The 72,089-nt window shown below is 40.3% G+C and overlaps 2 protein-coding genes across 3 annotated transcripts in view; both read right to left on the reverse strand.

Annotated features, from left to right (window-relative positions):
• Positions 1–10,225: 10,225 nt before the first annotated feature.
• adgrg2a (adhesion G protein-coupled receptor G2a) lies at positions 10,226–45,102 on the reverse strand. 2 transcript variants are annotated; one of them, XM_078162718.1, is made up of 37 exons: positions 44,798–45,102; positions 40,266–40,363; positions 37,689–38,014; positions 35,539–35,797; positions 35,061–35,114; positions 34,794–34,835; positions 34,595–34,678; positions 32,564–32,866; positions 32,371–32,418; positions 32,215–32,288; positions 28,285–28,380; positions 28,144–28,181; positions 27,915–28,054; positions 25,866–25,977; positions 25,724–25,782; positions 25,588–25,635; positions 24,211–24,278; positions 24,085–24,128; positions 23,916–23,949; positions 23,763–23,797; positions 23,144–23,271; positions 22,941–23,058; positions 19,901–22,479; positions 18,168–18,256; positions 17,923–18,059; positions 17,684–17,840; positions 16,701–16,856; positions 16,396–16,518; positions 15,929–15,968; positions 15,729–15,832; positions 14,554–14,678; positions 14,128–14,396; positions 13,946–14,045; positions 13,194–13,480; positions 12,988–13,089; positions 12,280–12,399; positions 10,226–11,318 (listed from the first exon to the last, which is right to left on the reverse strand). In XM_078162718.1, exons 1-37 carry the CDS (start codon positions 44,866–44,868, stop codon positions 11,230–11,232), a joined length of 6,756 nt encoding a protein of 2,251 aa, XP_078018844.1. In that variant the 5' UTR covers positions 44,869–45,102; the 3' UTR covers positions 10,226–11,229. The 2 variants fall into 2 exon arrangements, with proteins under 2 accessions (XP_078018844.1, XP_078018845.1); XM_078162719.1 differs by lacking the exon at positions 35,061–35,114.
• An 8,738-nt stretch (positions 45,103–53,840) lies between these two features.
• The window catches only part of ptchd1 (patched domain containing 1), a 24,831-nt gene continuing 6,582 nt past the window's right edge, over positions 53,841–72,089 (reverse strand). Inside the window, exons 3-5 of the mRNA XM_033638250.2 lie at positions 69,261–69,975; positions 58,990–59,729; positions 53,841–55,470 (exon numbers count right to left, since the gene is read on the reverse strand). Coding sequence (XP_033494141.1) covers positions 54,370–55,470; positions 58,990–59,729; positions 69,261–69,975 — 2,556 coding nt within the window. The 3' untranslated portion in view covers positions 53,841–54,369. The remainder of the gene's footprint in view (positions 55,471–58,989; positions 59,730–69,260; positions 69,976–72,089) is intronic.

Here is a 72,089-nt window from a genome sequence, read left to right on the forward strand (position 1 = left end):
TATTTATGTTTTCCCACGGCCTGAGATGAGCCGTAAAAGCGTCCATTTAGAAATGAAACTTTAATCAATTTTGATGCATCTGTGTATTTCTTTACTCTCGCGTCCTTCCCACACAGACATCGTTACAGAGAGGTTGTAAAAGCATGCAGGCCACACTTGCACAGCTGCACTAAAACTTAACCTTCAAATCTAATTAAAACTCCAGACAAGGGAAAAAAACGCTTTCCCCTTGACTGATGTGTGATTAGTTCGTAAAATCTGCAAGCAAATTAGTCAAGTGAATCAGACAAAACCACATTTTATCTGCATGTCAAGAGGATGTGAATCTGAACAACAAGACAAAAATGATTCACGTGCATGAATAATCTGCAAACAAATGAAGATTATGGTAATGAGTTGTTTTGGGGTGGTTTTCTACTTTCAACAGCTGCATTTTTTAATTTAGAGAGTTAGAAAAGGCATTGTTTTGCTAAGAAGTGGCAGTATCCACTAACTTTGAGAAAGAGGATTATAAGTGAGACATTTTCCTTGTCTAAGTCTGCTCGGTCTTCTTTTCCTGTATGAGTAAATTGCTTTAATGAGATTAAAACAGCTGTAGGCTTACACTGACATCTGGTGGACAGCAGTTGAGCCTGCAGAGTATACTGTATTTAACACAAGTGATCCTTCTGTCAAAAATGTCAGTCATACAAGTTGCTGCCATGCTGACACATTTAACTTTTCATCTTTCTTTATTAAACCAGGTAAAAGTTGAGATCAAAATCTCTTTTTTAACTGCCTCACACCACAATGCAATAAAAGAATATAAAAAATATCCAGTTGAGATGCAAAAACATGATCTTCTAAAACTGCCAAAGCAAAAACAGTGGCCGATCTCATCTGGCATGGGAACACCCTGGGGTCCCCCAGGAGGAGCTGGAAAGCGTTCTGGGGAGAGGGGTGTCTGGGGTGCTATGCTTGGCCTGGGTCTCTTAAACAGGGGATCCATGACCCTTAGGGGGGGTCCTTAAAGTTACTACAGGCGGACCACTAAATTATTGTTTGACTTTTTTTTTTCTCCCAAAATTAAAATATGTCTAAAAATACAAATTTACATATATCCAAGGTCTCATTAGCAAAGATATTTGAAAAGGAACGAAAACATTTATTTTCCAGTAGACAACAGTGATGACAGGCTGTCACTGCTTTGTCTCTCTTTCAGCTGAGGGATCCTTGGCCCCAAAAAACAATGAAGACACCTGCTTTTAAGACACTTTATTCAAGAGTAAAATGACTCATTTAAAAATGCACTCATGAAAGTTAAAATAAGTCAGTTTAAATGTATTCTGAGTTAACTACTGGTTACATTTTTATACGGAAAGGATGGATAGATGAAGGGTAAAGAAAAATGTATATGATGGTGATGATGATGATGATGATGATGTTATATGATAGGCCTATAAAAGTAAAGAAGAACACATAAAGGCTACAAAGTAAAGCCCACTGGCATGGCAGTGTATACACACATCACAGCACAGAGCCCTTATGTCCAAACCAATGACATATTTCCTTTTAGGAGGACAAACTGATTATCAATTACACAACCACAGTCTTCTGTGAAGCCTTACAAGAATTAACCAGGAACTCAGACAATTAAACAAAAACCAGTCCATACCCACTGAGTGCACAGTTGCCCACGTACAGTTTCACATGGTGTGTTTGGGATACAGGTCATAGGAAATTGCAGATTAAATAGTCAACTGAGCCCATTAAGAAGAGCAATGTATTCAGACAGAGCTTTTGTGAATTTGATAGTACGATTGCTTTATTGATAGTACAGTAGAACCATTGCCAATAGTGGGATAGTTAGTGGGCTAAAACTGTACATTAGTAGTTGAGGTAGCACGTTGAAAGGCAGATAGTTAAAGTCATTGTCTTATAGAAGCTCAGTTTTAGTAAGTTTTCCAACTTTTGCCAAGAGGGAACTTTAGATATTGGTCCCTAGATTATGTTCACTGAGTTTCATGCAGATCGGTCAAACTTCCTAGGAAGAGATCGATTTTAAGTGTTTTTCAAAAAAAAATTCAAAATGGTGGAAAATCTATATAACTGGAAGTTATGGGTTCTTGGGGCAAATTTGTTCCTCATGAGGAGAGGCATCTCTGTGCAAAGTTTCATGTCTCTACGACATACGGGGCATGAGATATGCCCATTGGAATAATCCTGTGATTGGAATACAGCGAAGGCATCAAAGATGGTCTTGATACCGCATATTTTTTGGCTGGCTTTTGTTTTCCACCTGCTGCTCCCAGCTCCCACAGGAGCTTTAATAACTTCTACAGCAGATCAAGCCGGCATCCTACGGTACAGCCGGGAACAACTTTGGCAGCTGAGGCAGCACGATGGCTGTAATAATATCACCCTGGAATTGCAGAGGGCGCTCAGGAGAGGAGCGAGTACGCCGACGGTGAGAAGGTGAAGAGACCGGCGTGGAGGTGTGCGTCCCCAAGCAACTACTGGAGCTCCAGTCGGCTGTGAGGTATCTCACCGAGTACAGGGACAGCTGTCTGCTCTGTTTTACAGAGACATGGCTCAAAGATACCATTGATGATGCATCACTTCGGGTCGCAGGCTTTGGTGATCCCGTAAGAACTGATCGTGATCCACAGGTGACGGGGAAAAAGTGGGTGGAGGTGTATGCATTTATGTGAATGAAAGATGGTGCAAAAACTATACACTTAGGGAGTCCGACTGCTCTGAGGACATTGAGCTTCTGTCCCTATCATTCAGACCACATTATCTCCCTAGGGAATTTGGACAGATATTTGTCACACTGGTCTATATTCATCCGAGAGCGAATGCCAGAGTTGCTGCAGACACCATATATGACACTATGTGCAGGTTGGAGAATACTGCTCCTGACGCTCCCAAACTCATACTGGGGGACTTCAACAGCTGCACTATAAAACATGTTCTGCCCCACTTTCATCAGTACATCCATTGTCCTACGAGAGGAGAGTGGACACTTGACCTATGTTTCGGTAATATAAAGGAGGCATACAGGGGGTATCTGAAACCACCATTAGGAGACTCAGACCACAATGCTGTACACTTGGTCCCCCTCTACAAACAGCGACTTAAAACCAGCAAGCCTGAACTGAGAACTATCCAGATATGGAATAATGACTCAGTGGACTGCCTGAGGGGATGCTTTGACTGTACAACATGGGACACTTTCATTGACAATAACACTAATTTGGATAAAGTCAATATGGTGGTAACAGATTATATACTTTTTTGTGTGGACAGTACAATACCAACTAAATGTATTAAAATATTTCCAAATGATAAACCCTGGACAAATGGGGAGTTAAAAGTAGCACTGAAGAAGAAGAAACAAGCCTTTCAGCGGGGGGATAGTAGACAGGTTAAAGTCATGCAAAAAGAAATCAGGCAGATTGTCATTAAGTGTAAAAATAACTACAAACAGAAAATAGAAAGGAAGATAAGGGAGAACAATTTAAGACAGGCGAGGCAGGGAGTTTACATAATGATAGGACAAGAAAAGAAGGGAACATCACTGATAGGCAGTCATGGGGATGATCTGATTTTTGCAAATGAATTAAACAGGTTCTATGGCAGGTTTCATACATCAGATTTTTAACAACGAGTGCAATCTGGTGAGGCAACATCTCGAACCTGGCCAAGAAGTTATTATTACAACAGAAGAAATCTGTCAAACCTTAGCCTTGCATCACTGAATTTTGTCTGGATTCTGGTTCCGGTCTAAAGAGCGGATCCGGAATTCACCAAATTCACCAAAGTAAAACTTTAAATTCTGGCGCACCATCGATTTGGGATGATGAGGGGTGTAAGAAAATCAATTAACTTAATGGCTTGGGGCTTTTCTTGTAAATTATGTTCTTTAAATTAAAAAGTTTCACCGCATTTTTATTAGCTTAGTGCTTTTATTTTGACGGAAAGGCGCATCCATCGAATTCCGGATCCCGTCTCACTCGCCCTGGTTCCGGTTCCTTACCAAAACGGCCACTAACGGCCCCAGACTAGTCAAACCTTCAAGAGGATTAATCCGAAAAAAAGCAGCAGGTCCTGACAGGTTAACTGGAAAGGTACTGAAGGAGTGTCGGGAGGAACTTAGTTTTGTGTATAGTTATCTGTATAAAATCTCACTGGAGATGCACTGTGTCCCTAGCGCCTGGAAATCCTCACTAATAGTGCCTGTTCCGAAAATATCTAAACCACAAACTTTAAATGATTATCGTCCAGTAGCCTTAACCTCTGTTGTTGTTAAATGTCTGGAGAGAATTGTTTTAAATCACTTGCTCAGTGACGTGCAAAGTAGACTCGATCCATTGCAATTTGCATATACCAGGGGAGAGGCACAGATGACGCTCCGCTTTGTGTTACATAAAATTTACTGTCATCTTGATCAATCAAAACGATATGTCCGTGCGATGTTCATGGACTTCTCGTCCGCGTTCAATACGATTAGGCCGCATATTTTAATGGACAGACTGTCTCAGCTAGAGGTTAACAGCAATATTATTAAATGGGTTGAGTCTTTTCTCACTGACAGATCGCAGTGCATGAGAGTGAACAACGCAGTGTCCTCCCCTATTAGGACCAACACAGGAGCTCCTCAGGGGAGCGTCATCTCTCCTGTGCTGTTTACTCTTTATACTAATGAATGTCAAGCCAATTCATCCGACGTTTTTAATGTAAAATTTGCCGACGATACAGTTATCGTTGGTTTGATAACGGAGGATGAAATTAAATATCGTGATTGTGTGGAAGAGTTTGTTAACTGGCGTCGTGCAAGTTTTCTTCAGCTGAACACCAAGAAAACAAAGGAAATGATTTTTGATTTTAGGGTGGATAAAAGAACACACCAACTTTTAGCTATTGACAGTGATTGTATTGAAACTGTAAACGACTATAAATATTTGGGCACGGTCATTGATAACAAACTGACGTGGAACTCAAACACAAATGGACTGCAACGACTATACTTTATGCGGAAGCTTAGACAGTTTGGTGTTGACAAACATATTATGCTTCTGTTCTATCGCTCCTTTCTAGAGAGCATTTTGACTTTTTGTTTTATTGCCTGGTTTTCTTCACTTTCAGTCAATAAGAACAAACTTAATAAGATTGACCACATGTCCAGCAAGATTGCGGGTCAGTAGCTGCGCAGCATGACAGAGCTTTGTGAGTCCCGGGTAGCGGGAAAGGGACGGGCAATCCTCGCTGATGTATTACATCCTCTGCATGGCGAGTATGAATTATTACCATCAGGACGGAGGTACAGAGTGCCGCCTCTTAAGACTTCCCGTGCCCAGAGGTCCTTTATACCTTTTAGCATAACTCTGTTAAATAGAATGGGTGAACCTGGGTGATGCTATGTGGGCACTTTGGTTGTTTCGTTTGTTGTATCGTTTGATGGATGTTTAAATTGTCTTTACTGTAATACCCAATGTTATGAATTGTCTGAGGGTTTTGTCTGCAGTGTCAAGTGTTTGTGTTGTGGTGTCTTCATTGTAATGTTTTATGTATCTTTTTCTGTTTTTCTGACGGCCACAGACACAAGAAAAATTTCCGAAAGGACAATAAACAATATCTATCTATACATGTATCTATCTATTCAAAGTTTGCAATTTCAATCGGTTGCTATAGCGCCCCCCTTTGGCCAATTGATGTAATATTGCTTCATTCGCATCCTCCCATGACCCTCTACCACTGTGCCAAATTTCACATGGATTGACCAGTCAGTGAGGAGAAAAACGTGGAACAGACACACACACACACACACACACACACACACACACACACAGAATTTTCATCATTATATAGTAAGATAGTAAGATGGCTGACATTACAGAAAAGAGCTATGGACATTGCTTATAGAATCAACTGCAGAGTAAAACATCACCAAAGCAGACAATATAGATGAAAAATCAGTGGCAACCCTAGACCCGGGCAAAGATGCCCCTCCACGCCATGATGGTTGCACTGACCATTATGCCTAACGTTGTAGGCCTATGTATGACAGTTACAGGTAGAACTGACTGTCCTAACTAATGGTATACAGTTGCCATATGTTAGCTACAAGGTTTAAAACAAAAACTCCACAGTGAAGCAGCCACAAACGTTAAACCAAGGACTACACAGTGTTTGCACAATGTTTGGCACGTGCACACACACAATGCCAGTTGTCTAACAACCATCACAATGAGTGTGTCTTACTGAACTTGAGTGTGTTTTTACTGTCTGAACCATGTGCTCCAGGCTCAGCCTCTCAAAGCATATTATAACCAGTCCATTTAGCCTCTTTGTCCCTGTGTAACCAGTGGTGCAGTATAACCAGTCTACTCAGCCTTTCATTTCCACTGCGCTCCTCAAAGTTTCCACAAGCAGCAGAACGTCCTCACACACCTCAGTGAAGGTAAAAGTTCCTCAGTGAACACTTGGAGCTGTATTCACAAAGTTTCCTAGTACAAAAAGTTGCAGTGCAAGAGTACAAGCAGTACAAGAGAGTGACGAAATTCGGAGAAAGTTCTTAGCATTGTGAAATTTTTTTTTTAGAATTACCTCTTAAAGTTAAGACTAGGTCCTTGTAAAGATAAGAGTTATTCACGGAGCATCTTAGACCTTAAAAGAGGTCCTAAGGTGAAACATTTGTCAGGAGTAGAGAGGAGGACTTCTAAGAGGCTTCAGAGTTTCTCAAGCAGAGGAGAAAATGGTGGAAACACAAAGAGGTTCATGAAATATTTTCCAAACGCTGGATGACAGTGAGTAAATGAAATACTATAGATTAGACTGTGTAGGGATAATATGTGTGGGTGATGTCATTAGGGATACACACACAGTCCGCTTAACGCTATAACACCAGAAATAAAATGATTATAATACTAAGATATTTGAAAAACTGTAAAAACCCAACAGTGCAGCAGTGATGAGTTGAGTCTGTCTCAAGCAGAGTGATCACACTAACAATGACAACACTTTCACAGTCAGCAGTTCATTTCATTTCCACTGGGTGTACACACCCTGCAGGCTCACAAAAGGGCGTGTCTGTGACCTCCTCACTAAGGTAAAAGTTTCTGTCCTTTCTTGCTCAGAGTTGCTCTGAGAACTTTCCTAAATCGCTCCTAGGGTAGCACTCCTTACTAAAAAAATTTTAGGCTGAGTTAGGAGCTCTCTGAAAGTACTCTTAGAATGTTAATGAATACGGCCTCTGGAGGATGCAGCACCAGCATGTTAGCATTTAGCATATTAGCCACACCCTGCCTGCACCTGCTGGTCACATGACATTGTGGGGGCGTTTGATTTGGGTCACTTAGGCCATGTTTACAGGAAAGCGATCCACTGAAAACAGAATAGTTTCTCATTTTCGTTTTGAAAAAAGTTCCGCATTTAGATGACAACGTTTTGATAACAATCGCCGTGCACACGGATCCGCAAAAATGACCAAAAACGCTGCAGTATACATGCCAGGCCAGTAGTTGGCGGTGTGACGCTTACGCTTCCTTCTACAGAGCGGCGATGTATAAACAAACAAATTGGCAACCGCACAAATGTTTGTCTGGACGGACGACAAGGTGGAGTTACTACAGTAAATCTACGCTATGATGGGGGAGCGTTGAAAAATTCAATAGGGTGAGCAGCACAAGCAGAGCTCGGGAGTCCGCCATTGTTGCTGTGATGGTCGACTATCTTGCGCATGCCTAGTGACTGGAACCGTAATGCACATGTGTGAAAAGTCTAAGTTTTCAGAGGAACTGCACATTGCAAGTTTACATGACAATGGATTTGATTTGATTTGATTTGATTTGATTTTTTATTTGTCTCAAACAAGCACAAGCATAAAAACAGGCAGTAAATGTGATTAAAAAAAAAGGGCACACTGTGATAATGTGCAAGTTCGAGAAGGGGCTGAAGGAAGCAGAGCTTATCATGTTCAGCCCCCCCCCCCCCCTACATTGTCATATAAGCACATACATAATTGATAAATCTGTAGAATCTTAAAAATTTAAAACATTTAATCTTTAATATGAAATAGAGCCCTGCTTATAAACATACAAGGCTAAATAAAATCCTTTCTAAAAAAGTATAAAGTACAAAATTAGCAGTCCAGTTCTTTATAGCTGACCAAGAGTGATTGTTTGTAGTTGTGTTTAAATTGTTTTAAGTTAATGCACATTTTTGTGTCCTCATCTAGTTTATTCCACAGTTTTACACCACAGACAGAGATGCACATACTTTTGAGTTGAATGGATGGTAGGATGTTTAAAATTGTGATTCCCTCTTAAATTATATTTTCCCTCTCTGACCATGAACATCATTTGTATGTTGCTTGGTAACAATTTATTACAGGCTTTAAACAAAATTTCAACAGTTTTGAATTTAACTAGGTCCCTGAATTTTAAAATACCTGATTTTAAAAACAAAGGATTAGTATGATCAAGGTACCCAGCATGATGAACCATCCTTATGACTCTTTTTTGTAAAGTGCAAATCTTTTGTAAAGAGCTTTTGTATGCATTTCCCCATACCTCAACACAGTAGGACAGATATGGATCAATAAGTGCATAGTACAGAATTTGAAGTGATTTCAGATCTAAAACATGTTTAATTTTACCCAGTATTCCAATGCTTCTGGATACTTTGGAGCACTAATATTTGATGTGAGGTTTCCAGCAGAGCCTATGATCAATTAAAACACCAAGAAACTTAATTTCGTAAACTCTTTCGATTTCAACATTTTCAATTTCCAAATGTACCAATTTCCAAATGCTTAATTTGACGATTTCCAAATATCATAAACTTAGTTTTGTTCAGGTTTAACGATAATTTGTTTACATCAAACCAACACTTTATGTTTTGCAATTCACTTTTGACCACCAATAATAGCTGCTGCAAATCTTCCCCCGAACATAAAATATTTGTGTCATCTGCACAAACCACCAGTTTTAAAATATTAGACAATGGAGATGGTGCCGTTTCCAAAAAATTGCACTCTGGAACCCGTTTGCAAAACGTTGCATTTTCAGGCACCCAAAAAGCTGCTGTCGTGTAAATGATCAGCCAAAACACAACTAAAGTTTACCGTTTTCAGTTGAAAGCGTTGTTGTATAAACGGGACCTTAGTCTTCTGGCAAGGTGGTGCATTAAACTATTGTGAATAATGAAAGTAGATTCAAACATTTTCCACCTAAGTTAGGGCACAATAATGCTAACCTGACAGGTGGCCAGACTATCACAGGGCTGACATGTAGAGACAGACAACCATTCACACTCACATTCACACCTATGGACAATTTAGAGTCACCAATTAACCTGCATGTCTTTGGACTGTGGGAAGAAGCCGGAGTACCCAGCGAAAACCCATGCTGACACGGGGAGAACATGCAAACTCTGCACAGAAGGGCTCCCACACCCAGGATCAAACCAGGACCCCTGTTGCTGTGAGGTGACAGTGCCAACCACCACACCACTGGGCCGGCTCTCCAAATAATATCATTATTGTTATTATTTTTGGTCTTCTGACCTCATTAAAACCAACATGTTGTTGCAGTAATAAATAGTGTTGAAGCTGAAGTGATAAACCTTTCGCCACAAATTCAACTTGTACATTGGATGTGGGTAACAAAATAAAAATTCTCTCATCATAACAAGAAAATATTTCAGGTTTTATGTGCTATATGGCCAAGGTTGAACAACTCTAACAAAGACGTACAGTATGTTTTGCTATTCCCATAAAGTCAGGAAATGTTTTGAAGTATCAAGCTGATTAAACAATATTCAATATATTTTTGAGCTATTAAAAACAGCATAAGACCTAAGGGTTAACAACAATAGTCGGATATTTCAAGAATAATTCAAATAGTTGCAGAATTCTCAAATGTGCCTGACCTCTCTGCCTCTCCATTATTCACACAGCGTGCTCACTTATTTGGTTCACGTTAGAGGTCGCGCTGCTCCGAGATTTGAACTAATGTAAAACTTTTAATAGCTAACTGCTGCCAGCCTCGGGGGCTGGCCTTCACGGGCTGTGATTGAACCGGCGCTGGGTGGGCGTGAGACGCTCCGCTGAAGGTTACACAATGCGGTGATGAGAAGGGAGTCTGCAGGGACCATAATTGGTGGGTTTCTGTTGAAGAGTTTTCATTTCAAGATATAGAGATGTCATGTAGATGTGAAACTCAGAGAAGACAAACTGGAAAGGTAATGAGTAGAAATATTATTATCTCCTCTATAATGGTGTTTTCATGTTCTCGCACAAGGGCATGATCATGCTCCAGAACACTGCATTACCATACTTCATGTCTTTAATGCTTAATAAAATAATCTCTAATACATGAAGAATCTCTGGTCTAACATCAACACTGTACTGTAGCAAAAACAACAATGTCTTACCCTAAAAATGCTCGGACAGATGTATTTATAATCATTTTCTAATAAATTAATTCCATGTTTTTGGCGTCTGCACTTTTTCCTTCAATCCACCTTGTCTCCACTAAAGTATAGAATCCCTCCCAGAGTGCATTGGGAATTGGACTCTCTCGTGAATATACAGAGGCAGCAGTCAGTGGAGCATTTTAAACACACTGGAAATATCTTCATTTTTCCTATTTACATTTGTATTTAAAAGAATTTTATCAAAAGAAAGCACAATAGTTTAACAATAATCTCTACGTTGACAGCATGTCCACTAATTAAATGCAGTTTTGTATCTTTAACATCATAATTCTTCTTGCAGAGTGAAAGTAATGTTACCATCATATCTGAGGTTTACAGTAATAACTAAGAGCTTTGAAACAAGCTGTGCAAACACTGAGTCACAACTGTAACAGTGAAATAATTCAGTTTTTCAGTCAGAAATACACCTGTACACCTCCCGCTGCTAACAAGTCTGTTACATTATTTCTGTGCTGATATATTCTACTGTTAATGCAGAAAAGGCATCAAGTCACACTTGTTGCATTCAAGCAATAATCATCCTCGCTGAAGGTACTTCAGTCTCACGCCTTCTGCCCTTAATTACACCTGCAAAACCTTCATCTTGTCTAACACTGAGGGTTTCTGTGAGCATCCACTCCTGTGATTACCTTTTTTGTTTACTCGAGCCACAGGAGATCACTAATCTCTGGCCGTGTCCCCGTCGCTCTCTCAGAGCACATAATTATTGTAATCACAAGTAGATGCTTGACACAGCTGTCAGGCCTCGCCTTACAGTGACAGATTTTGTCTGTGAATATCGTTGAGGACAGTGTCGCTGTTGGAGCCGTCAGATATTCCGCTGTCCACAAACACAGAACCTGTGGGGGAACAATACATTATTAGATTTTAAAGGAATACTTTACCTCCAAAATGAACATTTGTATATCATTTACTCAGCCTGTGCTATACTGAATTTTAAAGAAAACTTTGTTCTTCTTGCACGCCTCCATGGAAGATGACAGTCTATTAACGGAAAAAAGATCTTGATGAATTGAAATCATAGGCAAGCTATATGAAACATCTGTTAACTAACTCTCACACCAGTCTTGCGGTATAATCCAAGTCTCATGTCTCTAGTCATATGCTCAGTACTTCCCAAACAGACAGCCCTTTCTGACAGAGAACTGATCTAAAAGTGAAACTTATCTATGCTCTCTTCAACGCCAAACTCCACTGACAAAAACAGTAATTTTACCTCCCTGAACACAGGAGCTGCTGGTCTACTGCTGTGTCAATCTGTAGTTAGTTTGTGTTATTGTGTGACTTTGGTGTTTTATAAGGTTAATTTGGATTCATCAAAGTCACACAAGAACACAAGCAAACTAACTGATTGGGGCAGAGGTAGACCAGCAGCTCCTGTTTTCAGTGAGGTAAAATTACTGTTTTTGTCAATGGACTCTGGCTTTGAAGAGAGCATAGTAAAGAGTCACTTTATGTTTAGTTCTCCATTGGAAAGGGATGTCTGTTTAGGAAGTACTGAGCATACGACTGGATAAATGAGACTTGGATTACACTTCACAAGTTGCGTGATAGTCTGTAAATGATGTTTTGATATAGTTATGTGGTTAAACATGGCCCACCTTTACTTCAGTTCATCAAGACTTTACTCAATTTTTGGATTCTTCACTCACCAGAGGCATGCGAGAAAAACACAGGGTGAGTAATCGATATACCGACTATAATTTGGTGGGTGAACTTTTCCTTTACTATAATTCTAAATAGTATGAAAGTGTATAAACTTTCAGGTCAGACACTGCAAATTGCAACCTCTGAACATACCACTACTATTGGTGGCATCGCTGATGACAGAGGCACTTCGGGAGGTGAAGTGGGGTGCTGAGGTGGTTGCCGTGGTAACCGACAGATTCCTGTTGTTCTGGGTGGCCGTCCGACTCCATTCTGCAGAAAAGTGTAAATGACAGGGCTTATGTCAGTTTGTTGATATAAATATATGTTTTCATTAATAATAGTTTGCTTGATTTCTCTTTTTTCTCATATTAATATCCAGAAATATCAACATGAAAACATTCCTTTTACTTTTAACTTGACGCGCTTTTATTTTAGCCTATAATAGTTTACGTTTTGGCAAATTGAGACTATTAAAAATCATGCTGAATTAGCTGTTAGCCTTTTTGATTGCAATGTACCCAACAATGTACGCAAAACTGTGTATGTAAAAGGAGCGTATTTTTTCCTAATTTCAAATATTAATCAATGGATGTTAAATCACAATGGACATTGAATATAAAAGCTAAAAAATATGTATCATGCAGTGATATCATGCGGTGTGTTCAAATCTGACCAAGATTATGACTCTGAGAAGGACTGCAATTTTTTACACAACTTTGAGCAATTAGCATGAACTTGTGCCCTTCACCTCACGTAGTATCTTGTCTCAAGTCTGTCCCCCATCAAAGTCTGAAAGTTCCTGCCTGAATCCACCCTGTCAAGTCATCAGAGGTATTAAGAACATATTTAGGTGCCCACCTGAGTTCTCAGCCAATCGCAGCTTCCCACAGCAAAGATAAGTTCTCCACTGCCTGCGGACGTTCTCCTTCACAGCACAGTGGAAAACAAAGACAAGGAATCCTATAGAGGACATGTTTTTGGGTTACATTTACGCATGACCGTGTGGCTAAGATGGATAAACTCAGTTGTTTTAATTTCATGTTTTTTACAGTGCAGAGTCTCACCTTGCAGAGAGTTGAATATAGAGAAAAGGTAAACAAAAGGTATGTAGAGGGGTCCCCAGGCGAACAGGGCGAACCCCCAGGTGAGGCCTAGCAGGATGATGAGGCCGGCGATGCTGCGTAGATCTGTCATCACACTCCTGTTTGGAGGCTGGTTTTGGGGGTTCTGCTTCTTGATCCGGGACAGCTGGACCATGACGATGATGAAGACCACCAGGCACAGAGCAAAAATCAGGAGAAAATAGGCCACCACACCCACATAGAAGGCGATATCATTGCGCAGCCAACAGCTATGGGGAGACAGAGAAAGACACAGACAAGTTTATTTACAACAACAACAAAATTTATGTTTATTTTCAAAGGAAAAAATCATGCTTGCTATCTCCTAGGTGCTGCAAGATACTTTTCTTGGTGCTCAGGCAGGTTGTCACTGGTTGTTTTAGCATTAATGGGTACTGTAGTGTTTTGTGTGTTTTCATGGCATTCCCAGGTGATTGCTAAGTGGTTACAGCATCTGGTTTTAACTTTGCATATGATGCACGTGTTTCTGTGTGTGCAGCTGAATAGAGCTTTTTGTACAGTGGATATTTTAACTTTACAATTCCGGTGCACCAGCGCCAGACAGTCACCACAGACACCACAGCTTTGGTAAAAGTTCAATATAGAGAGCTATCCCTGGCAGCAATGGGCTTGACTGTAACAGACATTCATATGCATGTAAAAGTCTCCAGCTGTAAGATTGAGGTGTAACTTACAAGTCATCTGAAGTGCCATCTGTGTATCTTCCATATGTGACCACACCATAGTTGTCTTTGTCCACTGCTATTACAATGATCACGATGATAAGAGGAATGCCTGCAATAGAGCAGCGTGTTAATCAGCAGAACCAATTTTTAAAAAAGTCTAATAATAAACATTTGACATCAGTGTTACTCACCCCAGCCCACCAGTGAGAACTTGAGCATGTATCTGCTGAGGTACGGAGTGAACACCCGGACAATGCTCAGGTACATGTGCAGGGCCTCGAGCCCCGCCCAGGTGAATGATGTCAGCAGGAAGTAGTGCAGGAAGAAGGCGGTGCTAATGCACAGCCCGACTGCTGGGTAGAGCGCCAGCCAGCCGTCCAGCAAGAAGACCAAGTTGAGGAAGAGGAGGGACACGCAGAGCTGAACCAGGATCTTGGCAGGAATATCCCGCAGCAGTTTTCTGCATAGAAAGAGTTTGTTAGAACACTGGTGGGAAAAGAAGTTGGGTTTGTATTTATTTACCAGATATACGTAAGTGAGCTTAATTAGCCTAGTTATGAGGTTTATGGATAAAGCTGAAATTGAAGTAGCCTTGGCATGGTAAAACAGATTCTTACGGAAAGGCCAGGTATGTCAGTAAGGTGACAGCGAGGAAAATGGCAGAGATTCCACAGCCGATGTAGGTGATGAATGTGAGAATCTGCGCATGCTGACGGTCAATTATTCCCCCTCTGGACAAATCCTTTGTTAGGGACAGGGCACACACACATTTTAAAGTGAATACACATTATACAGCAGCAGTAAGCTTTATCTTTTCTTGCTGTAACCATGTAGAAAGACTCATCTTCAACAAAAGAAAAAGCCAGATCATTTCTGTTGCCATTTTAAAGGTGAACTCCTGAGCTAGAGGGCTGCAGCAGAAACGAAAAAGGCTGTAATATAACCGCTAGGGGAATTTGTGCACCCTCACTGTACTGTATGTTCACTAAAAGTGCTTGATTTTGCCACTGACAGGCTCAGATTGTTAGTATTAGTGTCTGACAACATTATGGAAAGGATTCCTACAAAGATAGACCTTTTTGTTAAAGACTAAGATCCTCTCTGTGTGACCAGAAACAGCCCCAAAATTGCTATCGCCAAACCCACCAGACTCCATTAAACAATTTTAGCGTGTATGGAGCCAGCATATTTTCACATCTAACTGGGTGAATTAAGGGGTTTATTTCAACCAACCAGAGTTGGTGATTTTTGGAACAGTGACAAGACATACCAAGATGAGTTTTGTGAGTTTTATTTTGTTTCTGTCAACTCTGAAGGAAGTGTGTTTAACAATAATTAAATGACTGTTTATTTAAATGGAGTCTGGTGGGTTTGGTAATAGCAGTTTCATGGCTGTTTCTGGTTAAACAAAAAGGATCTTACTCTGTAACAAACATTTCTATTTCTGTAGGGATACTATTCATGATGTTTTCAGATGGAAAAAGAAATCGAAGAATTGACAATGGGGTCATGCCCAGAGTGGTTACATTGCAGCCTGTAGCAGCTGATGGCCGCAGTGCTCTCTTTCAATACTGGACTAATGTCAAAAATTGTTGTTCCCCTTGGTCACTTAGACACAAAAACATGGTAAATAGGGTCCAGATTGAAAAATACATTACTTACCTTTCACCCACAGTAATTTTAGTTGTTTATTTAATCACCTATATACATTTTAATTGGGATTTGAGGTACTTTACTTTTCTATTATCATTGTTAATATATCACACACATATACACAAAAATGCAGACAAACCAGCAGAATTGCGAAGGATGTGAGATGGTTGCAGCTGCAGGTTGTTTCCTCTTGTGTGGCATTGACAACAAAGCAGCCGGCAGAGCTCCAGCCTCCGTTACCACCTGAATGAGAGAGACACAACAAACAGGGATATTAATACTATATCTGTGGCAACTTAACCAACTTTAACCAACTTAATTTGGCATGCATTTACTCACCATTCTGAGTGAAGTCCCAAAATGCACAGGTGGCATTTGCCTGTGAACCAAGAGCAAATTAAAAGAAAAATCATGACATAAGCAACCTTTCAACACTGACTCTCACCATTTAGTTAAGTTTATTTAAAGCTAATATACAAGAGACTGTTTATTTTGAAAAGGTCTTTGATTTTTTTTTTTTAATGAGAAAATGTGTCATGGTAATTCAGGTCTTATTGGGATTTAACATGGTTATGAATTCATAATTTTCATGATAGAGACCATAAAGAATTTGAAATATGCGCCCTTATAATAAATAATACAAGGCTCCCAATAAACAGTAATTGGCACGGCCATGGAGTGCTCAGAATAGTTAACTACCCACCATTTTTTTGTCTGACCTTAGAAATCTTGCCAGTTAGTTGTGGCATTTCTGGATGAATGGGTTCATTAAAAAAATAATGATTTTTGTTTGTGTGCACACTCACATCTGTGGGGTTGATGCTTCGGATGGTAAACTGAATGTTCTCTTTGAGGTTGCTTATTGACAGATTGGCCACGCTGGCAGCCAGGACTGGACTGACAATGGTTTGGTTATCTAATGCTGCATCCTGCAAAAAAAGGAGATAGAACAGAATATTTTAAGGTAAGGTTGCATTTTATTTCATCACAGTAGCTGCTCCAAAAAGTTAGAAATGCTGCTTGCTCATAAATTATTAAATGAACACCAATATATTCATCTGTGAAAATCTCTGCAAGAGGTGACAGATGATAAATCCAGATGTAAAAGTACCTGGAAGAAGGCAGATTTGGTGTAGAAGGTGAACTGGACCCTGCTGGCCTGCCTCTGCTGCTCAGGACTGAGACCTGTGGTGAGGGAGGAGGGCAAGACCACAGACCCCAGAGCAGACCCGGACCTCTTTGACCGGGATCTGCCAAGCGCACGGAGCTAGATGCACAGAAAGTGAGCAGATTATTAATGTAGTTGTGTCTCCTTCAGGCAATGTAGTGTTGTTTATTATGTCACAGTATTTGCATTTGGAGACGCTGGGCCTCATGCAGGAACCACTTACACCTTTTTCTGCAAGGTTTGCTTATACCAGTGTTCCAAGTTGGACTGCTAATGCACAAATTTGTCTTAAATTGATAATTTCAGCCTGATGAATGCCACATATTCATAAGTGGGTGCACAATCATGAGATTTAATAATTAGCATAATCTATGTCCTCCACTATATTTGTGGAAAAGTTTTTTTTGCCAAAACTAGAAGGGCACTTTTAGAGTGCAGCCAAATGCCCTATCTTGCAATGTTAAGAAAGGTAAAAATAATATGTGTATCCACCTTGGATTTGGATCTGCTCCCAAATTTAATGTTTTTTTTTCCTTGATCCATCCTACTCTCATCAAGTTTAATAAAAATCGGGCATAATCCCGCTGACAAACAGATGAGGTAAAATTGTTACCAAATAGTAAAAAGAAGAATGTTATACCAAGGTTAGACAAGAAATGTGCCAATAAAATCTATAAGAAAAAATTATATATTTTGCTGTATGGACGAAGGAGTGAACACGACATGTACAGCATGTATACTCTATGAACTTTGTTCGTACCTAAGAGGAAATTAAAAGAAAGTTTAAGAATTTCGGTGAATGACATAAATGCTCTTCCATCACTTGTATGTGCCACATAGGAAGGAATCTATTTGTATGAGTGGTTTTCGCATGGTGTCTCATGAAATGCAGTGAGACCAGATGGCTAAATTCAAACCTGTGCTACCTGGATATTATCAGTGTTGAAAATATCAACAAATGTTGTTGGAAAGTTGGTCCCATCAACTGTCCTCACTGCCAGGACCAGCGAGCCTGCAGAGAGGACTGCTCTGTCGCCAGTGACAACCAGCTTGAGACCGAGGTCATCTACCAGATGAATCAGCCTGTCAACAGGAAAATACTTTTAGAAAATTAGATGTATGTGAATATGTGTGCCATTGTTGGTGAGGGTTGGGTAAGTTGTACCTTTTAGCAGATGCAGAGAGGGCAAGCGAGTCGCCCTCCAGCAGGTTGCTGATTACAGTGGCAGCCTTTTGTCCCACTGACTGAGAGACAGTGGGGCCATCCAAAAGCTTCTCTAAGTTCCCCACCACCTGTGCCACCTGCAGCATCCATCAAATCATTGAGTTTTGAAGAATTCCACAAAAATCCTTATTTAATGCAAACATTCTTTTCTAACAACACAAACATCAATGGATCAGGAGCCTTACCTGAGAGGAGTTGAACTGAGATGCATCCTGTGTTTGACTCAGTAGCTCATCTGCTTGTTCCTCCTGTGCCCCTTGGCTTGTAGTTGTCTCTACAGTGGTTGTGGGGGTAGTTTCAGTACATTGGTAAGCAGTAAGGCAAGTTCGCAAGTCATGTACAGTAAATAGTGGTCATTATATCGATAAATAATCAATACAGCAACAGATAAAGGTTACTAGTTTGCTTTGATCAAAAAGTCCTTCTCACCCTCTGTCTGAAATGCTCCATTTTAGCACCTGTCTCTTTAAGACCCCCCCTCCAAAAAAGCAAAGTCTACTCTAATTGGGCAGTCTTTTGACCAGGTTTTCCCAACTTCCCTATCTCAGCATCTCTGCTTCATCATTGCCAGCAGGAATACGATCCAAAATCAGAGAGAAATTAAAGTAATCAACAGCCAAGATTACATGTTTCACTGTCGCTAGCACGTAGCTACATGTAGCAGTACACCTGCAGTCGAATGCCTGTGTATGGAGGGACTGTCTTCACTTAAAAATCCCCAATAAAATCTTCTAAACAAAACCACACATGTTCCAGCAGAAATATAATCCAAAATTTAAGGAGCAATCAACAACATTAACATTCAAGATTATATGTTTCCCTGACATCAGCATGTAGCTACATGTAGCAGCATACTTCCAAAAATCTGTAACAGAGTACAGCGGCACTTTCTGCTCTGAATAATTGCCAATAAAAGCTTCTAAACGAAAATCTTCATAACCAAACATGTTCCAGCTACAATATGATCCAAATTTGGGAGAAATTTACAACACTGGTGACCAAGATTACATGTTTCCCTGGCGCTAGCATGTAGCTACATGTAACAGTATATTTGCAGCCGAATGCCTGTGAATGGAGGGACTTTCTCCTGTTAAAAATCACCAATAAAAGCCCATAAACATAGCCGGACATGTTCCAGCAGAAATATGATTTGAAATCAAAAAGGATTCAACAACATCACTCAACAAGATTACATGTTTCCCTGGCGTAGCTTCATGTAGCAGTGTACTTGCAGCCAGTGGACGACTGTAACAGAGTATGACAACACTTTCTACTTTGAAAAAAGGCCAACAAAAGGTTCTAAACCATTATCTTCACAGCCGGACATGTTCCAGCAGGAATAAGATCCGAAATTTGGGAGAAATTTACATCGGCATCCAAGACCACATGTTCCCCTAATGTTAGCATGTAGCTACATGTAGCCGTGTACTTGCAGCAAGGGAATGGCTGTAATGATGAATAGCAGCACTTTCTAATGTCAAAAACAGCTTCTAAACACAACCAGATATGTTTCAGCAGAGATATGATCCGAAATCGAGGAGAAATAAACAACATTGGCAACCAAGATTACATGTTCCCCTGACATTTGCATGTAGCCACATGTAGCAGTGTACGTTCTATAAACACTTGTAGTAGTGTGCCTAAAGCAGATAACGATAATAAAGAAATCCATAACAAGCCAGTGTCAGCTTGTCTCGAAAGTAGTAAATAAAACATTGGAGTATTCAGAAAAGACTGAAGCCTGAGGTTTTAGCTCAGCTTTAAACATCCAACATTGTGACATTATGGCAGAAAATAAGGTAAAGCTTAATAGGTCCCTTTTAAGGAATTATACCAGTAACAAATCTATTGTTGTGATGCATTTATTACTGGATGCATGGACTTCAAGGTTTATTTTAGAATTCTTAACCATACATACCAGATTTTGTTGTGGTTGTATCTGTGGTGGTGGTGGTTTGGAGAGTAGTTGTAGAAGAATTCAAGGAGGGCTTTGCAATAGTGGTGAGTAGAGTAGTGGTGTTAATCTGGGCCGAAGTTGTACCATGCATAGTTGTAGCAGTTGTGGTTGGAGAAGTAGCATTAACATTAGCTGTTGCAGTTGTTAAATTGACTCCTGGTCCTTTGGTTGTCAGGTTAACGTTTGTGGTTGAACTGCTTGTAGTTGTGCTCAGGTTGAAGCTGATTCCTGTAGTTTGATTGAGATTGCTGGTGGCACTGACAACTGTGGTAGCTGTGGTGAAGTTGTCATTGCCATTGGCTGTTGTGATGTTGTGGGTCACTCCCACTGTGGTGTGATTTCCAGTCTGGTTGTTCAGTGGAGTTACTGTGGGTTCAGTGGTGTTGTTGACCACAGGCGTCACATTGTCCACAGTTGTGTTTTTTGTGGATGTCGTTGCGTTGTTAAGTGTTACATTAACTTGTCTAGCAGTGGTAGATGTCATGTTTTTATAAGGAACAGTTGTGTTCTGCTGTGTTTCCCTGGTGGGTGCAGTGGTTACATTGTCTGTGGCTGTTTTGTTTTGATGTACAGTCGTAGTGGTTATATTATTTGTGTGATTGTTAGAGACTGCAGTTACATTGTCCACCAGTGTGTGATTGGGAGAAGGTGTAAATGTGCTTATTGTTGCGTTATTTGTTGTAATTGTGCCATTGTTTAAGTTCGTGTTCCTGTCAGCTGTAGTAACATTGTCCACTGTTGTGAAATTGTTTGCTGCTGTAGTAACATTGTACACTTCTGTGTGATTGGGGGAAGGTGTAACTGTGCCAACTGTTGTATTAATTGTAACTGAACCATTGTGTAGCATCCTGTTGTTGTTTGCTGTAGTTACATTGTACTCTGTTGAGTAATTGTTTGAGTCTGTTGTGTGATTGTTGGCAGCTGCAGTTACATTGTTCGCCATGGTGTGACTGAGAGTTGTATCAACTGTAACTGTAGTTAGATTGTGCGCTGTTGTGTGATTGGTTGGAGGTGTAACTGCACTTACATTGTGCACTGTTGTGTGACTGTTTGAAGGTGAAACTACGGTTACATTGGTCACCACAGTGTGATTGTCTGAGGGTGTAACTGTAGTTACATTGTGCGCTGTTGTGTGATTGTCTGAGGGTGTAACTGCAGTTACATTGTGCACTGTTGTGTGATTGTTTAAAGGTGTAATTGTAGTTGCATTGTGCGCTGTTGTGTGATTGGTTGAAGATGTAACTGCACTTACATTGTGCACTGTTGTGTGATTGATTAAAGGTGTAATTGTAGTTACATTGTGCGCTGTTGTGTGACTGTTTAAAGGTGTAATTGTAGTTGCATTGTTCTTTACAGTGTGATTGTTTGAAGGTGTAATTGTAGTTACATTGTGCACTGTTGTGTGATTGTTTGAAGGTGAAACTGTAGTTACATTGTTCACCACAGTGTGATTGTCTGAGGGTGTAACTGTAGTTACATTGTGTGCTGTTGTGTGATTGGTTGAAGGTGTAATTGTAGTTACATTGTTCTCTGCAGTGTGATTGTTTGAAGGTGTAACTGTAGTTACATTGTGCGCTGTTGTGTGATTGGTTGAAGGTGTAATTGTGGTTACACTGTTCTCTGCAGTGTGATTGTTTGAAGGTGTAACTGTAGTTACATTGTGCACTGTTGTGTGATTGGTTGAAGGTAAAACTGTAGTTACATTGTTCACCACAGTGTGATTGTCTGAGGGTGTAACTGTAGTTACATTGTGCACTGTTGTGTGATTGTTTGAATGTGAAACTGTAGTTACATTGTTCACCGTTGTATGATTGTTTGAGGGTGTAACTGTAGTTACATTGTGCACTGTTGTGTGGTTGTTTAAAGGTGTTACTGTCGCTACATTCTGCATTGTTGTGTGATTGGTTGCAGGTATAACTGTTGTGCGATTATTTGATGGTGTAACTGTAACTACATTGTGGACTGTTGTGTGATTGTGTGAATGTGAAACTGTTTCGACTGTTGTGTGATTTGGAGACAGTGCAGTTGTGTTAAGTGTGGAATCAATGGGAGCAGCTGTAGTCATTTGTAATGTTGAGTTGATAGGGGATATTGTTATGAATTCTGTTGTGTTTTGGGGTGCTGTGGTCGTGTTCTGCAGTTTTGTATTTCCTCTGGGTGTCAGCAATGTTGTGTTATCAGACAGAGTTGTGTTTTGTACTGTTGTACTGTCAGAGACAGTCACAGTCATGTTTTGTGAGCTGGTCTGGAGGACAGGCTGTGTTGTCGAGGACTGTGTACTGTCAACAATTACGAGTGGAGTTGTCATGTTAGGCTGAGCTGTTTCTTGTGATGCATTCGTCTGTTGAACTGTGGCAGTATTTTCAGCTGTTGTGTATGTCTCTTCAGTGGTGTTGGTCACGGATGGTGTTAAGGCTTCAGGAGTTGTAGTGATGTTGCTGTTGGTCAGAGTGGAAGGCTGCCTAGTGCTTTGCATGGTTGTGGAAGGCTCCGGAGGGCAGGTGTCAGTCAGAAGTACAGCAAGGCTCTCATTGACCTCACTAAAAGAACACATAGCAAAATATTGTATTAAAATGAAATACTTCATAAACATTCATGCATGAAGCCAGTGCCTTAAATTCTGGAGATGCTCAATAAACAAGGTATTTTTCATAAGTCATATCAGGACAGAAAAAATAAAACATCTTTTGTTCTACCTATGCACAGTCAGTAAATGTGTCGGTGGAAAGTTAGTTCAATACAGATCTAGACAGTCTAACAAGCTAGCGGTTGTGTTCGGGTTAAAGAAAAACCCATTTTAGATACGCTGCTTACAGTGATAGATAACATCCATCTATTGTTCAGTGTACACTAGCAGTTCCTCTTTTGTAGTTTACATTTCCAGTTTGAGGTCCTGATTTTCCCAGAATGATTATAAACATCAGAGACATCCTTTATTTCTCCTGTGCCCAACATGCACGACTGTAAACCCCCCACAGCCACCAATGTTTCATACATTTACCATTTAAGCAGAGTGGGATCAGGCTGGCACACATCAGAGGTCAGAAGATCACTGGCAACCCAGGTCAGGTTGGATGCCAACAGAGTACGGAGAGCCAAACCAGGGGCACCACACACCACTGTGGACAAGCAGAGCTCCATTAATGTTACATTTACATAATAAAGGTTTCACAAAAAGGAAAACACATAAACCTGGTGACTAACCCATGCGTGTAAGGGGCCTTTCGTTTGTAATGCCACTCCTGCTGGTGATGACTTGTTGCAGGAGTTTATTCAGGGAGCAACCATTTACCGGTCCAGACATCTCCAGTATGACCATGCAGCTGTACAACCTACAGACCAGCAGCAAAGGGGTTGAAACAATTTATTAAAAGCAATACATCATCCCCCCAAATGATCGTTTGCGTAATGATTGCTCACTCCATGTTCTATTGAATTTGTGAAAAAACAACAACATTGTTTTTCTCCAATGTCTACAGTGAACGAAGAGGCCAAAAATAGAATAGTTTTGGATTCTTCATTCATTGGAGGCATGCAAGAAATACAATTTCTTTATAAATTCAGTGTAACATTGTGTGAGTAACTGATATACAAATAATCATCTGGGGAGTGAAGTATTTTTATTTTATATACTTTTTAAAGTATCCCTTTAAGATACTGGTATTTATCATAAAATATATTATCATAACTACGGCATTATCCTATATTGAAATGAATGTAATATTAATTTGCCCCTGTACTTTCTCTTTCTAAGTGGACACAGGAATAAGGACAGTCATTAATGTCTGTTTTAGTAATAGAAAACAGGAAGAAACATGATTACCTCTGTTGTGTCCCATGGCACTCCAGATGAGCTCGCTGGATTAAAAAAAAAAAATTATTAGGCATGATTTACAGCTTTATATCAATGTGAGTAAAAATATGACTTTGTAAGGTTTTGGGTTAATACCAAACTGTTATCTGTGGTAAGATTTACCTTGTATTGCTTTAAAATATCTTGACACTCTGACCTGGAAACAAATAATATCCACATACATGAATCTTCACCAACAAAACCCTTAATCAGTTTTTAGGGTAACTGTTCAATAACTTCCCATGGTCTACATGTCTGAATTGGAAGTGACTCAAAGTGGATAAAGACTTACCCTGACATTGCGAAACACGTTCTGGTTGCATTAAGTTCAGACAACTGTTGAATAAGGTTAGAGAGTCACTGCATAGTACACATATATAGTAGGATGGATTGTTAAATCATACTGTGCTGTACATACCAATCCTTTTAGGATGTTAATATCAACAGAAACACTGTTGATGTTGATTCTTATGGCGAAAAACTGGCCTGAAGAGAGAGAGAGGAAAAGGAGAGGAGAGAAAAGGAAAATGAATCAGGGGCAGTTTAGGACTTGTTTCTAACACACACCTTCTGAGGCCTTTATGTTACAGTTAAAAGAACAGTTGCATATCAGTATTTTGGGAAATGCGCTTATACACTTTCTTGCCGAAAGAAGATTGTCACCACTCTCATGTCTGTCAAGTGAGACTGTCCCTGAAAATAAGACCACCTAGGTTTTTGTACAAGCAGCAATTATAATTTACGTCACATTATGTTAAATTACGCTACGTTACGTTGCATTGCGTTACGTTACGTTACGTGTTAGACGGTGACCTCTAGTGGCTGTAGTAATTATGACCGGACAGAGTCATGGGACACAGTATAAAGAGCGACAAAGTCTGTTTAGCATGGAAGGGAGGGGAGGGAAGGCGGATGGGTCAAACAAACACAGGTCTTACATTCAGGAAACTACTGTTTGTGTCCTGTGTGAAAGCAAAAGTCAATATTGAGTTATTTCTGCTACCTCACATAGTATGTTGTAGTATGGCACTACATACGTGAGGTATTTCACCTGAGACACATTATGTTACGTTACATTACTTACAAACATACTCCCTCCTTCGAGTCAAACCATGGTCTTTTTTCTAAACCTAACCCAACCATTTAGTTTTGATGCAGTTGGGTCCAGTTGTGTTTCATAATGCTTACCACGTTTAAAACAGCAACTGGAAACTGCCATACACAAGCTGTTTTGTCATCCACTGGTAGGGGCTCTTATGTAAGAAATACTCCTATGGGACGTATTAGAGGAACTATGTGGTTGGATGGATTAGAGGACTTATTGGCTAATTAAATACAACACTTCAGCCAGGAGATGGTTAGCTTAGCTTTAAACAGAGACTGGTAACAGAGGGAAACATATATCATTGCTCTGTGTAATGTAAAAGAAACTCATTATATCTCGTTTGTTTATTCAGAAGCAAAGCTAAACAGTTGAGCTAGGTGAGCTGTTTCCGACTGTTTCCAGTCTTTGTGCTAAGCTAAGATAACCTGCGGCTGGCTGTTGTTTCATATTGATCATACAAATATGAGTTTGGTATCAACCATCTCATCTAACTCCCGAGAAAAAGCCAGTAAGAAATTCCCAAAAATGTCAAACTGTTCCTTTAAAGTTTGTATAACATCCCATAAAGTCAAGGTACACACTTATCACAATTAGCAGCTGTGTGTGGAGGGATATGAGCAAAAATAATTGACACTGCAGTACAAAATTATGCAGACAGGACAGAAGACAATATTCTGGATGTTTTCTTACTTGCAGAATTACAGAAGGCGGCGCAGTCACAAAAGCGAGGCGCATCACCTGAGGCACAGACAAACACAGTTACAGCAGCGGAGGCAGCAGTGGATTGTGATTAAATATAAACGGTGTCTGTGTTTTTGATACTCACTGCTGCAGGATTCTGTCTTAGGCTGTGCAGCTGGGTTGGAGTCTGGCTCTACGAGGGAGCTAGGTGAATAAACACTGATAAGATACAGAGTGTGTACACATGTACAGATAAACGCTCAGTGCATACAGAAAAACACACTCACCAAGTAAGCTCAGAGTGTTTGTTTGCCTGACAGATATCATCCAGGGAGGATGTAGATGTGCACCTCACAAACCCGCCACTGGAGGGCTCCATATCCCCACATACATCTCGACCTGATATGAACAAAGTCAAAATGAGTTAGCTTATTATAGTATGTGTGCTTTTGGTTGTTTGTGTTAAGGTTGGGGTTAGGCATGTTGTTGTGACTCATGGTTTAGGGTAAGGGAATGAAATATGTCCATGAAGGTCCTCACAAGTCATGACATACAAACATGTTTGTGCACTCTTGAACTTCTATCTTTGTAAGGGTCAGTCTTGACATTTTTGGAAAGTGAGGATTTTTTACACACACACGCACGCACACACGCACGCACGCACGCACGCACACACACACACACGTGTATTTCTATCCTTATGAGGACCATAACCACTAAATGCCTAGCCCCAACCCTTACCTAACCCTTACCTAACTCTAATTCTAACCTGAACCTTGAAACCAAGTCTTAATCCTTAAACAGGCCTTTGAAGAAATGGAGGCTGGCCAAATTACTTTACAAAAATGTCCTCACTCTGTTGGTAAAAAGCATACTGTGGTCCTCACTGTAACAGGTACATGTACACACACCCTCACACACAAACATTTTCCCTTAATAAATGTTTGTGTTTCTAAGCACAATATGTGATTGTATGTACTCCTGTTGGTGTTTTGCATGTGTGCACAGGCTAATCTGTGGGCTATTTGTATGTGTGTGCTAACTGAATCCCAGCATAGGTGCATTTTGCATGTTTACAAAACTCTGTATGTGTGTCTTTACACTTATATACCTGTGTGTGACTTAAAGGCACAATCCATGGTCCAAATGTAAACTGAAGTATATATTTTAAAGGAGCAGTGCATAGGATTTAGTGGCATCTAGCAGTGAGGATTGCAGATTGCAACCAGCTGTAATTTCTCCCATGTGTCAAGAGTGAACTTTGGCTTAGGACTCCATCAGTGGCCATTGTTCAGGAAGTTTTTGGCGGGAGCCAAATTATCTGCAGAGGTCTTTTCCTCTACGAAATAAATGAACCAGGTGACTAAAACCAGTAAAAACACTGATTAAAGCAGTTTAACATCTAATCAAATTCAGTGTTTCGGACACTGCTCATCACAGACGGGCTGCTAATGACAGTGACCGACACGAAAACACGAAAACGCAATTTGCCCCACGTAGAACGAGTGCTTGGTTTGTTCGTTTAGGGCCACTGTAGAAACATGGCGGTGCAACACGGCAGACTCTATTGACGAGGACTTTCTCCCTATTTAGCTTTAATCAGCTCATTCTAAGGTAAAGAAAACACAACGATTCTTATTTTCAGGTGATTATACATGAAAGAAAACATACTTATTACATTATACTCTATTGCTGCCAATATAACCCCCTAAATCCTGCACACTGGATCTTTAAAACATGGCATCACATAAAATCGATGGGTCTTCTAATATTTTTCTGAGACAGTTTGTTTTTTGTTACATCATTAATGTTTATAAATGTAGGTATATCATTTTAATTATGATCAATTGAGAAACACACAAAATGTTTAATTCTATATATAGCAAGTCTATAATTTATAGGCTCAAAAGATGACAAAATGGGCGGCAGTAACTCAGCCCATAGGGACTTGGTTTTGGAACTGAAGGCTCACCAGTTCAAGTCCCCATACTGATCAAGTATGGAGTGTGGACTGGTAGCTTGAGAGGTGCCAGTTCACCTCCTGGGCACTACCAAGGTGTCCTTGAGCAAAGCACTGAACCCTAAACTGCTCAGGGCGCCTGTCCACAGCAGCACCCTCACTCTGACATCCTTCCTTTTAATCCATTATGGGTCCTGTTTGTGCATGTGTGTGTATTTCAGGCCTGTGTGTATATGACAACAGAGTAAAAATGAATTTCCCCTTGGGGATTAATAAAGTTTATTGTCTTCTTCTTCTTTAAGCTGTAGTATGTGTGTGAGTGTGTGTGTGTTTGTGCAGGTATGAAACTTAATTGAGTTGATTGAAAAATGCTCACCGACTCTTTCAACCTCTCCTGTGATTCTCGCTTGTATTTGTTCGTCTCCAGCTTGCTGCAGTGCAGAGACTCCGGCGCGCTGCAGTTCACACACTGAGACAGCGTGGCTGAGCTGCAACAGCACAGCGCAGGTTGTTTGTCTGAAACAAAGTATTCACACCACTGTGAGAGGGTGACATGTAAAGTATATGCCGGAGTGAACACAAAACACCCACTGCCATGTTGTTACCTTATGTTACTTTTCACACTGCAGTTCACCTGCACTGCCTGCAAAGACAGAGAGAAAAGTTATAGTAGTTTGCTTGTCTTGTTGGAGAAATTTTATTCTGAAAAAGTGAATGGGCGCTGCTTGTTTCTGGGACACACTGACCTGAAGTCGTCTGTCATCCTGACATAAATCTATAAAGTCTGTTACTCCATGTGCTGCATCACCTCCGTCACCGTGACAACCAAACGCATTTGACACCTGAGTGAAAGATGGAGAGACAGAGGCAGACACATACTGATACTGCGTGGGAGGTGATGAGAGCTGAACACAGACAGTTCAAGTATTAGGACAGTGACAGATATTTTGTTGTGTCTGCATCCACATCAGATGGAATAAAGGGACAGTTCACCTCAAAATCTAACATACATATCTTTATGTACCTGTAGTGCTATTTATCAGTTTACATCGTTTTGGTGTGAGTTGCAGATTGTTGGAAATATCATCTGTAGAGACGTCTGCCTTCTCTCCAATATAATGGAGCTAGATGGTGCTAGACTTTTGTTCCTTTAAGTCCCAAAATAATACATTTGAAAAACTCAACAGTGATGTCTCTTTCCAGAAATCATGACCCTGTTACTCAAGACAATCCACAGACCTTGTTAAAAACAGTTTTATGTAGGAACTATTTTCTTTCTATCAAGCTACGCCAACCATATTACTATGCAGCCATGTTGTAATATAACAAAGTAATAATGCTCCGTTACAGTACTACATTACTAGTATTTTTGGGAGTATCTGTACTTTACTTAACTGAGTTTTTATATTTCTGTCAATTATCTCTTTCATTACATTTTTTCAATAAAACATACTTTCATACATTTCCTCTAAGTATCTTTGTTACAAAACAGGGAAGGAATGAAGGAAGGAAGGAGGGAGGAAGGGACGGACAGAAGGATGAATGAAGGAATGGGAGGGGAGGAAAAACTGGATTTTGTTTTTAAAATATTTTAAGTAAGTGAAAAAATGTCTCGCTTTAAGTGTAATGTGCACTCCATTTTTAAGGTGGTGCACATCTTATGAAGAAATAATCTTCATAATTCTCAAAATTCTGACCACTTCCTTTTTTATTAACAGCATTTACCTGTACTTTTACTTTCAGTACTTAAGTACATGTTATCTCATAAAATCACTAGATATTTAAGTACAGTAAATACTGTATAATTTAACTCAAGTAATATTCTAAGAGGTGACTTTGACTTCTACAAAAGTGATTTTCTGGTAAGAAATCTGTACTTTTACTCAAGTGTGACCTTCCACCACTGACATGCAGGAGGAGGCGTGTATATACTGCTAGCTCACTTAGCAACAATAAGCTAACTAATGTAAAAGCTCAGCTGAGAAGGACGCAATTTTTGCACTGTTACAAGCACAAGCCTCTTGTCCATGAGCAGATGACACTTTCTTTTGTGCAGTGATTAGGTTGGTGGGTGGTGTTCTGTAGAAAGAAAACAGTTCCCACGTGAAACTGCTCACAACAAGGTCATCTACAGTAGTTCCATTACATTGGAGAGAAGGCAGACATCTCTATGACCAATATCTCCAATACTTGGCAACTCATACCAAAACAATTTAGATTGAAAAATAGCTCCACAGGTTAAAGAAAAAATGTGTAAATTTGATTTTGGGCTGAACTTCCCCTTTAAGTTTTTGTTTGTACAACAAAAGTGACAACCCCAGGAGACACTCATACTGTTTATGTTTTGATTTCAGGTATTCATTCTCAGCCAGCCGCCTTAAGTGCGCTGCGGTTTAACAAATGGCACTTCACCTGAGGCTGAAAGTCATTGTCAGCTCAGGTATGGTACACAGTATGCTACTTCCTTGAGAGGAGTCAGCTGAAGCCACAGACATAAATCATAAATCATAAACTGTTGGTGATTGCTTAATTACAATACAACATGTATTAACCCTAAAAAGTGTGATTTTATAATCTAGGTTTGTGGGAAAATAAAATTAACAGATAACGTCATGATAAAAATAAAAAATTCTCATGGTTAGTCAAAGTCAAGTGACTGAGTAAGTAAAAATTTTGGTCATAATGTTGACTTAAAATGAGCATTTTGGTTTTTTGATGACCCACTTTTGATCTTTTTCTTTACTTGGCAGACATTGGCTTCCACAGATCCCTTAGCTTAAAACACAAACTACTGTAATCATGACTATGAATCTAAACTACTGAAACTCTGAAACTAAACAAATTATTTTAGTACTGCAACTATCACTTGACAGAACTTTGTAAGAAAAAATGCAAAAATGATCTGGTTCAACGTTCTTCAATGTGAGAATTTGGTGGTTTTCTTTTTATTCTTCTGCAATTCGTAAATTAAATGGGTTTAGGTTTTTGACTGTTGTGAGAAATGGTGATGGGTATTTTTCACATTCATTCATTCATTTTTCTGTAACCGCTTATCCTGTTAGGGGTTGCAGGTTTGCTTGAGCCTATCCCAGCTGACACTGGGCGAGAGGTAGGCTACACCCTGGACAGGTTGCCAGACTATCACAGGGCTGACACATAGAGACAGACAACCATTCACGCTCACATTCACAGCGACAGGCAATTTAGAGTCACTAATTACCTAACCTGCATGTCTTTGGACTGTGGGAGGAAGCCGGAGTACCCAGAGAAAATCCACACTGACATGGGGAGAACATACAAACGTTGCACAGTTTGAACCAGGAACCCTCTTGCTGTGAGGCGAAAATGCTAACCACTGCACCACCGTGCATATTTTTCACAATTTTCTTAAAATGTATAGACATCAAGAAAACAATTGCAAGATTGGAATCTAAAAAAATGAATTTTCACTACTGGTTTAGCCCACAAATCTGTTGTGTATGCAAAGGATCATTGTGTTTCTATATTATCCTAAAATTGGGGCAACTATGTATTAAAAAAGACCATGATTCCCCATGTTCATCCAGTACAGATCTTGACACCTTTGCAGTCCTTTAATAAAAATAAAGGTCAGCTGCTACAACCTTAAATATGATTGTTTCATTTTAAAGCCGATTTGCTTAAGTACAGAGTAACGACTGTTCAAGATGTTACTGTCCTACTTCTTATAGGAATACTTCACCCCCAGAATGACTTGTTCGGTTGAATTTGTGAAGAAAACTTTGTTCTCTGGTATGCCTCCAGAAAATTCTCAATGAACTGAAATGGTGACCACTTTTACCAGTAGCAAAACTATTCTAAAACATCAGTTTACAAACGTTCACACAACTCATGCAGTAAAATCCAAGTCTTACTTATCAGATGTATGCTAAGTTGCCTCCCTCCCAAACAGACAGCCCATTCTGATGTGGACCTGAACTGACAGTGAAACTCATCGATGCTCTCTTCAAAGCCAGACTGCATTGACAAATACAGTCATTTCACCTTGCTGACCACTTACCCTTTTAAACATGAACTAACCCTTTGAAACACAAAAGTCAATCAATAACACAAACTAACTGACTGACTGGGGCAGCTGTAGACCAGCAGCTCCCATGTTCAGTGAGGTAAAATTACTGTTTTTGTCAATAGGGTCTGCCATAGAAGAAAGCACAGATAAGTTTCACTTTTGGGACGTACCGAGCACAAAATGGAGGCATGCAAGAAAAATTTCTTCACAAATTCAGAGTAACAACATAGTTAATATACAAATGATCATTTGGGGGTGAAGTATACCTTCAGAGAGTGAAACTGAATATAAACATGCATTTGTAACACATACAGTGGAAAAAGATATGACGCTCAATACTGGAAACTGATGGGAGGAAACTTATTGTAAAAGGTCACAGAGTTAACAATGCTGACACCTCATCCAGGATAATACTGCAGTGAATGACTGGCAGTCCAAATCAAAAATAATATCAGGTGCATCACAGGATTGGAATGTACTGCTCCTAAAACTAATCTTGTGCCTGCAAGACTCGTTTGCGACAAGGTGGCATTTAAAGCTATTAAGTGCATGACACAATGAAGGAGTGGAGACTGAAAGGTACACGAGAAACCCAACAAAGGGGATGAAAAGAGATTGTCACTCTCACCAAGTTGTACACATCTTGTTCAGTCTTACTGCCGCCATTGGCCTCCACACTTATGGGCATCCAGAAGTAAGCATCTGCAGAAAAAAATAAGATTGTAAGGTCAGAAATCTGCCTAAATAAAAGACTTTGAGTGGACAAAATGTTGATGTTTCTTACTGTTATTGGAACAGAGTTGGCTGACATCACAATTTACTAATGGGGACCCTAAGAGAATAGAGGACACAGATATTTGAAAGAATATTAAAACCTTTTAAAAAGGAAGAGGTATTATTTCTTCTTTACATCAGTAACACAAAAGAGTCTGTAATTATACACCCACACAAATATACACCCAAAATGTCAGACTAACTCGATGTGAGTGTTCTTCTAGGCGTGGTTTGGTCAGCAAGTAGAGTTGTACTTGATGCAGGAACAGTGGTGAAGAGCGGGACTGCGCTGTGTGTCCAGTCTGCTGTTGGTGAAGCTGTACTGGAAACTCTGGTGGGGTTGTCTGGAGTCAGTGTCGTCAGTGGGGTCACATTTGTCAAAGGTGTAACGAATGATCTCTGGAGGTTGGATGGATTTTCTTCTGTGCTGTGATTGGCTGATGGCATCACTGATGGAGGCTCTGTTTGATAGCTATTGACTGTAGTGCTACCAGTGGGTGTTGAAACTAAAAATAAAATACAGACAGCAGCCATGTCTTAAATTGTATTCATGTATAATAGTTTGCAAGATAAAATTTAAATGATAATTCAGGTGTTTAATTGAAATTATCATTAATTTTCTGTTTCTTTTATTATTTACAGACATAATAATGTAATCATTGTAATCAATCAACAGAAATTATGCACAAAACCATTAAAACTTGTCTCAAATTAAAATTATTCTTAAATTTCTTTTAGGAAAAACTTTAACTTTTTACATTATTAACGAACCTTATAATGTGATAATAACTGATACAAATGATGGCAAGAACAAAATGTAGGCCCAAATTTTATGTATAGTTAAATTTCTGCTACTTTTTGTCATTTACTTTCATTATAATGTGATAAAAACTGATAGAAATGAGGCTCAAAACTACCAAAAGTGAGGCCAAATTTGAGTTATCTTTAAATTTCTGCTACTTTTTGTCATTTACAAGCATTACAATATTATAACTGAAACAAATGATAGCCAAAACTACAGAAAGTGGGGCCAAATTTCATTTACCTTTAAATTCCTGCTACTTTTCGTCATTTACTGAAATTATAATGTGACATTAACTGATGCAAATGATCCCCAAAACTACAAAAAGGCCTGAATTTTAATTGTCATTACATCTCTGCTTATTTTTGTCATTTGCTTACATTATAATGTGACAACTGACACAAATGACGACCAATACAAAAAGTAGGCCCAAATTGTTATTGTCAAATGTCGACTACTTTTCGTCATTTAATTACAGTATAGTACGATAATCAATACAAATGATTGCCAAAACCAAAAGTAAGCCCAAATTTAACTTACCCTTAGACTTCTGCTACTTTTTATAATTAACTTATAGAGGGAATCACCTTGTTGTTTACAAATACTTCCGGGTAGAAAACCAGCAGAGTTATGTATATATGTGTATATATCGTCATCTGTTAAAAGCTTCCCGTTGTCGGATACGACATGAAACTACTCCAGTTAGCTCAATCATGTTGTAACTAAGACATCCGCTGGAAAAAATATTTTTTTCACGGACCGTTTATTGAGTTACTGAGTTATTACAGACACCGCTAACGGCTAACAGCTAACAGCTAACAGCTAATGGTTAGCCCAGCTAATCTACGATAACCATGTTACTAATTACAAAACGTGCACACAGAAATAGTAATGTTTGTTCAATCATTGTGTTTATAGACTTTACAAACATTGTGAAAAATGTGAAATGTGAAAAATGACGTGACGTGAAATGACGTGAAAAATGTGAGACATATATATATATGTATATATATATATATATATATATATATATATATATAGCTAAACTCTGCTGTTTTTCTACTCGGAAGTATTTGTAAACAACAAGGCGATTCCCTCTATATTTTAATGTGATAGCAACTGATACAAATAATGGCCAAAACAAAAAGTAGGCACAATTTTTAATCTTTGTCATTTACTTACATTAATATTATTTAAGTACATTATGATGTGATAATAACTGATGCAAATGATGGCCAAAACAAAAAGTAGGCCTAAGTTTTAATTATCCTTACATTTCTTCAGCTTTTTTATTATTCACTCACATTATGATGTGATAAGAACTGACACAAATGATGATCAAAACTACAAAAAGTAGTACTTTTATCATTACTGGCATGACGTGATTCAACCCATACTGACTTGGGACGCAGTTACTGTCAGCATCACTAACCTGTGACCGTGGGCGTCTGGTTGCTGATGTGAGTGGCGGGTGTTGCTATGACAGGACTTGAGGTAGTTACGGTTAAAGGCACTTCTGGTAAGAAAAAGAAGGAAGTAGGAAGCTAAGTAATAATCAGAGGGAAGTACTGTAATTAAGATAATAAGAGGTATTACATCGTGGGTTTTTACTGTGTCAAAAGGATACTCACCAGATGGAGGTGAGAATGACCTTCCAAATCCAAGTGTGAGCGCTGAAACAGTGAACGTAAATTAAGGTTTCCCCTTCACACTTCAATAGTGTGTAATTTTACTTCCAAATCAATCTGTCTTGCTCTCTCTTGTTGTCTCTATCTAAAAATCTCTCTGTGTGTACTTCTATCCCTCCTCTCTACATACAGACATATACAAATACAACTATACATTGAGACAGTTACACATAACATGCATGTGAGTGTTTAGGTCACGTGAATACACACCATTATCAGTTACGCTTCTGTGAGTACGTGCTCCACGTCTCAACCGTCTGTGGTCTATAAGTGACATAAAAACATGCAACATTCAACATTCAACATGCTCTAATATCATGCACAGCTAATGTATGTGGACATGTGTTAGAGATTAAGACACCACTGAGTGCCCCATTACGTGTTATGTTTTGCATGCACTGCTATTGCTTGAAATTTTTTGTTTAAATAGTCAGATTTGTAAAAGAATAGGCTGAAGAGCTAAATCTAGTGAAACAGGATAAGATGCATGCTCAAAGACTTCTATATGACAAATTGCAAACATGCCATGCTATATTTTAGCTAGAATTCCATGATAAAAAGGCAGAAAAGATGACACAGCATTTTGTTATACATGCAGTTAATCAGAGAACTCATTCATGCACAACATCCTATCGTAAACACCTACAAGTATCAGTTATAAAGACAGGTCAATGCATGTCGGTCTCACCACACAGAAGGCTGGGGTCTCTCTGTCTGGCCCTGGGACTGGTCACGCCCCAGTGCTGAGCGCTCCAGCCAATCACAGTGCCATCCTCGCAGAGGCCGTGGTCGCCTACATCCGCCCACATGCGGAAGAGGTACAGCTCCACTTCCCCAGGCTTGGCTCCAGGGGGTCGGTCTCTGGGTCGGCAGCCCAGCCACAGGGAGCCGTAGGGAGGGATGGCCTGTGCGATTACCGTCCTCTCCGCCACCATTTTCCCATCAACCTGAAACATTTACACAGCTTATGTGGCTAACAAATAAAGTGTAGATTAAGTAAAAGTTCAAAAGTTTGAGTCCTGCGATTACTGGGCCCACACTGCCACCACATTTGCTCATTAAGGGAATACGTAACCCCCCTAATGACCATTTGGAAGATCAGTTGTTCGCCTGGTGTTTTGTTGAATTTAAGAAGAAAACTTTGTCTTGCATGCTTCCACAGTGAACAAAGAATCCACAAACTGAAAAAAAGTGTTGATGTATTAAGTAAAGGATTCCACGTTTAACAAAACAAAACTATATCAAAACATCCATTAAGCAAAACTTATACAACTCGTGCAGTATAATCCGGCAAACAGACAGTCCTTTCCAAGTGGGAACTGAACTGAAAGTGAAACTTAATCTATGCTCTCTTCAAAGCCAGATTCTATTGACAAAAACAGTAATTTTACCTTGCTGAACACAGGAGCTGCTTGTCTACCACTTACTTGATCAGTTGGTTTGTGTGTGTTATCATGTGACTTTGGTGTTTTAAAGAATTAATTAGGATTCATCAAAGTCACAATAACAGAAACAAACTAACTGATTGAGGCAGTGGTAGACCAGCAGCTCCTGTGTTCAGTGAGGTAAAATTACTGATTTTGTCAACAGAGTCTGGCTTTGAAGAGAGCATGGATCAAGTTTCACTCATAGGGCAGGGCCCCGTGGGAAAGGGCTGTCTGTTTGGGGTGTACTGAGTACACAAATTGATAAATGAGACATGGATTACACTGCAGGAGTTGTGTGAGAGTTTGTAAACAGATGTTTTGATATAGTTTTGCTGTTGTTAAACATGGACCCCTATGACTTTAATTCATCAAGATTTTTTGTCCATTCTTAGATTCTTTGTTCACAGTGGAGGCATGCCAGAAAAACAAGGTTTTCTGGCCAAATTCAACGTAACGCGGGATGAGTAATTGATATACAAATGGACATTTGGATGGTGAAGCGCTCCTTTAAAAGACCATTACTACTTTGGTCTTATGTTCATAGTTTTGGCCTGGGTGATTTAATCTGACCAGATTGTTAGCTTGTTCACAACCTATCTGGTTGTGTGTGTTTTTCTTGCCCTCTTGGGTTTTGTAGTGACTTTTGGTGAGTACAGTGTCATCATAACTGATCCAAAACTGTCCAAAACTACAAAAAAATAACCAAAGTGATTATACATTTGGTCATTTTAATAGGTTGCAAACTACTGAAACCACTTTCACCAGTGCAGTACTGTCACTGTTTTCATGTATGGTACTTTGCTGTTAAAATCAAAAGTCTGTTCAGCTTAACAGTACATACTTCAGCGTGCCTGTCTAAACAGTGTCTTTTACAGTGCATTGTTTTGTCTTTCATTCCAGACCTCACCCACAGTATGTGGTATTTGTGCAAGATAAACTTATTGGGGTGTGTAAACAATCTATTTTTGCAAACACTGTTTGGCTTTGCTTTGCATAGACCTCACAGCATACTAAGAGGTGGAAGTAAATGTACTTAAGTGCTTACCTTAAGTACAGATTTGAGGTACTTGTACTTTACTTGACTATTCAAATTTGACACTACTTTATTTTCCTACTCCATGACAACTCAGAGGGAAATACTGTACTTTTTGCTCCATTACATTTACACATTAATCCTTCAGTGTAAATAATCCAGTAATATGAAATGTAAGACTAGAATACTCACAGAGCCAATGTTGTTCAGTGAATACTTTTATTTTTGATACATTAAGGGCATTTGGCATATAACAGACTACTTTTGTTTTCTCTCAGCAACATTTCCAATGCAGAACTTTTACTTGTAATGGAATATAACATCATGATCTGAATACTTCCTCCACAGCTGGGCATACTAGTACACGACAAGTATTACCTCCAGGCTAAAGGAGTTGCGTGCTACGTCCCTCCTCAGACACACCCTATGCCAGTATGTCGGGGACAGCCGGACAGGAAATCGGTGACGGACCCTTAGCAGCCACCCATACAATGCCTCCTCATCCCCCTCTAGACCCAGCTCAGGTCTGGGTGCGTGGACCGAGCTGTAAGAGAAGGCCACCCAGGCTCCGGGAACCACCACACGGATGTCGACACATAAAGTCATCTGAGAGAGCAGCGGCATGGCGGCCCTGTCCTGCAGGGTCCAGTGGTCCTCGCAGCCTTTTAGTACTACCTTTGTGTCTGCCAGGAAATAGCCGAGTGCTGGAAAAGGAAATGCAGATTTAGAGTTTTAAATGCAAAGAGCTGTGATGTGAGCAGAAATTGTGTCGATGGCTGATGGAAATAACTTTTAATGTAAACTTAACACTGACATATTTTCACCTCAGACTGATAAGGAGAACTTGTTAGCAGACAGTTGCCTATATACATATCCAGCAGATACAGAGAAACTGTAACATGCATTTGAAGTTGTGTTTTTTAGCCACCTGATGAAATCGCTCTGTGTTAGTTCCATCATTTCCTGAAGGGAAATATCTGTCCCTATAGCGGCTTAATGCTCCTGTATGTTAGCTAGTCAGCTAGTCGCAAACTTCAAATAAAATACGCTAATTCATTAATACAAAAACACATTACACACTGTCATCATTTGTGAACATAAAAATAATAATTAATGCTACTTAACAAAAAAAAAACAAACAAAAAAAAAACAGCTTAGTTACCATAAACACTTTCATTCTACGGAGGCTCTTAAGTCCCGAAAGGTGATAATTATCTTGTGGGAACACAGATTATTATCTTTTGCACACAAGATAATAACGGGTGCGCTTAAGACTAAAAAACATCTCCTTAAGGGCCATTAGGGGCAATGTACTTTTCTAATTTGACAACATAAACAGTCTAAATGGGCCCCTTTGTATTTCCTGTTGCAGTGTTTGCTAGTGTAAGAGCTGGCAGGGAATAAACAAGCCAAAGCTGGTCTCCTCAAAGAGCAATGAAAAGGTCTATAGCACAGACTGTATATAAAACTGGACATGACAGCTTCCCAAAAGTGGCTGGTGGCTGGCTCCAGTAAAGGTCACAAAGCCTGCCCTCTCCATGTTGGCAGATGGTACATGGGCCAAACTAAAATGTCAAAGTACACGTCACATATAATTTTCTCAAAGATAGTGTCTGTCTTTTTATGTTCAAGTGCACATGTCTGGTTAGAATGAGCTATTCAGTGCTATAAAAAGGGGTTCTAATATTATGATTTACAACTGTGTCTGCAGTTAGTGTGCTTGCTTGTCAGACAGCAGAAACTCGATACCGTGGAGATCTCTTCTGTTTAGACTCTCACTCCAAATTATGTCACCAGGTAAGATGGCAGCAACCATATCTGGTATATTTTGGCTTCATTTTTGTACAGTAGAAGGAAGTGGAGAGGCGTTGTCCATCTTTATATACAGTCATTGGTCTATACAGCTGTGCACAATGCTAAGCTAATCGTAAGCACAAGCAATCCATTCTAATTACTGACAGACCATCAGTTCATTTCACCAATATGCCAAAATCTAATGCTTCTTAACTAGCATTAAAACACTGATTATTTATCCCTGCAAAAAAATAGATATATGGTGAGTTGACACTTTTTAGTTTTACACATGCTACAAATACAAACTGCAAGATGACGTCACAACACAAAATCAGTCACACCTTTCACATTTAATATAATCAGTTTCTCCTTGTTAGATGCATATAGTTTTTTTCCGAAATAAACGTAACCACCACAAAATACCTTTTATACGTTTATTTCCTTGTGCAACAAAAGCACGTGGTTAGATTTTTTTTAAAAAAAAGACATCATGGTTTGGCTCAGTGTTCACAAGGGAAGCCAGCAGCAGCCTCCTGGGTGAAAGTCTGGGGTTTGTTGGACCCATCCACCTACCCTTCCTGCTCTTATATTACATGGTTACTGGCAGCGTTTCAAACTGTACCGTCTGGTGGCATTATAAACTGATGCACCTTTTGTGGTGCTATGATACTCCGCCAGCTGGTGTTATAAACTCACAATATTGTTGCAAAATCAATATTGAGGTAATTGTGAAAAACACTGAGATACCTGATTGTCTCCATGCTGTCTAGCCCTAGTTTATCTGTAACCATAATGAAGTTAAACACTAATTTTGGTTTTAGTTCTGTTGACATTGTTGCTATTGTTGTGACTCAGTGTTCTAGCCAAAATGTTGGTAAACGTACACTCATTAGCATCCTCATTTTGAGTGTGTTAGCATGCTGACATTAGCATTAAACTCAATAAGTGATGTACAGCCTCACAGAGCTGCTAACATGCAGCTCCAGACTGTTAGCCTACTGTTTGTGTTGGTGTAAAATCTGTCTAGTACAACTGTACATTACTGCCTACAGGAAGTGAGCTATTTCATGTTAAAAACCTCATCATTTGAAAAAGAAGTCACATTTCCTTGAATTCAAATCACTGTATTTCCTTGTCTTTTCCTCTTTCTATGTGAGTTACCTTTGGGTGGAGTGGCTGCCAACAGTGAGAGCCAGATGACAAGAAGGAAATGATGTGTCCATCTCCACCGTCCTTCAAAGCAAAGGCCATGCATCCTCCTGAGAACACAAGGATACATAAAGTCACAAGACATGAGACATCTTCCTCTCCTTTTGGTTTTATTTTGGATCTGTTTGACATGATAGAGAAGTACCTGATGCAAACAATGACTTTGTGACAGCTACTTCTCTATCACTTGTTCATAAATGTCCTAAATATTCAAATTTTATTTAAAGCTCGGTAAGTGAGAACAGCAGCTTCCCATATCACTGCGATCATCTTCCCTTGCGTGCAGTCTGTGTTTCTAGATGTGGATATGATCACAGTGTATCATTGTTTCAGTCGTGGGATTACACAGAAATCCTCCTTTACAGCCAGTAAACTAAAAGGATCTAATACTATCCATGTCTTTGTCTACACACACGGATTGACTGCAGGGCAGGGGTGGACACAGCAGATGGGGTTACATGTCACCGCATTCACACCTTCATAAATTACAGGTTATTGTTGCCTGCGGTGTCTTTGTGTTGTTGATGCACCTCAGTTTATGCTTGTTGATACTACAAAGTACTTGATTTTTTTTAAATTTTTTTTTAGCCACTGGGGAACAAACTGAAACACAAAATTGATTTATTAAAACTGGGGAAGGTTGTTTTCTAGAGAAGGCAAAAAAAAAGGCCAGAATTTGAAATGACACCCCTCCTCCTGCAGCTCTCCCCTCTTTGTCTAAGCCCCTCCCACCAGTCGATGAAAGGCACATGCATGCACTTCAACCTTGCACACTGATTCCAATTCATTTCATTGTTCTAACGGATGCAAAAATTTGCAATGCGTGACAAAATGAAAAGACACATGCCCTCCTTTGCCACTGGAGTTACCTATCTGGCTGTCACCACTCCCTCCCTGTCTTTCATTTAGCACCGCAGCTGCATGAAGCGGCGGAGCTGTCCTCCACGTTCTGTGTGCGGTGCACATCCTCCCCCTCTTCATCATCATCCACCTGAATATTACAATCTGACCTGTTGTAAGTGAGCTGTCTGTATTACGAAATGATTCTGTGCACCCTGTTCCTCTGTCTTGTCGTGGCTGTGTCCCGCTGCCACATTATCTTCACTGATTCTTGGTCAAATGGCTTCTGACAGCTGTGAAAACCTGTTATGAAAATTTTAATGATGGACGAAAGTTTTGGACTCAAGTTTTTGACTGACACAGTGTGAAGTCGTATTTACTTTTAGACTTGCAACAACTTCGGACGATAAAAATGGACTCAGTGTGCAAAGGCTGTAACATCTACGAGTACTCATCATTCATTTCAGTAGACTGCTCCAGGAATGAGTATTAACAACCTAGAAACGAGTTAGCATTTTAGCACTGCCAGTCAAGTCAGTTGAATTGAGTTTTTGGTGAGATGCCTGAAATAATGTCTGTGGTTAACACAAGCTTCTGAGATTTTCATGTTTTGTTCTACAGCATAATAAATACTTCAGTTAATATCCCACTCGCAAACTTTGCAGCTTCTATGTGTCTTAAAAAAGGCGAATGCTAACAAGTTGTCGTTATACAGCAGCAGTTCTAACGGAATTACTATCCTGTTTTTGATATTTGTTTGTTTTTGGGTTTTTTGTTTTTGTTTTGTTTTGTTTTTTCGCAAACTTGTGGGCCCGTAAAGCCCTTGAGATAACATTCTGTGATTGGAGGCCTTTCCTAGCAAATAAACCTGAACTTGAAACAGCTGCAGCTGTGAGCCTTTGGCTCTGGTTGGCAGAAGGCTAAACTATTGGCAACAGTTTCTCTCCATCTCTGAAACGCCTTACTGATACTGACACGTGTTCTGTTGTGTTTATTGCCAGACTCTCTTCATAAGTCCATCTTCCTTGTTTGGGTTGTTTTGCAGTGTTGCCAATGCTGGAATAGCAACTTTCACAGCAGGATTCTTCACCATTAAATCAGGCATTCACAGAAGGGACGTTCATGCGCATCTGCATTTGTAGAACAGCCAACAGAAACACCCTCTTTCTGCTTTAAAACAGAGCCAAGAGGAGGTGCTGAGGATTAGTGTTCTCAGTCCACAATATGCTAAAGGATATATTGGGATTGTTGCCTAATGTTACCCACATTAAACTGCCTTCCCCAGCTTTAATGCCTGGTAAGATTGATATGAATAACTTGTTGTCAACAGTTGTCCATAAACACATCCAGCAGACAGAAAGCAACATCAGCACCCATTTGGAGCCATGTTGCCGGTCACTTGGTGAATGTACGTCCAATATTCACTCTCCTTTTAGCTCTGTTTGGGTCTCCACCAACTCCTGAGGGAAACATCTGGCTTTTTAGATCCTAAATGCTCCACATTGTTTACCAGCTAGCTGCTTACTTTGTCTGTTCACTGTCTAGTTTTTCCACAAAGGCATCACTCATACACCTGTTGAAAAAACTGTGGTTAAAGCTATCTGATATGTTGAAATTTCACTTTAGAATTTAACTTATTTGACAAATACATGCATCCAATACTAAAGTTTTAAATCCAGAAGCAACCTAAGGCAAAATACCAGTGAAATCTAGAGTTGACTACAAGATTTTACTTTGTAAAGCTTTAAACTGGCTAGCTCCAGCAGATCTCAGTGATTTCTTAGATCCTTACTGTTCTCGCACAACACTGAGGTCATCTGATAAGCTGATGCTAGATAGTTGTTAGAGACGTAAAGGTCACTGTGCATTTACTGTGGCTGGGCCGAAGCTGTGGATCTGCCTCTTTCTACATGTTCCATCAGCCCCCAGCATCAAATGTTTTAAAACTCAGCTGAAAATCCACCTGTTTTCTCTGGATTTTATGTGTCTGTATGTATTTTTGTCACTGCCTTTGTGTCATTTATAATGTTCTTTTTTACAAAAAGTTGCAATCTGATCACTGCTCAATATGTTGAAAAAATACATTAGTAAACTGGTCATCAGAACCGTGACGTAGGCCTGAATAATTTCCAATCCATGCAACGTCAGACATATTATATACCTAAATCCTGGTATTGCCTCCCATTACAATAAATGTGAAGTCAAAGTTTGGACTCACTAGACAAAGTTTGGAGATACTAGGTCAAACATTTGACCTAAGAAGTAACATTCTTGACTTTGTATCTTATAATTACTACATAAAAACTACAATTACTAAGTAAAAATAATAATATTGCTTGTGTTCCAGTTTTTTTTTTGTTGCAGTTTGCAATTGTATTTTAAATTATAAATAAATAAATTCTATTTTTGTAGATGTTAATCATTGCAGTATGTATTTTAACATGGGGTACACTGATTTTACCTGCAATAAAATATGCTGTTTAAATTAATTTGCCTTGCCTTAAACACATGTTAAGTATTGATAAGACTTCTTACCCATTTATAAATTTAAATATAATTTTTCAAATAGCAGATACTCCAAGACACAACATTACCCAGTCCTTTCTTGTCTTCTTAATATTTTCTCTTTCTTATTCTTTAACAAGCAAAAATGGATAACACTTAGCAGCTGTAGCTCTTGTTTACAGTGTTAGAATATTCTCCATTGGCTTTTCAGATGTAAAAGTAGGCTAGCTGGCCCAGTGGTGATTATGAGATGCTTTATTTGTTCTAAGACACTGCTCCTTTTCTGTGAAATCCTATTTTTAACCTGCACACCAATTAATGCCAATTACCACATCTGCATACCTACATTTATAGACGTAAGTGTTACAGAGTGTGACTAATTGTGCTGTAATAACAGGGAGTGCCTGCAATTACACAGGCCTTATTAAAAAATGTTGATCTACAGGGTTTGCCCTCTGGTGTGCGAGCACAATCAGATTGTGCGCTGATACAATTGAAGCATTTTGTAAATGTATTTGTCTAATAATATTGATCCATATCATTCTTCACTTCACTGCAGTGTTGTTTTTTTGCCTCCAGACTTAGCTATACTTAAACTTCTGATACACGATCGATTAAGAGACAGAAATTGTTACTGGGGACACTTCTTTACTTTCAAATATGAGAAACAAATTAATAATACATGATGTTCTCTGGATACTTCCTGGGTAATGAAACTTAATTGTAAGTTAAAAATTCAAATTGCTCAAAGCTGTTTAAGAAAACCAAAACAATCTCATCGTATATGTGAAGCTACAGTTGTATGTGTCTGTTGGGATGTGATCATATATGTTCTGTGCGTCAGGAAAAGAAACACTAGCTGTTAAAGCCTCGAGGCTATACTGTACAGTAGCCATGCTGTTGTTTTCATTACTAACCTCAAGTTCCCACAGTCTGCTTTCTATATTTAAACTCAACAGTAAAACAAACAGGGACATTTCAAGAATTGTTTTTGACTCTTCTTCTTTCCTGATCCTGACCCTCTTTGTATGCATCCTCCACAAACTGTCATGCATCACATCTTAGAGACAAAAATAGGTGCATAAATTTAGCAGATAAAGCAATGTGAGTAAGTCTAAAAGAATCTTTAAAATTCTTACCTGATGCTTTTTAAAAGCATCTGCAGAGTCAGTGTAGGTTTACATGTGTGAATGAATGTGCATATCCACATGTATCTCCATCATCCCCGTGTTATGGTTCATCCGTCAATCATGATTCCCCAAAGACTGCCACCGTTGAAGTATCTCTCACAACTTCCCTCAGTCTTCTCTTGTCTCTTCCTCGTGTTGCTTCCTCTTGTCTTCTCTGTCCTCAGCTGATCTCCCTTGTAACTTCAGTATCCACCTGTCTGTTACACAGGAGCATCGTCTGTAGCATCAGGTGTTTGCGAGTGTGTGTGTGTGTGTGTGTGTGTGTGAGAGAGAGAGTGCGTCACGGTACATTCAGGAAATCAGAATTTTTGAAGTAGATGAAATGATGACACACCCCCACAGAGAAGGAGGAGGGAAGAGATGGAGAGAGATAATGAACAGTGTTGAACAGTGTCCTACCTATCTATCTATCTATCTATCTATCTATCGTATATCTGTGTTGTTTTCTATCTCAGTGTGACTGGAGGGCAGCAGCTGGTATTACAGGATGCAGGACCAGACAGTTCCTGGACAGGGTATTAGCCTTTATCTGATGTGTGTATTTTGTGTGTGTGTGTGTGTGTGTGTGTGAACATGAGTGTATATGCGTGTGTGGAAAAGTGTGCGTGTTGCAACAAATTGCAAAAACAGCCAAAAATTACACAGTAGGCTCAAGTATAAAATGTTGGATTCAGGTAGACAAACCGGTCAAACATCTTCCCTCGCTCTCTTTCACACAATCATATTCACACACACAAACACAGACACACACACACAAACTGGCGGCTGGGCTGTGAATTTGAGGAATGGCATCTGACGTCAGATGTAAAATGAATCCAAAGAAGACAAGAGCAGCCTCGGGGCGACACGGCTCTCCAAATCTCAGTGTGTCTTCACTTGTCCATGTGTGTGTGTTTGTGGTGATCTAGATAAGGTAGTTGACTGTCAGCCACAAGGGGGCATTAAAGACTACAGCGATTTTTTTCCCTACTACAGATCAAGTGTCAGCCTTTGTTCATTTTTACTGAGGAGTAACAAAACAGTATCAGATCAGTGGAGCGGAGCAGAACTGCAGCACGTTACTGCTGTTCTTCAGTGACACAGCACTTTTTAACTGAGTTAGCTGTCAGTGTGGGGGTGTGTGTGTGTGTGTGTGTGTGTGTGTGTGTGTGTTTGAGCATAGCTGAAGCTCAAGTGAATCAAAAAATCCCACCGGCAAGCTTTTCCCTTTCCTTTCTGCAATTATTCATACTGAAAACTCCTCACAGCTCGGCACATATGGCATTTTCAGTTCCACAGCAGAGTTAACAGCATATGGCTGTCTTGTCTGAGTATATGTCTGTATGTGATGGTATGACAATATATTCCCCTCTACCTTTCTTTAGGAGTAGGCGGGGAATTAGCAGCCAAGACAGTCTCATACAGAAAGGTCACCACTTGGGTACACTGAGTTTCAGCATGACCTGTGTGTCTCTTTACCTGCTCACATCATTTACTGTATGTCGTTCTGTAGCAGAAGGTCATGATAAAGGAAATACCAAAAGTACCTGTTGAGTTTAAAACCTATTTCCACCACAGGAATTTTCCAAGCTTTTCCATCTGCATTTTAACCAGAGAAATCAGGAAAGAAACAAAATGAAATTCAAGTTGTTTAAGTGTTTTTGTCACAGTTCTTACCCCCCAGAAAATCCATGCTACTTTCAGATTGTCCAGGAACTATTGGTGCTATTCAGCTTTTCAGCCACTTGAGGCTGGCTAAACCTAACCAATCCAACCAACAAGGGCAACGAGTACTAGCCAATCATACAGATAGTAGGGCGAGTCATTCCTTCACCATTGTAGGATTGAGAAATAAAGCCAACGCCAAAGTGTCAAAAACTGCAGTTCCTCTAATGGCCACTTGAGGCTGGCTCCAAAAGCGAGTAAATCCCCATGGACCCCCATGTAAAAATGGCCAACTTTAAAGCAGGAATGAACATGTTTACAACCTGATACAAAAACGGCTTTGGTTTCTGTAGCTAATTTCAACATTTATGACAACTGGTCGGGGGTGGAATTCTTTATGTACTCTCCTGTTTAAAGTTTACTCAGGCTTAAAGTTACACATAATTCATGGTGTGGCTTCTTTGAATGACAGGCTGTCTTCAAGGCACTGCTACAGTCTATGAGTCAGATCCACCTCAACTCCTCCACAGCTCCATGCTCTTGTCTTGATATGGTCACTTCTGGCTCCAAACATCCAAGATGTTCCAAGTTGCTCAGTGGTGCATGAAGCCCCCACAATCTTGATTTCCATGGTATGAAATATCCCGGATCTCTTGCATCCTGCGGCTCATAGAGCAAGTGCACTAGAAACTTAGAGCGCCGGAGCTGCAAACTTCTGCCCTGAATGTGGTGTTTTGCTTTAATTTTTTTTTTTTTTTTTCTGCCAAGACAGAGAATGATCAAAGAAATTTTATGACAGGCAGACTAACAAAAATGTTTTGTTTAAAGGCTAAGAGAGAAAGCAGGGATGTACGACATCTGCAGATCTTTTCGATATTAGTTAAATAGGGTCAAAAATTAACTTAACTGATTGACAGACTGAGGTAAATTGAGGTTCAGTGTACAATGAAGTACTGTGCTGCTTGTACCATGAATATGGCATTGCAAAGCTTCATGGTCTATGTAGTATTTTGTTCTTTAAAAAAGGTTTTGTTCACCCAAAAAGTAAAAAAAAGCAAAGCTTATGAGATTATTAAGTAAATTGAGGCCTAAAATAGGTCAATAACATAGAATTGAACTGAAAATACAACAAACTTAAGTGCAAGAGCGGTACGGGATTGTTCTGAACGAACAAAGACAAATCTTAACTCCTTCTTAACAAACAGGGGGAGCATTTAAATATATAGAAGCTGGCCAAACCAAGATGGGTGGACAAAACACATTAACTACAAATAAATACTCAACAGACAGTTAATTAACTCAATATTATCTATGATAAATAAACTAGATAACTCTAAACTATACTTGCAAAATGAACTAACAAATACACAAACAAAAGGTTCTCTGCCTAAATCCCCCTTTGCTTTGACAGATGTTTGGTACAGTCCAGGGCCCAGGTGTAGGCATTTAACACTCCTAAGTGCATCAATCTTCCAGGCTGAAAACTGTTACATGATTAAGCAATTAGGATTATCAGACTTCTCTATAAAAAGTATATTAGTGTGTGGCAGTAGAGGGGGGGGGCAGAAGAAAACAGTTATGAAACAACAGGACACTGATGAGGGCTCAGAAAGGAGACGATAATGCCATAAAACCCCAAAGAAGAAGAGGAAGTCTTATCTTTTAAATGAGGGAGAGGAGACGTCCCGAAGGTCAGCAGCACTCAACGCAAGAGAAAGAAAATTATATTAATTCAGTACAAGGATAATACAATTTAACTGTTGACAATACAAAATTATATAAATGTGTGTTTCATTTTAATTAAAAAAAGACCAAAAAGCTAATAAAATGAAAGGTAAGAAATAAACTATGTTAGCTGTTTGATTATAAAAGTTGTCTGTTGGTGAAGTGGGTCACAAAACAGGGGGAAAGTGGGGGCATTGGCAGATTATAAGACAATGGGCCTCTGGGCACTGTTACGCAACCTCTCCTACAGACGAGCAAGACACACAGACTTTGTGGTAGTGTCTCTTCTCCTTGTAGTTGTTATGCATCATTTTGTATGTGTTTGTGATCATTTTGTGTCTCTTCCTGCTCTGTATGTGTTAATTTGACATTTGACATTTTGGAAGTGAAAGTCAGTGGGTCCCCTGACACTTTTGACCCCTACGCCTGTGCACAGTAGGATTGTAAGTAATCCATCCATGAGTGAAGGTAAGTGGCATCACCAAATCTCTGTCTGACACAGCCCAGTACCTCAGTTTGTGACCAAATACCTGCAAAACTATATATCATTTCCATCAGCCTAAACTGTAACATGTGTTCAGCGCTAATTAGCAAACATGACCATACTAACAGGCTAAGCTAAGGTGGTGACCAGGTGGCAACCTCTAGGGCATGAATTTGCAAAACCTAGGATGGTGAAGGAATGGCCTGCCTTAACCCTAACCCTAACCAATCCCACTTCTCTTGCCTAAACCTTACCAGTCCAACCAATGAAGGCAATGAGTACCAGCCAATCATACGGATAGTAGGGCAAGTCATTCCTTCACCATCCTAGGTTTTGAGAAATAAAGCCAGTGCCTAAGTGTCAAAAACTGCAGTTCCTCTAATGGCCACTTGAGGCTGGCTCCAAAAGCGAGTAAATCCCCACAGACCCCCCCATGTTAAAATGGCCAACTTTACAACATGTTTACAGTCTTGTTTTGGTCTCTATAGCTAATTTCAACATTCATGACAACTGTACAGGGGCTGAATTTTTTGTATAACTCTCCTGTTTAAATTTTTTTTCAGGCTTAAATTTACACATTATTCAGGGGGTGGCCACTTTGAGTGACAGGCTGTCTGTGAGACGTCGCTACAGTCTATGAGTCAGATCTATTCTTCACTCCTCCACAGCTCCATGCTCTTGTCAAAATATGGTTGCTTTTGGCTCTAAAAGTCCGAGATGGCTACAGCCAAAATGCTGACCTTAAGACTACGAAACATTGATGTATAAAGAGAACTGGATACAATGTTCAAGGTGGGACTCCGGTAATTCTTATGAAAGTTGCTCAGTGGCGCATGAAGCCCCCAGAAGCTTGATTTCCATGGTATAAAATTACCTGAACCTTGTACATCCTGCGGCCAATAAAGCAAGTGTGCAAACTTCCACCGGGGGACTGGCCAACTTCCAGATTAGCCCTCTGCAAACTTGAATTTGGATAAAATAATGTCATCATGCAGCTCTTCTACACTTCCTAAATGTTATCAGAACAATGTAAGCAATGAGAAAAAGTCTGTCTGGACCACATGGCATTACTTGACGGACCCAGAAGTTGTAACTCCACGTTTGACATAGTGTCAAAGTGGCTTCAAAGCCTGGCGCTGTTCCTGGAGTCTTGCTCAAAACAGGAGTCCACAAACCAATGGGTGATGGCACAGTTGCTACATCTGATACTTGCATACATTCTATGATGGTGATCAAAATATTGTTGTTGTAGTGCCACACTGTATCCACGGAATCTCAGTTTTCAATTAACATCAGTGCTGCAGTCGTTTACTACACTCTCCTCCACAGTCTCTCACTGAGACCTGAAGCATTTGCAGGAGCCTTACATGCTACAACCTCGTAGATTTATAGTACAAACTGTAAATGACACTTGCAGCCCATTATTTTACATCTGACATACAGCTCCACAGCTCCAACACTGCTCCATTAGTGAACCTAAACAACAACAACAACAGAGGAAGCAGCAGTAAGCTGCATTTGGATTGACAGCATGATTAGGCGTGGGAGATGTGTTGGTGGTTTTTTGGCTGCCTCGCTATGTCCTGTGTGTTTCGACCGTGAGGGCTCAATCTGAAGTGTGAACCAAAGGGCTGTTGGTTATGGACAGAAAGGCTGTTTCATTTTGCAGGATGGAACTGTTCAACATTTTTCGATAACACATTTTTTAGTTATACCTCCAAGTGCAGCATGAGTTTCCCAAGAGGAAGCAGTACCCTAGAAAGTTCACGCTTTCCTACAATCTACCATGTCTACAGAACATGCAGCACAGCAGTGCCCTTTGTGTGAGGATTATATTTAGACAGACCTTTATTCAGGCCTGTAATTGTGTAACTACCATGTTTTATAAAGGATGACGCAAGCAGCGGTTGGTGGTACCTCTAGCCTGGAGGTCGAGCATGTGCTCTTAACAATTGGCAGTGCTTACAGGTGGGAAGCTGGTGAGGTATCACACCCTTGTCTTACTGATGGTTGTGGAGCCTGCATAAAGCCTGAACAATACTTTCATTCAGCCAAGTGTCAGGGAGGAGCATGGATTAACAACAGGAAGCACTCCCACACACAGACCTTTAACCACTGAGATGAATTCAGGAATAAAAGAAGAAAAAGACAACAAGCTCCTTATCCTTCAGGGGGGAAAATCGCAGGAGTTTCAAAGAGAACAATATTTTCATTCAAACCCATTTATGGATAGGACAGAAAGAGAACCAGTAGGTGCTGACATCATTTCCTGATAAATAAATAAATCAGCTGTCAGGCCACATTATTCATCATCACTCAAAGCTCTGACTGATCGGACATTTACAGAGAATAAAACTCATGTCTGTACCCAAATTTTATGCAACAGAGTGGTGCAGAAGTCTGCACTTTGACGGTAATGTGTTTTAAATTGTTATGTTTTTTCTCACATCAAGCGATGAGTCAGTTTGCTGTTTCAATTTTCTGTTGCCTCCTCTGATTCCTGTGAGTATTTTAGGTCGTGCTTTGTCACAAGAAAAGGTTTGAGGATTTCTTCTGTGTGACAGTTGCATATGAATGTTGTCTTAATGTTGACTATATGATCACGATGGTGAGGCCTACTGTGTAAAAAGGGCCCAGAACCCACTGTCAAGAGTTTAATAGAGACTATTAGATTGCGGAAAAATTAAAACTGTCAACATAGACCTCGGGGGGCATGCATGTGCAGTCCAAAATGTGTGACCTTGCAGACTGCAGGCATAACAAACGTGCCAACTGCGCATGTTCCACTTACAAAATATAGTCTCTTATTTAACACTCTAGTCAAGTTGGTGGTGTATGCACATCAAGCTGGTTTGCCAAGAAGGAGATAAAAAATGGATGCTTGTTTTGATGACAGGTTGTGCGAGGATATCTGCTGTGGCCCACATTCATATAATTGGTTTTTAAATAAATACAAAGACAGCCAAATGGTACTCAACTCCTGGGGACCAACTGGAATGGAGCAGGCTGTCCTCATGTACTGTTCTGTTTCCTACGAAAAGCAATGCCCCAAACTCATACATATCCCACGTTATGATGAGCCAGCAATTCCTGCATAATCCATGTATTTCAGAAGGCTGCACTCATGTGACCAATGTGCTGACGGGAGTGAAGAAGGAACCGGTCCCAGAGCAGTCAGGCCCCCAGGAAAACTGCTCAGCCTTGCAGCAAATTTTTCTCAGTGGCCACTCGCAGTGTTGCAGCATAAAAAAATCCTGCAGCCCAAAAAGCATGTTTCCCATAGACCACCATTGCAAAAGAGACGTCTGTAAAACTATTAACAGGACACCTCAAACTGCAAACAAGGTTAATTATCACTCTTTCTATTCTGAATTTTTGAGCCATGTTGGTTTTATAAGTGTTAAACTTTCTTCAAGCCGAGAAAAGTGATTTGAAAATCTGTGAGGTCATCACAATGTAACGTCTATAGGCCCGTTTCCACTGAAGAAGTTCCTGGTATTATTTGGGGGGCAGGAACTTTACAGGAACGTCCTCTCGCTCGGCCCTCGCCCCCCCCCCCCCCCCCCTCCACCGTGTCTCCACTGAGAGGGCGGAGTAGGAGGAAGGTTCCTGTAAAGTTACCAGACTCTGGATGTGACGTAATCATTGCGCGACCATTTTGAACAGGGCGACGTGGCAAAGAAACAAACAAAGAAGAGCAACAACAAAGAAGAAGAAGAAGAAGCAGAAGTATGAAGCAGAAGTAGGAAGAAGAAAGCAGACATAAGAAAGACGATTATCAACATGGAAGGAGCTGAGGTGGTTGCTGGGTTTGTGGCGTGTCTCTTCGTTTGCGGCTCCTTTTAAAAATGCCGGCTATTTTGTTGCTTTCTGTTGACGTCACATCCCGCCTTGAGTATATCCAATCAGCACCAAGTAAACCCTAAGCCCCACCCAGGAGTTTTTCGGGGCCATTCTGAGTACCTACTCCGAGGCAGAGACTTGTTTAGCCCCTGTAAAAGTTCCGGAACTCTGTCCTTCGGGGGTGGTTCCTGCGGTGGAGACACGCACCAACGGCTCCGGCCCCGTAAAATTACCCCGAAGTTCCTGCGGTGGAAACAGGCCTTATTAACCATGCAGGAACTCGTGAGCGGGGCCAGCAGGTGAAACACTACTGTACATATTCAGTGAGCTGTTTAACATATAAGTAAACCTGGTGTATGTGCCAGGCAAGCAACTGTTTTAGGATGAAGAGACGCCATCCTGACTTGCGGTATCTAGTTATTTTTTTAAATCTATGGGAGCAGTCCAGTTAAGAGGCAATTTGGAGCAGTGGATGGGTCACAAAACACAGGACTTTCCCTCAGGAGACACTGAGTGATCTCTGAGTCATTTTAAGGTATGTCGTCACCATGTTTCCTAAACCTAACCTTCGTAACTTTACATCAATTACGTAACTTCACATTCACGATGTAACATCATTCGTGGGGTGCTAATGTGTAGGATATCATACAAACCATGGTATGAGGACATGTTGAACGGAGTGTGGATGGGGAAATCAGAACACTCAACTGTAGTGTGGATGAAACTGGATCAGTGTGCACCACCAATACAATTCCACAGCTGTACACAAATGCAGAAAGCATTTCCAAGCCTGAATTGAGACAATATTTCAGGGAGGCCATGTTGTGAGCACCACAAACAAAATCCCATTTTGACCCTTTAATTTTTACAGCAAGAATTGCAGTAACCGTTACACAATTTCAAAATTCACGAGGAGAAATGCAATGTTTTGTTTGCCTGTTGCAAGTAAAACATAATGATCCATAGCCCAAGTGTCATGGTATGTATCAAAGTGATTGCACCCTTAATGTTAGTGTCTGGCATTTCCTCAAAGACAGAGCATTCTGCAAAAGGTTAAAGTCATTATGAATTTTCTAACCCTGTCTTTTTTCAAATGTTTCAAATAACATTAAAAATCCATTTAAAACTTCTATGTGCTGTGAGTGCTTCAGTGGTTAAAATGCAATTATGACTCATGATATTTATGTTACAAACTCAAGGCAAATGTTGGTGTAAACTGTTCCATCTATAAATGCCTGCATTACTACACTAAAAATATTATAACCTGCATTGAAGCCAAAACCACTTACAAGCATGTTTTCTTGATTTGACTTTATTTGTCCAGCATTAAAGTAGAAATACTCAAGTCATACAGATGATTGCCTCATGTCATTGTAGCTGTATTTGTGCAACTTGATATGGCAGACAGATAGCAGTAGCCAAACAGTGTGATCAGATCTAAAGCAAATTTTGGAGACGTGAAAAATGTGCGCTTCCTCTGTGATAACGTCACAGCCAGGCCTGACCTCGGCTGATCCTCAATTTCTGCAAAATAAAAGCTCATTCACATGCCCCACAGCTTTAGCAACAAGCAGGTAACCATGGATACACTGCACTGGAGACCTGTCTCTCTTCTTGTCTTCATTTGCCTCCTACTCTCCTTAACTGTTTCCTGTTGACCCTCTACCTTTATTTTTCCTCTTATCTATCTCTCAGTGACACTCGCCTTTTCTTCCCCTCTTCACAAGGATCAGCATCTTGTCTGCAGCTGCAGAGATGCTGCTCAGACTACAACAAACCAATTCCCAGACGGCAGTCACTACGGCAACCAGCATTATTCCCATGCTCACACGGTGGTGATCTGGTCAACCACTCGAGTGCTGTCATTCATTTCAACACACTCCACCTCTTGCCTCTGCCCCTCTCCGTCAGGCCGGTGTCCCCGGCTCTTGGAGGGAGGCAGGAAGGTGAGGAGGGTGGGCAAGAACGCAAGCGTGTGCAGGGCCGAGCATCCGGCTGTGAGGGTGAGGCAGCGGAACAGTGTGCGTGTGAGGTTGGAGCGTACAGAGCCAACAGGCACCAAGGCGGCGCTGTAGCAGATGAGCGTCTGTAGAGAGGGCACCCCGTGTCTCTCCAGCGCCACCCTCACCCAGCGAGTCCTGCTGTCACCCCGACCCGAGGCGAAACCGCAGAGGAGGGGACCGCTGCAGTCCGCTGAGTGCCCCAAAGCTGAGATCAGACACAACACAGACATGCAGTCCAGCTCCACGCCCCACAAGGTCATGAAGCCCAGCACCCCGAACTGGACGGAGAGCAGGGTGAGGCCCAGCCACACAGAGACCAGCGGCTCCACAACGGCCAGCGAGGACAGACCCAACAGGAAAAGCACCGCCAGCAGTGAGTGTCTGAGGGGGGAGCTGACCGCTGCAGCATAGCGGTCCAGGTAGACAAAGGAAGGGTTAAAGATTAGAAAGCGGACACGTGAGGTCAGTGACAGCCGTCGCAGGGTGTCAAGCAGCACTGACATCTCCTCTCGCTTGTTCTCCGTCGTCTTGGCCACCAAGAAGATTCGGGAAGCCGCCACGTCTGGCTCCTCGCCCTGACCGCGCTCTGCAAATATGATGTCATCAGTGAAGTGGGCAAACTGTGGCTCGCGGAGGAAGGAGTGGCGGAGTGTGTGGGTGAAGTTTTCCCGTGGCTGGCTGGTGGACTGGTTGCGATCTGACAGGTAGTTCAGGTAAGCTTCCAGCCAGCTGATTCGCTGGAAGCCTTTGGCATATTCCAGCAGGTCCCGCTGCACTGAGGCGTTCCAGTAGGGGGCGCTTTCATAGATGTAAAATCCAATGACAGGGGAATATGAGCTGAAGTAACGCTGCTGGGCACGGGTATACAATACTGTCGCTGTGTCCATGGCAACCAGTGCACTGGGGTCTGAACCCTGGGTCACCTGTCGACGACAGAAACAGAAACAGAAACAATCATTACAGGTTAAACAGTGCATTAATAACATGTATGTGAGTGTGTCTGCAGTCTGGGTAAAAACAGAATAATACTGTATAATGTAGCTGTCAGGAGGACCCTTGTTCGATACATATCTAGGTACAGGGGTTACGATACGATTCAAAAACGATATATTTTTAATACAGAACGATTCGATACAGTGTAGGACCGATACGGTTCGATATGATATGATTCGATATGATTCTATGGTTAACATTTGTTGATGTAGACATTAATCATACATTATAAAATAAAGAAGCCAATTCTATAAAAGTGACATTCTTACAGTATTTTCAAATTTGTAAAAGACCACATCCCCAAGCATTGTTGCTGTATGGCACTGGCAAAAATAAAATATAAAGACAAACAACAACAAAATCACCTGTCAAATGTATTTATTTTTAGACATGGACCAAAAAAAGACTTGCTGAATGAACATCATTTTGTTGGATGGGATCAATATAAAAATGAGAAGAAGTTTTAAACTTTAAGTGAAGTGAACTTTAAGTAAAATTTAAGTGTTTTAAACCTACTTTTTGTGTTGTTTTTATTGTATTGTCTGTTTTTATATGTATCTTATATGGACTTGAGTCTGGAATAAAGTTTATCATAACTCTGTACAATATAAACATAAAGCAGAATAAAATAATAACATGCAATGTAGGAACAGAATCTGACATCTCCTGTTATTAGTTGATACCATGGACTGTGATGACTAGCAGCTTATCACTGACAATAAAATCAAAATCAACCAGCCACCCTCCTCCTCTGACAAGTAAAGAACAGTCCCTAAAGTGTGCTGAGGTTTGTGGAAATGTGAACGGCTCGTTTCTCCTCTGACACGCCACATACCTGTGTGCTGCTACGGCTTGGCTGTTCAGGTATTTCTGGGCAGTCATGACACCGACGAAGACTTCTTGGACCGGGCTTCTCGGTCGCCGGTAAGCCATTATCTTGCGCGGCGGAGCACTATGGCCGCCGTATTTGACAGGAATACGTATTTCTGTCTGTGTCTGTGACCCCCCGTTCAACCCACAACCGACAGGATTTGCCTTTAGTTTCTGCTGCGGCTTGGCTGCTCCCTGGTTTATCCAACCAGCATTAGCTTCTGTTCCTCATCTCCACCGGTCAAGCTGGCGCTGATGTTTACATCCATTATCGTTGTCAGTAATGCCTGCTACGGTCCGGAGCATGCCGCCGGCTCTCGCGTTGTTTTAGAGATGCAAACTGTTAAAGTCAGTCAACCGATTGCTAGTCTCGCGATACCCGAATCCATGACTCTACAATCGATTCATCTAAGGATTCTTGGCTGATTCGTATTGATTGAGGAGGCTGCTACCGACGCAGCCGTATCTCTCGCTTGTCAAACCGGATATCCGGTCGTATCAGTTAATCGTTCCCAACCCTAGTTTTTACTAAAGGAAAACAAAAAAGTTTTTAAAATAACACTGCACCATCCATTTATTTTCAACCGCTTATTCAAATAGGGCGTGGGGGCAGCAGGCTGAGCAAAGTATTCTAGAGTTCCCTGTCCCCAGCAACGCTTTCCAGCTCCTCCTGGGGGATCCTAGGTGTTCCCAGGCCAGATGAGCTATATAATCCCTCTAGCATGTTCTGGATCTGCTACAGGGTGTCACACCAGTTGAAAGTGGTGAAAAAACATGGGGATGGAGTCACATACCTGGGTTTCAGTGTTTTTAGCATACAACAAAAGCCTTCATTCTCAGCAACGATCTTTGCACATGAAGTAGGTGATGGACTGTTATTTTCTTCGCTCTCTCAGAGTTGGATGGTAGTTTTGTCAAGCTAAGTGTGTCCAGTGTTGGTTGAGCGGGTTTAGCGTTAGCTTTGCCGGTAGCAGCTAGCGCTATCTTTGGATGGTGGAGTGAGGTGAGCCCTCAAGTTCGTAGTATTGCCTTTGTATTTTATTCTCATATGACACTGCTTGCAAATCACATGTATCATATCCAAGTGCCCCTTTCCTTCTCTCAATCTCAAATAATCTGCCACTGCATTTCTGATTTGTTCCTCTGGTGCCTCCATCTGTATTTTAATGAACTTCTGCCACATGCTGCTGACTGAGACCTCTGCTGACCTTAATTTCATTATTCAAGTACCAAAAGTTGTATTAAAATGTAAATTTGCAAAAATGAATGCTGTATATGATAAAAGATCAATACCTACTTGGCTTCCATGTATCGATACAATATCGGCATGCAAAATATCGTGATACTATGCTGTATAGATATTTTTTCCCCACCCCTAACCATTTCTCATTCACATAAAACAAGTCTACAGCATACCCAAAGTAAACTGAAGGCTGATCTTGTTTTATTTTTAGTACATGTACATGCATGGTTTCATTCGAAAGGTAACTGAACAAACTGAGCAGTTGTTTTTCATATCATAATCATCAAAAATCACTCTAGGAAGGCGCATGGGCAGGCTGTTGCATTTCTAGCAGTTTTTAGAAGTCAGACAAAATCGCCTCGTCACTGTTTGCCCTCAGTGTGGCACCAAAGATGCTCTATTACAACACTTAATAAGCCGGGTGGGGTGGAGCTATAAGGTTTTGGCAACAGTTTGAGGATCCAGTGGAGTTACAAGATTTTGTCAAGTTTTTTTTAGTACTTTTCAGTGGTTTATTGTTTGTAAAACCCAAAGAGGCGTAAAGAGTGAGTTGATTTCAGAGAATAAAAAAAGACACAAAAAAAGACAAAACATAAAGACAATATGCACTAACATCTTTTTTCATGATACTACCCCCTTAACTGCCATGTGGTGACCAAATATTTTAAACACCATTGGAGAAAAATCACGTATGATGTACCAGATAATCAGTGGTCTCCTAAAATCTAGACAGAAATTGAGTTAAGTTACACCAAGATGTAGTAGGTATTTTTTTTTAAAAAAACATAAAGAAAGTTGTTGAGTGAAATGGAAACACTGACCAATAAATCATCTCATAAAAATAGTGATATTACTATAGCATATGCTATTGTACCAAAACCCCATTTTAACCATAGGAGCTGCACATAATCATCTGTCAACTAGTGAGTCAGCGTCTAAATAACATTCAATGCAGTTGTTATTCCACAAATTATACATCTATGTTTCAACTTTCTACGACTTCTGTAGCTTTTGCATCAAATGTAAGTGTTTTAGTCAGTTTACGTTTATGGACATGAAGCTTTTGTTCTGAAGGATTCATGCTGGTTCATGCATATTTCATTCAGAAAATGATGTAAATGATGTGGTCAATTATTTAAAATTACACAGCCCCATATGTTATGGTCACATCAGCTGTCTGTCTGATGAAATTGTCCGGCACTGACCCCAGTCAAGGACATGATGGCACAGTTCCAATGTGGATAATAAATAAATAATGATAAACTGTGCAGTGTCTGGAGTATAAAACTATAATAAAGTGACAGTTGTATTTTCGTGTGTTGTGTTGTTGCCTCACCTGCAGGAAGCCCATCAGTCCAAAGGAGATGTAAACCAGATACAGCAGGACGACAAAGGGTTTGACATAGGTGTTAGTGATCCAGTCTCCATAGCAACGCCTCACACACCCCAGCAAAAGGTGCGAGTCCTGAGGATGAGGATCTGTGTTAGCCGTGGAATGTGTGTGTGGAAGTGGATGTGTGTGTGTGGAGTTAGCCACATGGCTGTGTCCATGCGCGGCAGGGTTGTTCACCGTGTGTGGGGGGTGTGGGTGTGGGTGTGGGTGAGCATGTGTGTGAGTGAGGTTAGAGTTTGGAGTGTGAGCGTGACTGTGACCGACCCCATGTGGCGGGTTGGTTGTCTGAGCTTCATCCTGGTAGCGAGTGTACATGAGACACCTGTACCAGGCCGGTTTAGAGTCCAGCCGGTCTGGTTTGGGGACCCGCCGGCAGAAGCAGCCATGTCTGTAACCGGTCTCTAAGTATCCAGTGAACACCAGACAGGAACTGTAGAAGGACAACGTGTAAACATAGCTGATGGTGACAGCCAAGGCGGCGGTGCGGCAGAAAAGCCGGACAGCTTCCATGTTGGTGAGCGGCGAGGCAGCCAAGCCCAGGGTCATAAGGTGGAGCATGGTGGAGCCGGAGAAACGCAGCATGACATCTTCGAAGACGCTCGCCACGCGCTCTTTGACATGCTGGTCCTCCCGGGTTCGCCTCCATGATGACAGCATCTCAAAGGAGCCGAAGAGCCCATGACCTGATGGGAACAAAAATAGGAATGTAAGTTGAATGAAATGAAGTTTGGTTTAGTGCTGGGCGATAAAACCATAATTATCTCAGTACAATATTCTTTGAAATATGATAAATGTTCGATAAAATTCAACCAGCACACACTGGAAAAGAGGCTGCTTAAATGCACCTCAAATGTTAGTTACCACTCCCATTACACAGAAAAAGAAGACGAGAACAGCTACCAAGGCTGACCATCCACAAGCTAACGTATATTGTAACATTATAACGTAAGATTCAACAGGCTCATTAGTTTACTTTAGGTATGACTGTTTTGACCAGAGATAACAGCACTGGACATTTTCACGACTATATTTGCAACATATTGTTAGCTACAGTAGCTGTATGGATAGTCGACTAATCTAATGCTAACATTATGTTATATTATGTTAAATGCACCTTAAGTGCTAGTTGCCACTTGCCATTAAACAGAGGAAAAGAACAGCCACCAAGGCTTACCGTCCACAAGCTAACGTATGTAAGTTAACACCATAATGTTACAACAACATTCAACAGGCTCATGAGTTTATTTTAAGTCTGACTGTTTTGACCCATAGATATATATACATAGATGCCGCACCCTGGCTTGTGGGATGCGTCAATATTTTACTGTTGCGAACATGTTTAATGAGATATATATCTCAAAAAGTGATCCTTCTTTTAAGCTAATCAAGTAAAGTAGCTGTCCTGATCTGGTCCTAATGCCAAATTAAGCTAACGCTATGTCACACAACTTAAAGAAAAAAGGTTAACATTTAACATTATATAATATTACTTATAAAATTATAATGCTTTGTCAAACAGCTATGTCGGTGTATGTGTTATTCCAAATTGTCAACTATCTGTTTCATGGCACCAACGTGACATAACGCAGTATAACGTTAGTAGTTAACTTGTGGCCTGAATTGTAACTACAAATTATGTGGAACTGCATTTTTCTGACACACTTATTTTGTGTGTAGTTTCCCAAAAAACACAGACAGGAGAAGGGCATGGGGTAGCAGCAGTGAGGAGAGAGGACTTTGTCCCGAGTGACTCCTCAGTCATCTGCAGCTGTCACTTCAGACCTGAGGACTTCGACAGGACTGGGCAGACTCCTAAAAATAATACTAGCTACTGTACACTGTATTTTTTGTAAATATGACCTAATAATGTAAACAGTTCTGTGTCCAGGCTCCCATGAGCACTGTGGTGTTATACATATGAGATTAAAGCAAAATGTTGTGTAAACATGCAGCTCTAAGTCATTTATTTTCACTTGTACAAAACCAACATTTGTTAATCAGAATCTGCACTGCAGCTCGGCACAACCCTGCTGATACACTATTTTTTGCACATTGTGTGAAATGTGAATAAACATTTATAGTCAAAATTAATAATTAAATGACATCATGGTGGGCATTGTACATCTAGTAAGAAAAAAGAATATTTATTACATGGGGAAAGTTTAGTTTAAATGTGTTGTAGAACTATTACTGTTACTTTATCTACATAAGATCAAATATTTTGGTATGAAAAGCTGCATTTTTTATTTAACCAAGTATCCTGTATCATAACTACATGTCTGACAATTGTAACAAACCAAACCACATGAAAATCGGTTGAGAATTCAGCGAGTAATGATGATTTTAATCATAAATAATCTCCTGCCTCAATAGACATACATGCATTAGGCAGCGCGGCTCCACCTGGGCAAGATGGCGGCCGCGCTGACGTATCGCTCCAATGAGGAGCACCGTTGAATGCGGCATCTACGTATTTATATCTATGGTTTTGACCACAGATAACAGCATGTTAGCTACAGTAGCTGTAGGTAATCCATTCATCTAATGCTAATGGTAAGTTAGCAGGCTAACATTACGTTAGCCAACATGACTTGCTGCTGTTTCATTAGAATGTAATGACATAACATGAATAAACGTGAATAATTGTAATATTAAAACTTTAATAATCAACTGGTCTGTGAACTTGTTTGCTGCCTGAGTCACATCAGACAGACTTTAATCGGCAAAGAATGATCCCACACCATTTCACAATGTCATTTAAGTCCATCTTTTGTTGTGATTAAGAAATGGCAGAAATTACATACTTGGGGCTTTAAAACTGAAAAATACTGACCACAGTTGAGATTTTTTTATTGTCTGTTAATGTTGTTTACATCTTCATCTACAACACTGCCATTAATTGACATCATTTTGACGAATTGTTTGAACCTACGTCAGATTTGTGAAACGTTCCCTGTTTGGCAAATGCTGTTGTGTTAGATAGAATAGTTTAATTAACCATGTGGTTTCTTTCACTCAGGAGTAAAAATCAACCTTTAAACTTAAAACAAATAATAATTTGACATTTATCCTGATAATTACCAATATCAATGGTTATGGAAATGTTCATCGTGGTAACATTGTTGGCCATATCGCCAAGCCCAGTTGGGTTTAAGGTTATGCTATAATACCTTTCAAGGATAACTTTTTTATCTCTTAATATAAATACTGCACTACAACCACCATATCACCTCTTTACACTAACCTTCCCATGTAATCAATCTACGTTTTTTTTTTTTTTTATATCTAGTTCCTAAAATGGACAGGCAGATTGTGCTTGCTTTAGCTCTGGTTGAGGTTGAGAGGCAGTCAGTAAATAGTTTGTCGGGCACAGGGAAACAGAGATCTGTGTGGGTACATGAGACCCTGGAAAAGAGGGTGGATCACGGGGAGTACCACTGGTTGGTCCAGGAGCTTCGCCTCCATGATGGCTGTTTCCATGCATATTTAGGATGACTCAGGGGCAGTATGGCAACCTATTGTCTGGCCGTGTAGCTCTGGGTATTCAGCAACTGCTACCACCTTTTTCTCCTCCATTGTTTACCAACTGTTAACTTGTTGTCGTGACCACCACAGGCGGTCCGCCTCTCAAATCATCTGATTGGACAGTGGGAAAAAAGATTACGAAAAAAGACATGGCGTGGGGCACTTTTACGCTCTGAACTGAAGTTTTTCAATTCAAGCAGTTCAGAATGCTCCGGGAAAAATGCCAGGCACCTAGAGCGCCTGTGTGATCAGACCTAAGTCTGCACTTCCCCAAAGCACATTGTTTTGGTATTACAGCCCACAAATTCCATGTTTGGCTCAGTCACCAAACATAAAACTAGCTTATTTCCTTTCCTTAGCATGCTGTGATTGCTTCCACCTCTCCCTTCAAGTTATTCAATTTGAGTCACAACATTGCGCAAGGAAGTGTAATAACTCTGTCTGCCTGCTTCTGAACAGACCTCACTGCATAATGTCACACCTCAATCTTGTCTGAACTAGAAATATGTGAAATCACAGATGTAAGACACCATGGAAATGTGGTTTCCTTGTGACTTCAACAGTCCTAGTTGAGAAATTTGAACTGCAGCAGCAGGATATGGGAATTTAACTTGTAACCAGTTGATACACATAATAAATAATTAAAATAAATGTAAAATATTTTGAGAATGGAACATGTAATTAGGAAACCTCCTTCATGTACAGACTTGTAGCTTCAAACATGAGTAATGTGATGTAAGGAATACATTTTTGATGCTGTATTCAATAATTCACAGCAGCGATCATGATTTTAATGCACCATCATGTGCGTGTCCAGTCTCATGTGCATGCACATACATGTTAAAATGCGCACGGCAGATGGTTTTTAATGGTTTCCCCTACCGTGGTTGCTATGGCATCTGTGAGTCACCAGTGATACACGTTACCCCCCCCCCCCCCCCCCCCCCCCCCTCTCTCTCTCTCGCTCTCTCTCGTGACCTCACCATGGCGAAACACTTAACACCTTAGCAGAGGCGTAACGTACCAACACTTCAGGCGTGGGTGGTGCAACTGAGAAAGTCTGCTGATCTGTGAGTGTGTGTGTATTTGACGGAGGGGGAATTACACAGTGAATGACAGTGGACGAGGTGGGGAGGTTAATGTTGCAGAGAGAGGATGAGAGCAAAATGAGAAGCTGGGGACAGCACTTGCCAAGGATTTTGATATTTACCAGAGCTTGAGACAGGCTAATGTGCATTCATGGACAAACACATGGACACTCACATTTAGGTACTAATACAATACTCATACGAGTAGTGTGTGTCCTTTATCCAGAACCCTTTCAGATCCTTCATATTACCGTGAGCCATAAAATTGGAATGCAGATACTGAAAACTTGGTTTGGTTATGGAAAGATGCATGAGACATGCAAACAACAAGCTAGGTCTAGTTTGTACTTTTTCCAAATCTGTATCCCTGTGATAAATGTTTCAGAACCAATACCAAAACATTACTTTTTTTTATTTTTATACAGTTTAGTTGCCAGAATAAAATATTGTCATTTTATGTTCCAGCAAAGCACAGATACATTTGTAAGTTTCATACGTATCATATCAACAGTTCTAAAATTATATAGTTCGGATGACATGCATATGAGCTAAGTTCCTCATCAGGAGGAGGAGGGCATGGTGGATGTTGTGATACCTAGGCAAGACAGCCGTGTTTGTTGCGACAAAGTGGGTATTTTTAATGACATGTTGGGACATTGCTAGCTGTGTTTGTTGTAAGAAAACCATGTATTTTTTAGGAACACACTGGAACATTTCCAGCCATGTTTACTGCGATAAAAGCAGGTATTTTTAACGACACGTCGGGACATTTCCAGCCATGTTTGTTGCAAGAAAAGTATCTTTCAACAACACGTGAGGACATATCCAGCTGTGTTTGCTGCAACAAAAGTGGGCACTTTTTAACAACCCATCAGGACATTTCCAGCCATGTTTGCTGCTACAAAGCTAGGTGTTTTTAACAACATGTTGGCACATTTCCAACCATGTTTGTGGTGACCAAACCAGGTCTTTTTCAATACAGTTAAGGACACGTTCAGCTGCGTTTGTAGCATCAAAAACAGGTATTTTTATTGACATGTTGAACATTGCCAGCTGTGTTTGCTGTGAGAAAACGGTGTATTTTTAAACAACACGTCACATTTCCAGCCATGTTTGCTGTTAGAAAGTCGAGTATTTTTTATCAACATATCAGCACATTTCCAGCCATGTTCGTGGTAACCAAACATGGTCTTTTTCACAACAGTTAAGAACAGATTCAGCCATGTTTGTAGCAATAAAACTGGGTATATTAAACCAAAGCATGGTGTTTTCCTAACCCTTACTGTATGTAGAAACCAAAACATACAAATTTAACATAACTAAACAAATGTAACATATCTGTGGTTTACAGAAATGTAAAATGCAAACATTTTATTCTCGCGATTGGGTTGTTTTTTCTACAGAGCCCAAGAGGACGTCATTAAAGGTCCTGTTTTGTCTGAACAACAGCTAAAAATCCCAAAGACAATAAACTCACAAAATTATGAATCATAGAAATGCATATAATCACACCAGAGAATCAACAAACACACATTTTTCTATAAATAATGACCTAAAACGATAAATTGTTTATCAGAGTTACCAATTTTTTTGTTGACAGATGAATTGGCTTTTCATTTGATTACAAATCTGGTCAGAGAGTTGATGCCGGTATTCTGTACTTGACACATACCATAAAAACTTGGTTCTGTATCTATTTAAATGTTTTGAAAATGGTCAGTGTTGTTAGTACATGGATGCACAGATGACTGAGATATATTAAAATTGTATTCCCAAACCTTTAAATCATCAATTTTCCTCCTTTTGTACACGAACACACTCGCTGTCAAAATGGGTTAATGGAACAGGCTTTCCCCCCATTGACACTTGTCTTTTGTGCCAGCAAGATGTTGTCACTAATCCATATTTTTCTGTATTTCTCCCTCTTCCTCTCTTCCCCGTTATCGCTTTCTGTGGTGTGTAATGACATCCTTCTTCCTCACACTTCCTCCCACATTTCTCTGTCTGCCTACTTGATTCTGAAAAATCCTCCCTGCCTTCCTTCTAACAACAGTTTAACTTCATTTTCTGCTGAGAGAATCCTTATCTCATCCCCCATTTGGAGTGATGTTTCATGGAGCCCCTTCACTGTCTCTATTCCCCCGTCTCTTCTGTTCTCGCTGCAGTTATTTTAAGCCTAACAGCAGCCTTCCCTCCTCCACATTACAGAGTAATTATGGTATAGAATACATGTGTGCTATAGTGGTTACGTACAGTATTTAGTATGCAAGCACTGGAGATAAACTGCAAGAACGCCTTCACACAGATGGCATGCATTTTCATTTTGCTCCTAGTTTGTTAAAAATAAAACCATTTGCTTTCTGTTCCTTTTTTCATATTACCACTCATCAAGAAATTAATTAAAACACTAACTCCACTTATTAAATAAATAAAACAAATGTTATTGTCCCTATTCCTCATGCAAGCTGCTGCATAATTGGGACTGCAGAGGCAACTGCTGAAACAATGACTGTGGCTTCAAGAGCAGAGATGGTTTGTTGACCTGCTGTCTTTCTTACAAAGTTAATTCCCAAACCACTATGTGAGTAGAAAATAATATTTACCTCAAGTTCATCACCGAATTGAGTGTTTCAGCTCTTTTATAACACTGCAGCAGTCTGTATGAGACTTACTGTCTCATGAAAGTATTTTACTTACACTAATAAACTCAGCATATCCACCCTCTAGATTTGTATACTGGTCCCTTGAGGACTTTGGTCATAAGCACTCTGATGTGGTCACCGTCACCGTCACGTCAAGTCTGCAATATTTCTATGAATTATGGTTAATCTTTGGAACAAAGTCAGACACAGTCTGCATTACTATACTGACATTATTAAGTGATCGATTCACATTAAATACAGTTTATTTATTGCTTTATAAAATTAAATGTTTCTGCTATAATTTACATTCACTGAGTCATACTTGGCAACTGTTTTTAGTTCCAAAGCAATCCCTGGTCTCATGTTGCCCTAAATAAAAATGACTCCATTAGGGGTCAGAAAAATATCGATTTACTTAAGCATCGTGATTTTTTAAATCAACTTTTTTATGCCTGAATTGATATAATTCAAATGCAGAGGTGGAAAGAAGTAGCTGCTTTTATTTTGGTAATCAGTGAGTAACATGACATCGTATCTGTTTCAAGAAAAACAAAGCTGAAGTGAGAAAGCAGGAAATGACAAATGGTCTGAGGACACAGATTTTAAGTGGCTGTAGCAAGTTGAATTCAGCCAACGTAAACTTTTTTGGACGTAGCTACCATGACATCACCCACTGGTTTGTGGACTCTTGAAGCCTTGGATTTGGCATTTCAGCTGTAGGCTATCTTGGGTATGGAGAAGTGGTTCCATATTTGGGCAAGAGGCTGATGCTGTGGAGGAGCGAGGGGTGGATCTAACTCAGAAGCTAAGGACACTATTGGTAGACAGCCTGTCACTCAAAATGGTCCATCCTTAATTATGTGTAAATTTAAGCCTTAATAAAATGCAACCAGGTGAGTAATATAAAAATGTAACCCCTGTTCAGTTGTCATGAATGTTGAATTTAGCTACAGAGAGGAAACCATTTTTCGTACCAGGTTGTAAACATGTTTAATTTTGGTGTAAAGTTGGGGATTTTAACATGAGGGTCAGTAGGGACTGACTCACTCCTGGAGCCAGCCTCAAGTGGCCGTTCAAAGAACTGCAGTTTTTGACACTTCCATGTTGGCTTCACTTTTTAGCCCAGAGGTTGCCACTTTGATTAGACCCAGCCCACTGTGACCCCTGGCACTTGGGTTTGCACCTGAATTTAAGTTGCTACAGTCGCAACTGAAGCTCCTTCTCCAGAGCTGCAGCCTGTTCCCCTCCTGGAAAAGCAGACTATGAAGGCAGGGAGTGAGGCGAAAGGACCACTGGATGCAATAGCTAATTCTTGTCTCAGAGCAGGGCAAGAACGGGCTGTGGTAATCTCTACAATGAAATAAGATTTTACTCATTTTTAATTGTATATTTATTTACCACTTTTCTATGCAGTATATGATGCTGCTGAATTACAAGTCAGAAAAACTGACTAACATATGATGTGCATTGTTTTTTGGAAATCTAACGATATACTGTCTTTAGAAGTGTATGGTTCAACCTTTTCCCATGGTCTAGAAATTAAAAAAGTAAAAAACAAACAAACATTAAAATAATTGTAATATCGACTCCTAATACTTAAATATCGCAATACATATCAAATTGGCACCCAAGTATCATGAGGTATACAGAGGAATGAGGTATACAGATTGTAAATTTAAAAAAAAGACTGGTATTGGAATAGTACAGTATCATCGAATACCCTGAATTGAGGTATCTGAATTAGTATCGGGGGAGACAAAGTTAGATTGTTGCATCTCCACTTGCATCTCAAGTGCAATAGCACTGTTTTTTTGGGGGGGAGTTTTTCCTTATCTGCTGCGAGGGTCCTAAGGATGGAGGGATGTCGTTTGCTGTAAAGCCCTCTGAGGCAAACTGTGATTGTGATATTGGGCTTTATAAATAAAATGGATTGATTGATTGGTTGATTTATTGATTGATTGAAGTACAGCTAATGGTTCACATGATATGTCATCAGTACGATCACATTTGAAAATGACACTATTTCCTTGAAAACACTGATGGTGTTGCACTTATTTGTGCATATAACAAGTAGCAGAAGTAACTGCATTACTTGTGTCAAGAAAACATACAAAGAGTTGGAGAAGTCCAAGTTCAAGTCCCAGTTACTTTCTTACCCCTGCAAAGTGCACACATGGCCAGTCCCTATATGTGGTGGCTTTAACTGATGGCTGATCAGGAACGTTACAAAAAGTCCAAATCCCACATTGGAAATGTGTGTGAAGATTTAGCAATCTTCAACAATCTAACAAGCAATTTTTTGAAAGTATACTGACCCCCTAAAAATAAAATAAAAAAATAAAAAAATGTAATCAAGTTAGAGCTCAACATTTGTAAATGTAAAATAGTACAAATCCCTCTGGTTTCAGCTCTGGATTTGTTCCAGACTCCAGATCAAGAACCGTAACTTAACAATGTACCTTTTTAGATCCTTTGGATTGAGTTTCTGCCACCAGTCAGAAAATGTATTGTTAGTGCCAAATCAAGTTCATGCCCCACCTCTTGTCAGTCATTTTGATGATATGTCTACTTTGAAATGGCATTCAGCCTGAGGCTGGCATCTGCAAAAACCCATCACAGGTACTAAAGAAGCAGACAGTGAACATCGGCAGTCTGAGGTATAAAAGCAATGACAATGTTCACTGTGGCTCCCACCTGCAATGTGTTAGCTTCACTTTTCTTTGATTTGTTGGTGCTTTAATCCACTGATTTTTTATTGAGTCTTTTGCTAAGACTTCCCTGCGTTCAACTACGGGAAGTAATTGAGAAGTGCACATCCCAAAATGTCCTGAACTGAAAGATTATTTACAGGCAAATGGAGGATGAAGCCATGGACGTGCAGAATTATGAAGACTCAACATGTCAAATATATCTTGGTTATTTGTTATTTTACCATTAAAAGTATTAGTTTTAAACCTACCAAGCATGACGAAAGGGATGCCCAGGTACGTAGAGTTGTAAGTGGCCCCGGTCAGGTTGAGTATCCCAGCAGCAGTGAGGCCTGACAGTGTGATTGACAGCAGAGCCAGCAGTCCCAACCAGGGTTTAGACCTCACACAGTCCCTCATGGAGCAGCAGAGGACAGCCAGCACCCCACACGCCCCCAAGCTGGCCAACAGGGGGCGGCGTGCCAGCACAGAAGAGAACTGAAAGTCTGTCCTCAGAGATGAGGAAGTAGAGGGATACAGCCCCAGCTTAGGGTGCAACGCTGCAAAGTGCTGTAACTCAGCACAGAAGGCCTTTTCCCATTGGCTGGCCACCCGGTCCATCAGGCCGCCGCGGGCTTGGAGGTAGTAGGTGAGCTGCAACGCCCTGGCAGAACGCACACCTTCTCCCCTGGCTCCTGTCCCCGGACCTCGCACCGCACCACTGGGACCCCAGCCCTGCACGCCACCTAGCTGGTGGCCAATGTACGCCTGCCGTCCATCAGCCAGCTGCGTAATTGGGTACCGCAGGTTTGGGATGGAGCGGTTGGAGGTGCGAGCTGACTGGATCTCCTCCATGGCGCGGATGATGTCATCGATGATGCAGACATTCTTGTCGTCAGGGAGACAGAGGTAGGAGAAGGAGTAGTTGAAGCTGTTGACGCCTGTGGCTGGGACCGTCACCTGCATCTGGTAGATCCGCTTGTGGAGCTGTGTGCAAAGGAAACACACACATGCAAACACACACACAAAAACAAGAAAGGAGTTAGTTTCCCTGTGGCCCAATTTAGCTAAAATAAACTGTGGCAGGAGCGAAAAAAGTTTCTCTGTGTGCAGAGCAGCAAAACTCAGTGTGTGGCTCGTTAACTTTGTGTGCTTCAACTTTCTGTTTGTCTGTGTGAATAAGAGAAAGAGATATGTGGGGGAGTGTGCGTGTGTGTCTTACTCGACAGAGTAACAATAGTGGTCTCAGAATCCTCCTCCATTTCTATGGCGAGAGGACAACAGTGCCAGTATCCACAGAACTGGTTACTAAGCAACAGGCCTGATGCCAGTCTGCCACAGCGAACATGGGCAGAGCTGTCTCCCACCTCAGAGTGCTGCATTGATTCGAGAGAGGGAGGGTGTGTGTGTGTTTGTGTGTGTGTTTGTGTGTGTGTGGGAATGTCACATGAAAATTATTTGTTTTGAAAGTTTACTCTTTTTACCATCCTGTTGTAAAATTAAACAATTCTTCATTTCATTTCTCTCACTTTTTACTGCCCAAACACACCAGTCTGTCAATATTATTGTTAGCAGTTTCCTGGTAGGACCTTAAATTTCCCGATTCCAGTGCCTCAGATCCCTAAATTAAGTTTAACGGCCCATCAGTAATGTTTTCAGCCCATTAACTGCAAGTATACTCACATACATAACTGAAATTAGATATATAATTAAATCAAAGCATTTTGTGATTAATTGATCATAACTGAATATATCCTGATTTACTCATTATAAAATTGTAGATTTCAAAGCAGTGTTGCAAGATTTTTGTATGCAATCATCTAAATGCCAGTGTCAGGGTATATTTTAACTGGTCTTTGTAATCATGTATAGTTGTCCCTGTTTTTTCTTGTTTGTTTGTTTTGCGTTTTTGTGGTTCACTTATAGCATATATTAACATACTTTTTTAGCTTTTCTTTGTGTTTTATATTGCTTGTTTTAGAGCTGTATATTATTATTTTGGATTTTTGGTATATGTTGTCTTTCTGTAACTTTATGTTGCTGCCTGTCTTGGCAAGGAAATTCTTGAAAAAGAGATTTTTAATCTCAACAGGTTTTTCTGGTTTAATAAAGGTTAAATAAATAAGATACAAAAAAGGGGGGGGTGTTAAGTCCTGTTTTATGAGAAAATTTGAAAGTCATAGATTTTAATTCTGTGTTTTTAATTTTACCGGTGAAGCAGCTCTGTTGTAGGCATTGGCACCAAGGATTTCATCTCTAACTTGTATTTCTTGTCAAATATTCAGATTCAGATTTCTCTGGCTTGGACCTCTCTGGTGTTTAGAGGGTTAAAGAAAACATCAGTTTCACCAGCAAGTTAAAAATCTTTAATCAAGGCTTAGTCTGACTCACTGGATGTAGACTGTGTAGAATGTGGCTTTTGGCCCCTTCCTCTATCTGCATGTTACCATTTTCAAAATCCCCTTCACTATACGGGACACAACTTTACCAACCTCTGAATTAACAACCTACACGCTGAAAATGGCACGTTTTGACAAAGATCTGGATCATGCCCTAAGTCATGACTGCTTTATTCTTTCAGTGAATTGTTGTTAAGATCTCCAATGAATAAAACAGCTTGTGAACACACCTCTGAAAAGCCCAGACTCTGTTGTCAGAGAAATGTTACTCTGTTTTCTGACACAGCCAGTTGTTGCTGATTTCAAGACATTTCCAGATACCTGAATTCAATCCTTTTTGCGGCTAAGAGTCCACTGCCATGCTAGCAGCTCTGCGAGGCTTCAATCCTTTTTGCAGCTAATGCCTCGTTCCTTACATATATGGCTGGTGTCTGTAGATCCGTAAATATACGGATGATGCCTCTAGTGTCCAATGCAAGGAAGTGCATTTCTTTATGGATAGAAATCTGATAGAAGCTACCTGTAGCCATGGAGGAGAGGCTAATTTTGTCTGTTTTTCGCCATCCTCTAATTTGTAATATGCGCTTGGAACATTATCAGGACAAAAACAGGACCTGCCAGGTACGTGGCATGTTTTGTGAAATATTTAGGCTAATTAAAAAGACGCATGAACGGCTGAACAAGTCATAATGACAATCTAAC

Source organism: Epinephelus lanceolatus, chromosome 20 (genome assembly GCF_041903045.1).
Source record: "Epinephelus lanceolatus isolate andai-2023 chromosome 20, ASM4190304v1, whole genome shotgun sequence".
Lineage (NCBI taxonomy): Eukaryota > Metazoa > Chordata > Actinopteri > Perciformes > Serranidae > Epinephelus > Epinephelus lanceolatus.

Excerpts from the sequence above, each read along its gene's own strand:
- adgrg2a (XM_078162718.1), bottom strand. The coding sequence starts at position 44,868 with ATGTGGATATGCACATTCATTCACACATGTAAACCTACACTGACTCTG. Across the intron at positions 35,798-37,688 it reads GCAACTCCTTTAGCCTGGAG|GTTGATGGGAAAATGGTGGC; the intron begins GTAATACTTGTC and ends TAAATGTTTCAG. Across the intron at positions 25,978-27,914 it reads AGGAGAGGTTGAAAGAGTCG|GTCGAGATGTATGTGGGGAT; the intron begins GTGAGCATTTTT and ends TGTTCATATCAG.